General features: G+C 37.7%; 3 protein-coding genes and 1 non-coding gene across 12 annotated transcripts; 2 read left to right on the top strand and 2 right to left on the bottom strand.

Moving 5' to 3' along the window:
• Positions 1-9,942: 9,942 nt before the first annotated feature.
• On the bottom strand, positions 9,943-10,049 carry LOC142176879 (small nucleolar RNA R71). The gene has a single exon (XR_012705684.1). It is a non-coding gene; the product is annotated as a small nucleolar RNA R71 (small nucleolar RNA).
• Positions 10,050-43,461: 33,412 nt separating this feature from the next.
• LOC107823353 (putative mediator of RNA polymerase II transcription subunit 19b) lies at positions 43,462-50,665 on the top strand. 7 transcript variants are annotated; one of them, XM_075243983.1, is made up of 8 exons: positions 43,465-43,719; positions 45,295-45,361; positions 46,247-46,536; positions 46,784-46,996; positions 47,490-47,546; positions 47,735-48,903; positions 50,043-50,157; positions 50,237-50,665. In XM_075243983.1, the coding sequence occupies exons 2-6, from the start codon at positions 45,331-45,333 to the stop codon at positions 47,783-47,785; spliced, it is 642 nt and encodes a 213-aa protein (XP_075100084.1). In that variant the 5' UTR covers positions 43,465-43,719; positions 45,295-45,330; the 3' UTR covers positions 47,786-48,903; positions 50,043-50,157; positions 50,237-50,665. The 7 variants fall into 7 exon arrangements, with proteins under 7 accessions (XP_016505468.1, XP_075100082.1, XP_075100080.1 ...); XM_075243982.1 differs by having other exon boundaries at positions 50,038-50,157; XM_016649982.2 differs by having other exon boundaries at positions 43,462-43,719; positions 50,038-50,665.
• Positions 50,666-58,409: 7,744 nt separating this feature from the next.
• Positions 58,410-62,818, top strand: LOC107823352 (formin-like protein 2). The gene is given in 4 exon segments (NM_001326119.1): positions 58,410-59,889; positions 59,988-60,187; positions 61,071-61,315; positions 61,836-62,818. Coding segments are annotated over 4 exon segments (2,508 nt in total). The 5' UTR covers positions 58,410-58,636; the 3' UTR covers positions 62,646-62,818.
• A 621-nt stretch (positions 62,819-63,439) lies between these two features.
• Positions 63,440-67,731, bottom strand: LOC107823351 (probably inactive leucine-rich repeat receptor-like protein kinase At5g48380). 3 transcript variants are annotated; one of them, XM_016649976.2, is made up of 3 exons: positions 67,482-67,731; positions 64,958-65,957; positions 63,440-64,681 (listed from the first exon to the last, which is right to left on the bottom strand). In XM_016649976.2, the coding sequence occupies exons 2-3, from the start codon at positions 65,819-65,821 to the stop codon at positions 63,677-63,679; spliced, it is 1,869 nt and encodes a 622-aa protein (XP_016505462.1). In that variant the 5' UTR covers positions 65,822-65,957; positions 67,482-67,731; the 3' UTR covers positions 63,440-63,676. The 3 variants fall into 3 exon arrangements, with proteins under 3 accessions (XP_016505462.1, XP_016505463.1, XP_016505464.1); XM_016649977.2 differs by having other exon boundaries at positions 67,422-67,544; XM_016649978.2 differs by lacking the exon at positions 67,482-67,731 and adding an exon at positions 67,297-67,396.
• Between the last annotated feature and the right edge of the window lie 4,358 nt (positions 67,732-72,089).

Below are 72,089 nucleotides of genomic sequence, written 5' to 3'. Positions count from 1 at the left end.
GAAGTCTTATTTAGGGGAACAGGGTTCTAGAAATTAAAACGACCGGTCGGGTCGTTACATATGTACAATTTCTATTAACGATCGATTAACTCGCACAAACATTCAAGTACATGAAATTTTGGTCCTTTACTAATTCCTCTAACAAATTTCCAGTATGATTCAGGTACTTCAATTAACAAAGGAGGCAACATTACAAGCAATTCATGATTTGGGTCCTAAACTACCCGGACATAAGCATAATTAGTAGCTACGCACGGACTCTCGTCACCTCGTGCGTACTTAGCCCCCACAATTAGCAGCAGATATTAATTTAAATCGCCTATGGGGTAAATTCCCTCTTACAAGATTAGACAAGAGACTTACCTCACTCCGAAGTTCCATAGCCGTCTCCAACGCCACTCTAACACCTCAAACCGATGCTTGTCGATCCAAAACTATGCAAACAATGTGTAACCCAATCAAAATGTGTTCTAATAACCATAATTAATCAATTTAAATAATTTCCAACTCCGCTCGAAAAGTCGATAAAATTCACCCTTGGGCCCATGTGCCCGGATTCCAAAATTTTCAAAGATAAACTTTACCCACAAGATTGCAAACTCAAATATATGATTTATTCCCAATTTCATGCCCAATTTCGTGGTAAAAATCCAAAAATACCAATTTCTAGGTTTGTTTCTTCAAAATTCCAAATTTCTACCAATTTCCATGTTTAAATCCATATATAAACCAAGTATTTAACTTGCAATAGGTAGGAATCACTTACCTTGCATTAGATGGTGAAAATACTCTCTTACAGAGCTCCAAATATTGCCCAAGCCATGTGGAAAATGGGTGAAATGAACTCAAATCCCATTTTTAAAACATTCTGCCCAACACAGACGCCCCTTCTTCGCGTTCGCAACCAAGGCCTCGTATTCGCAAAGGCCAAATGCCACTGCCCAAAAATTTCTCTTCGTGTTCGTGACCTCCTCGTCGCGTCGTGAAGCCTCCGATCCATGCCCCTTCGCGTTCGCTGTCCATGAGCCACGTTTGCGAAGGCCAAACTGCTCCAGGCCCAGCTCCCCCATTTCCTTCTACGCGTTCGCGATCGCCCTCTCGCGTTCACGTAGGTTCCCCAGGCCCTTCTACGCGTTCGCGACCTCTATGTCGCGTTCGCGATGAGTAAAAATCAGCAGCCCGAAAATCCTTCTATGCGAACGCGGGACTCCCTTCGCGTTCGCGAAGGACAAAACCAGAATCAGCAACAGCAACAGCCAAAACAGCCAAAATTGGTCCGAAACCACCCCGAAACACACCCGAGGCCCTCGGGACCCAGTCCAAGCACACCAACCAATCCCAATACATAACACAAACCTGCTCGGGGCCTCAAATCACATCGAACAACATCGAAACCGTGAATCGCATCCTAATTCAAGCCTAATGAACTTTAGAACTTTAAACTTCTACATTCGACGTTGAAACCTATCAAATCGCGTCTGATTGACCTCAAATTTTGCACACAGATCATAATTGACACTACGGACCTACTCCCACTTCCGGAATCAGAATCCGACCCCGATATCAAAAAGTCCACTCCCGATCAAACTTCCTAAAAATCATCCAGATTCCCAACTTTTGCTAATTGAAACCGAAATGACCTACGGACCTCCAAATCAACATCCGGACACGCTCCTAAGACCAAAATCACCAAACGAAACTATTTCCAGGCTCTGAATCCCAAACGGGCATCAATAACATCAAAATCTACTTTAACCCAAACTTAGGAAATTATTAAACCTTCAAAATGCTAACCTTCCATAATAGGCGCCGAAATACTCTCGAGCTACCCGAACATACGCCCAAGTCCGAAATCACCATACGAACCTATTGGAACCTTAAATTCCTGATTCTGACGTCGTTTACTAAAAAATTCAAACCTTAGTCAATTCTTCCAACTTAAAGCTTCTGAATTTAGAATATTTCTTCCAAATCAACTCCAAACCTCTCGAAATTCGGTTCCGACCACACGTATAAGTCATAATACCTGAAGTGAAACTACTCAAGGCCTCAAATCGCCGAACGACGTGCTAAAGCTCAAAACGACCGGTCGGATCGTTACACAATTAATTAAGTCCTTCAAAATATACATCTTTTATCTATAATTATTCTTATCTCGAAATCATAAAAATACGGGTCTCAGCCCCCTTTCATATTCTCATGGCACTTCGTGCCCATATCTCTATCATAACCGCACGGACAACTTTCGTGCCAAATATATCAATACATAAAATCTGCACGATCAATTTATTTTTCAATAAAGTAATGTTACAATTATTTTTGTAAATCAAGTAAGAATTCAACAAAGAAATGAGTTTATTTTAGAAATAGTTTGAGTGAAGAAAATGACATTTCAATTAAAATAAAGCATCAGATAAGCTACTGACTTGGGTGTAAAACTTATTAAATTAAAACATAATAGTAATTTCTTTTATTTAAACCAACTCAATCATCAAGAACAAGTACAAACCAGAAATACAAATCCTCAGAGTCTCGTACGAAAAAGACAAAGCCAACACAATACAACAAGAAATACAAAACACTTAATATCAAGTCAAATAATACATCACGGGGAACACAAGAATTTACATATTACGGAAAAACAAAATAACCAAAGGCAAGTGCAACCATAGAGAAATATCGACAAAAGGGCACTGCTGAGGTACCGCCTCATAGTCCCAAATAATAAATATCAACAACAACAATACCCCCAGGCCATCACAAATCAATCCCCGACATAGCCCACCTTGTCTCGCCACGTGCGCAATAATAAAGTAAATGCCCGCCTTGTCTCGCCGCACGCGCATAATAATATTCTCACATTGTCTCGCCACATGCACAAACCCACATATATAGCCCGCCTTGTCACGCCGCATGTGCATATATCAATAGTAACAATAGCACGGCAGAAACCTCATGCAAACACCCGAACAAACCTCCCAACAATATCACGTGCCAATATCACAACATATCATAAATTGCACCTCAAGTGCTCAAATATTACAACATATCACAAATTGCATATCAAGTGCTCAAATATTACAACTTGCCATGAAAATCAACAATACATTATTTTTTCACAATAAGGAGCTCATGGCTCGACCATAATGTGCACAAAATCTTAACAAAAATATCCGGGAGTAAACAACTCAACAGAAAAATATTTCACAATTTAACACTGAATATGATCACGACAACACAATACAATAATTCATATCACAATTTGCCCATTGGCCACAACCAATCCCTAAGATATAACAAAATCAATAAATTTCTCAATAAATAGCCCAATACTCCACACAACATATATAAAACCACAAAACAACAACAAAGATGGAAAAGTAACCCAGCATAGGACAACGCCTTCTTTAATTCAAATTTTTAATAAATATATATTAATGCCTTATTTTAAACTTATTTAATAATTATTTGCAGATAATGAATCTATAATGAATTTAATTTCAAGAGAATATCCAATCAACAAACACCCAGAATTCACATAAAATCCAAGTTACAATCACACCAAATTATCATATAAAATACAAACTCGACAGACAAGGAATGAGGCATAACAATTCAAGGATTTACTATATTCTAACAATTTTCAATTACATACATAAGGGCGTCTACGAATTTCAACCAATGTAATTTGTACATATAAACCAAGTACGTACTCGTCACCTCGCGTACATGGTTTCAATTACACAATTTTTATAAAAGACTCAATGTCTAAGGGGTAATTCCACCACTCAAGGTTATGCAAGATACTTACCTTTTTTAAGTTAGGCCGATATTCCAAAATCGTCTTCTTGCTTGAATTGACCTCCGGACAGCTCAAATACCAATGTTTTCCTTGAAAACCCCTCGAAAAAATGCCTCACCCGAGCTTTCTTCGTCCAAAAATGGAAGAATGAGACAAAGTCTCATTTTTGGACTTTATTCTGCTGCCCAGGGGTTTGTTCTTCACGTTCGCGACCATCCCCTCACATTCGCGATGAACAAATCCTTCCACAGCCATTTCCAAACTCTTCCCAGATATCCTGTAGTATATATACCATATATTTTTGTACACAACTCCAAATACTAAATAGTTTACATTTGTGAAAACTAGACAGAAAGGGCTAGAACTTTCATTTTTAGATCATCTCCAAATTCCTTATAGATTGCAAGATATAAGGTTCTGAAGTCGGGTGACGAACATCAGGATTTCCTTCTCCGCGAATGCGAAGAACAAAATCCTAGAAGCCAAATCTACTTCGCGAATGCGAGAGACACCTCGCGAACGCGAAGAACAACACCAAACATCAGAAAATCAGCATCCAAAGTAGCCAAAAATGATCTGAAACACACTTGAGGCTCCCCGGGACCCCAACCAAATATACCAACAAGTCCTAAAACACGATATGAACTTAATCGAGGCCTTAAATCACATCAAACAATACTAAAACTATGAATCGCATCTCGAATCAAACTTAAGAGTTTATAAAATTTCCAAATTCTATAACTTGTGCCGAAACATATCAAATCAATCCGGAATGACCCCAAATTTTGCACACGAGTCCTAAATGACATAATGGAAATATTTCAATTTTCGGAATCGGATTTCGACCCCGATATCAATAAAGTCAACTCCCGGTCAAACTTTCTACAAATCTTCCATTTTCTAACTTTCGCCAAAAGGCGTCAAATTGCCCTACGAACTTCCAAATCCCAATCCGGACATACACCTAAGTTTGAAATTACCATACGAAGTTATTGACATCATCAAAATTCTATTCCGGAGTCATTTTCTCAAAAGTCAAACTCCGGTCAACTTTGTTTTCATTTAAGCTTCAAAAATAAGAATAGTTCTTTAAATTTTGTTCCGAATCTTTCGGATATCAAACTCGATCACCCACGCAAGTCATAATACACATTACAAGGCTGCTTGGGACCTTGAGTCACTGAACGATACATAAATTCTCAAAACGACAAGTCGGGTTGTTACATTCTCCCCCTCTTAAACATACGTTCGTCCTCGAACGTGCCAAGAATCTTTCTGAGGATATTAAATTACTGAGTGTATTCTTACACACATACTCGTGGGTGATTCTACATCCCTCAATCATCATAAGTCTGACAACACCGTCTCAGATGAGATTATTTCTCATGTTTACACTTATAAGCCTTAAAACCAAATTTCTTACACTTTAATCATTTTTTCCACAAGGCCTGATTTTTCACATCAACACACGGTATTAGTCTCAATCGGATGTAGCAACTCGTGCCTACGCACATATTATACGTATGCCCATAACCACATTTCTAGTCATAATAGTTGTTCATAATTAATTTCAGTATCCTCAATTAACCTCATATTAATCAAAACCTCATTTTAAATTTTCACAATACTGACATCAATTTACCCGAATTAACAATTCATATTTAACGCCACCTAGGCACTCATCTCGTAGGCTAAAACTCAATAATTACAGCACGAATATGGCTATATATGCACAGAACACATAAAAGAATTCTTATCAAATAAGCCTAACAGGCATGACTCTCTATTAGTACTATAGTACAAATTTAATTTCACAAGAGAGAATTTAAACACATAAATTTTCATCCTAAGGACCTCGTCCTTATATAACTTCTACTGTGGCTTGTAGCCCGATTTAAATATTTTACATTATATAAAAATGCGAGGATCTCGCCCTCAACTTTGAATCACAAGTAATTTGCACATTGTGCCAACTGAAATTTTCTATTTCTTTTCTTTCTTCTCTTTAAATAAATTTCGTGAAACAATTTTACAACACATAATGAACCCCCATACCGGTAGTGCATATAATTCATAAAATTGAAATCCATTATCCCAAAATTACATCAAAACCCACTGTAGTGAGTAACAGAAAGTCACTTTTGGACTCATAGCCCTCAATAGTGTGCAAAACAAAATGATAGACACGGGATAACACCATCAAATCTCCCAACAGGGATAAACACGTGAGTGGTGTACAAATCACAAACTCACCCTCTATGGAACACGATAGGAGATCTCACCTTGATAATCATAATTGAATCAAAATAAGAATAGTGCTCCTTTTATTACAAATTAAATCATACTTGTAACGACACCATATAGTGTATTGGCCTCAACCAAGTCATAGCAATTATATCAACGGGCCAGGCCTTCCCCTCTTGGGCACCCTCTACCTGCCTGTCCTCCACCCCTAACTGGTTGTTCACGTGGAGTATTAACTGGAATAAAGCCTGTATCCTGAGTGTTCTGATGAAATCCACTCCTCCCGAGTCTCGGACAATTTCTCATGATGTGCCTAGTATCACCACACTCACAACAACCCCTCTGCAGGTGCGGCTGCTCATACTGAGTCTGGGCTGGATAACTAGAATAACCACTGTAAGAACCTCGTGCCGATGGTGCACTAAAAGTATTAATTGGAGCACTACGAGTACTATGAATTGCAGACTGGACTGACCGACTGCCCGAGCTTCCTCCATGATGAGTCATAGCTGCAGAGTAGAATCCACTGAAACCTCTAGAGTTCCGAGACATTTTGGCATCCTTAGACTCATTTTCCTCACTTCGAACACATTCTAACATTTTGGCAATCTCTACTACTTGCTGAAATGGAATGTCAGTCTGCAACTCTTGAGCCATACATATTTTAAAATCATAATCGATCCCTTCAATGAATCTGCAGACTCGCTCTTTAACTGTAGGAACCAAGATAAGTGCATGGCGGGCTAACTCGCTGAACTTGATAGCATATTCTGACATTGTCATGGTGCCATGACGCAACCGTTCAAACTCTGTGCGCCACGCATCCCGGAGAGTCTGGGGAATAAACTCTTTCAAAAACATCTCCGAAAATTGAGCCCAAGTTGGTGGTATTACATCGGATAGTCTACCATCTTCATAAACTTTCCACCATTGATACGTTGCTCCTGACAGCTGAAATGTAGTAAAGGAAACTCCGCTCACTTCCACAATGCCCATGATGCGGAGAATACGGTGACCTTTTTTTTAAAAAAAAATCCCTGGGCATCCTCAGTAGTTGTACCAGTACTATACCCGGAACTTGACCAATGTGAACCTGCTGCTCTGGAGTACGGGCGGTAGGAGTCTGAACTCCTACCCTAAATCTATGAAATATTTGGTGAAACGGAGATCAATCTTGCCTGAGTCAATGTACCAAACATGTTCAAGGACTGTGCTAAAGTCTCCTGAAGTCTGGGGGTAACAACAGGTGTCTCTGGTACTTGTCCCCCAACTGGAGCTACTGGCGGTTCCTCAACTGCTGCTCTGACATGTGCTCTAGCTGCGGCACGTGCCCTTCCTCAGCCTCTACTTCGGCCCCAGCCTCTTACGGCCCTAGCAGAATGCGCGGGTGTCTGCTCAACTAACTCAGTAGTGCGTCTCCTCACCATTCATGAGAGAATATAGATACAAAGGCTCAAACTCCAAAATCAACAAATTTTGCACGACAAGAATGAAAGAAGTGGAAATTTCCTAACAGTTCTGTAGCCTCTCGAAGATAAGTACAGACGTCTCTGTACCGATCCGCAAGACACTACTAAACTCGTTCATGACTCGTAGAACCTATGAATCTAGAGCTCTGATACCAACTGAGCTACGAGAGTTTGTCATGACCCAAAATCCCACCACATGCGTTGTTATGGCACTTAGTCTCTAAGACTAGGTAAGCCGAATACAAGTGTCGAAACCAACATCGGAAATAATGATAACAACCTCCCAAGGCTAGTAATACAGAGTCATGAACTCTAACTGAATACATGTAATGATCTCAAAGATCGAATATACAATACTATTCGAATAAGAGTTGACAGTACAATATAATGGAAAGACTCCAAGGGACTGCGACGACCAAGCAGTCCTACCTTGAATCCTTGCGATCACACTCTAATCTCTGTCCGAATCTAATATCTCCAATACCTGGCTCTGCACAAAAATATGCAGAAGTGTAGTATGAGTACACTGATGTGCCATAGAATTTCGGCACATTTGATACCAATTACATAGACTTTAGCTCATCTTTCAATGCTTTTTTAGTTAATTCTTATGAAGTTTTGGTGTTTTGCAGTGCATGAGGCTTGAGGACCCAAAAACATGGAAAAGAAGTCAAAAAGCCAAAAAGGGCAAAAATGATGCAAGTATGTGGTCGCATAAAGCATATACGGACCGCATACCCATCGCAGACTGAAGCATATGGTTGGTTAACTGAAGAGAAAAAATGCGACCCATTATGCGGTCACATAACGATTATGCGGACCGCATAGTGATCGCATAACTAAAATCAAGAAAGCTGAGAAGCACTTATGCGGAGGAATATGCTGTCGCATAATGTATATACGAACCGCATAATTGAAATGCGGTCAAGAGCTGGGGCGGATACATGAGATTATGCGATGATCTCGAATAATATGCGGACCGCATACGTGATCTGCGGCCAGTATGCGGTCGCATAAACTATCTGCAGGGCTATTTTTGTCCAATTTTAGCTTCGACTTTTAGCCCACTATAAATAGATTTATTAGGGTTTTTATGTGGCAGCTAAATCAGAAAAAGAGATTACTTTTAGAGCATTGAATGCACCAATGTTTTGGAGACTTTTGAAGAAATAATCTTGTATCTTTGTAAGCTTTATGACTCTATTTATCGCTTTGTTCTTAGATTTCAGTATGAGTAGCTAGTTTTAATTACTAAGGTTGTGGACCCTAGATGGGTGTAATGTTAATGGGTATTTAGCATTGAATATATATATAATGGTTGGTTGATATTTATTCAGTTCTTATGCTTCATGTGATGTTAGTGGTTGCAAATATTAACTAATTCCATTTCACTCTATCTTCACTTGGAAAAGTGGGCTAGGGTTTGGTAGAATTGAATACCAAAAACTCAAGGCTTTTACCCTTGTTTAATGGAATCGCCTAGGAATAAGTTGGTTCTATTTGGCATAAATTGGTTATTTTCAATCACAACTCTTTTACATTTGGGAAAATCTTAAAGAGTAGATATTACTCAACTATTGGAAAATAGTGGGTAGTCACTTAGAAACCATTTGTATGTCAAAGGACATTCCATTAGAAATATATCATATTAATACCGATAGCATTACATTACATCGATGGGGACACAACCTTGGTTTCCTTAATCAAATTAATTACAACCTCACAATATTCTATTTGTCTTCATTTCACTCAATTGCAACAGTCTTTTTAGCTAACGGAATAGAATTACAAATTAAGTCAAGTTTCACACTACTCAAGTAACCTTTTCACACCTATTCCCTGTGGGATTCGACCCCAACCTAGTTGGGTTATTATATTTGACACTGACCGCTTTACACTAATTATTAAGGTGTAATTTGAGCGTATCAAATTTTGGCGCCGTTGCCGGGGAATACGGTTTTGAAATTACTATTTGGTGTGTTCTTTATTTCACGTTTTTATTCCATCACACTTTGCTTGCTTTGCTTGGTGTGCTATATAAACATGGCAGAGTATGACGAAGAAGAAAATCCTTTTGCAGATATAGATGAGTACATCAAGCACACAAATTCCATTGTCCCTTCGCGAGTTGACGTTGCTACCTTCAAGGTGGAACATGGTTTGATCCTAATGCTTAAAGCATCGGGATTTTTTAGGAATTCTACCGATGATGATCCAACACAACATCTTAGAAACTTCTTGGGTGTGTGTGTGATGCACAAACAGAACAACATGTCAGATAATGCCCTAAGACTGAGGGTATTCAAGTACTCACTAGTTGGAGAGGCAAGGAAATGGATCCAAAATCTACCACCTCACTCCATTCACTCTTGGCCTGAACTTGTTCATGCTTTCCTAGCCAAATGGTTCCCACAAAGCAAGAAATCCGAGCTCAGGGATAAAATTTTCTTCTTCAAGCAACTACCGGGAGAACACCTACATGAGGCATGGGATCGGTTCAAGCTATACCTAGTAAGATCGCCTAATCATAGTTTTTCGGACAAAATCTTGTTAGAAAAGTTTTACATGGGTTTAGATCCGTTGAACCAATCCATAGCAAAGAATGCTACGGATGGATCTTTTATCGATAAAACATTCAAAAGGATCACACAAATTCTCGACAAGATGGAAGAACACAATCAAGCTTGGCACTCGAAAGATACCACGGGTGGAATTGCATACGGTACTCCCTCTTTCACCAACATGATTAAGGAGAATCAAGAGAGAGATCAAGTAATTGCCGGTCTTACCACAAACATTAATGTGTTAACCAAGATGTTCACTGAAAACCAAACAAAAAAGGTAAATATTGTGGAAGATGTGCAACCCTGGTCAACCGAAGATTGTGAGGAGGCAAACGATGTCCATAATTCTCAAGGTGGTTATCGCCAACAAAATCAATGGAGGCCTAACCCACAAGGGCAAGGCCATCAACAGTGGCACAATGATCAAGGTGGATCAAGTCAAGGTAATTGGAGCAATAACAACAACAACTATGCAAACCGGAGTTCAAACCCCTATGTTCCACCAAAGGGGCAATACTCTAACTCCTCGCATTATAAGGAAGGTTCTTCAAGTGAGTCCAAGTTGGAGAGCATGCTTGAAAGAATATTGCAAAATCAAGAAAGAGGCGACACTACAATGAAAAACATGTCCGAACATGTGGGGTCACACACCGCATCCATACAAAAGCTAGAAATGCAAATGAGAGATTTGTCAAGAGAGTATAATCCAAAGCCGAAGGGCACACTCCCAAGTGACACAATTGCAAACCCTAAAGGAAATTGGAGTGGTCTAACTTCTCATTGCATGGCAATCACCACGCGAAGCGGGAAGGCACTTCAAGGAGAAAACGAACAAATTGTTGGAGTAGATGATCTTGAGCAAGAGGTTAAAGCACAAGTTGAAGTGCCGATTGTTATTGAAGTTGAAAAGCTCTCAAAAGGAGTAAAAGTTCAAGAAGAAAATCACGAAAAGGAAAAGGTGAAAGAGGCACCAAAAGCTCTATCACAAATTCCTAGACCTTCCCCTCCGTTCCCTCAAAGACTTGCTAGGAGGGTTGATGATAGGAAATTCGAGAAATTTTGTGACATTCTCAAGCAATTGTCGGTGAACATACCATTTGTGGAAGCCTTTCAAGAGATGTCGGGTTTTGCTAAATACTTAAAGGACTTGATAACCAAGAAAAGAACCACTAAGAATGAAGTAGTGAATGTTACTCATCGGGTTAGCTCCATTATTGTAACAACCACTGTTGAAAAGAAAGAAGACCCGGGAGCATTCACCATCCCATGCACTATTGGCTTGCGAGATTTTGCAAGGGCTCTTTGTCACAATGGGGCTAGCATTAAATTGATGCCTCTTGCCATTTACAAGCAAGCGAGGTTAAGCATGCCGAGACCTACAAGCATGAGATTGCAAATGGCTGATCGTTCAATCAAAAGATCAGTGGGAATTATTGATGATGTCCTAGTGAAAGTGGAAAAGTTCCTCCTTCCGGCCGATTTTGTGATCCTTGACTGTGCTGTTGACAAAGAAATCCCTATCATCTTGGGGAGGCCATTCCTTGCTACCGGAAGAGCACTTATGGATTCGGAACGAAATGAAATCAAGTTCCAAATTAATGATGAAGAGGTCACCTTCCAAGAAAGTAAGGGTATGAAGTTGCCACATGCATATGAAGGCATCTCAGTCATTGATGTTGTTGATGAGGTAGAGGACGCAAGTGAAATGAAGATGGAAGAAGAATGCCTAGGTGAGGCTTTGGCGGCGATATTGGTAAATTTCGATGGTGAAAACATGGAGGGGTACATGGAATCGATGAATGCATTAGAAGGACATGGGTCTTACACTTACGCACCAAATAAGCTTTCTCTTGACTTAGAGAATAGAGCCACTCCCCCAGTAAAGCCTTCAATTATTGAGCCGCCACAACTTGAACTCAAGCAACTTCCACCACACTTAAGGTATAAATTTCTTGGTTCTAATGATACTTTATCGGTAATTGTTAGTTCCTTGTTGAATGATGTGCAGGTATATCATTTATTGAATGTACTAAGGGAACATCAACAAGCCATTGGGTGGACAATAGCGGACATCCGAGGGATTCCTGTCGGAATCTATGAGAACAAAATACAATTGGAGCAAGGAAGCAAACCTAGTGTGGAGAACCAAAGAAGATTAAACCCATCCATGCAGGAGGTGGTGAAGAAGGAAATCATCAAGTGGTTAGACGCCGGGGTAGTCTATCCCATTGCCGATAGTTCTTGGGTGAGCCCGGTGCAATGTGTGCCAAAGAAAGGAGCTATGATCGTTATCCAAAATGAGAAAAATGAGCTCATCCCAACAAGGACTGTGACCGGATGGAGAGTTTGCATGGACTACCGGAAGCTCAACAGTGCCACTTGCAAAGACCATTTCCCTATGCCTTTTATTGATCAAATGCTTGATCGGCTAGCGGGAAGGTCATTTTATTGCTTTTTGGATGGATAATCCGGCTATAACCAAATCAACATTGCATTGGAAGATCAGGAGAAGACAACATTCACATGCCCATATGGGACTTTTGCTTTTAGCCGGATGCCATTTGGGCTATGCAACGCTCCGGCTACCTTCCAACGGTGCATGATGTCAATTTTCTCGGACATGGTGGAAGATTTCCTAGAAGTGTTTATGGATGACTTCTCTGTAGTGGGTGATTCCTTTGAGCATTGTCTTGACAACCTTAGACAACTGCTCAGAAGATGTGAAGAAACAAACCTTGTACTAAATTGGGAAAAGCGCCACTTCATGGTGGATGAGGGCATTGTTTTGGGCCAAAAAATTTCCAAACAAGGCATAGAGGTTAACTGCGCAAAGATTGAAATAATTTCTAAGCTTCCTCCACCCATTTCGGTAAAGGGTGTCCGAAGTGTTTTGGGGCACGTCGGCTTCTATAGGCGTTTTATCAAGGACTTCTCAAAAACTGCAAACCCCATGTGCAAGCTCCTTGAAAAATATGCTACATTCGTATTTGATGAAAAGTGGCTCAAAGCATTTGAGGAGTTAAAAGAAAATCTCATCACGGCACCTATTATTGTCACACCAGATTGGTCTCTTCCATTTGAACTCATGCATGACACCAGTGGTGTAGCCATTGGGGCGGTGCTTGGTCAACGGCATAACAAAATACTTCATCCTGTCTACTATGCAAGCAAGACTCTCAATGGTGCTCAGATGAATTATACTGTGATCGAGCAAGAATTTCTTGCCATTATCTATGCATTTGAAAAATTTCGGGCCTATTTGTTAGGATCCAAGGTGATAGTCTACACTGATCATCCTGCTCTTTGCTATCTTATGGTGAAGAAGTATGCCAAGCCAAGATTGATTCGATGGGTCCTTTTGTTGCAAGAGTTTGACTTTGAAGTCAAGGATCGAAGAGGGACAGAAAACCAAGTTGCGGATCACTTATCTAGGCTTCAAGAAGCAGGGAGGCCAAAAGAGGACTTTGACATCAATGATGCTTTTCCAGATGAGCACATATTGGCATTGTCTGACACATTTGCTCCTTGGTATGCCGATATTGCTAACTATCTGGTTAGCGACCTTGTCCCTGATGGATTAGAAACATATCAAAAGAAAAAGTTCTTGTGGGAGTGTAGGCAATACTATTGGGAGGAGCCCTTCTTGTTTCGTATTTGTGCCGATAACATCATTTGGCGATGTGTTCCGGAAGATAAAGTAATGCCAATTCTCAAAGCATGCCATGACTCCCCGGTTAGGGGTCATCATGAAGGAAATCGGACAGCCGCGAAAGTGCTTGAATGTGGATATTATTGGCCATCTATCTACCATGACGCGAATCAAATGGTCAAGGCTTGTGAGCAATGTCAAAGGCAAGGATAAATCTCTAAAAGGCATGAGATGCCTATGAAGTTTGTAATGGAGGTCGAGATCTTTGATGTGTGGGGGATTGATTTCATGGGTCCCTTTGTGAGTTATTATGGCATGAAATATACCTTGGTGGGAGTGGACTATGTCTCCAAGTGGGTTGAGACAATCGCCTTTCCCAACAATGAGGCAAGGAGTGTGACCGCATTCTTAAGGAAGAACATTTTCACGATGTTTGGTACTCCCCGAGCCATCTTTAGTGATGGTGGTTCTCATTTCTGCAACAAGGCTTTCACCGGGCTGCTCGAAATATATGGCGTAAAGCACAAGGTGGCCACACCTTATCATCCTCAGTCGAGTGGTCAAGTTGAAGTTTCCAACAGGGAGATTAAAAACATCCTAGCAAAAACTATCAATGCAAACAGGACCGACTGGTCAAGGAAGCTAGAGGATGCATTGTGGGCATATCGCACTGCATTTAACACTCCCATTGGCACCTCATCGTATCGGTTAGTCTTTGGTAAGGTGTGTCATTTGCCCGTGGAGCTTGAACACAAAGCCATGTGGGCTCAGAAAAGATTAAATCTTGGCTGGGCTGAAGCTGCTAATCTGAGAATGACACAACTCAACAAAATGGAAGCATTCCGTCTCCATGCCTATGAGAGTACAGCCATGTATAACGAACGAATGAAGTTTGTTCATGACAAAAAAATCTTGAAACGGGAATTCAAATCTAGTGACTTGGTCTTGCTCTTCAACTCGAGACTCAAGTTATTTCCGGGCAAACTCAAATCCAAATGGTCTGGCCCATTCAAAATTGTGAACGTGTCCCCTTACAGTGCTATTGAATTAGATTCAGAAGACGGACATCGCACTTTCAAAGTAAATGGCCAACGGGTTAAGAATTACCTGGGCACAACAGGAGACAAGCACTTGGTAGAGCAAATTGCTCTCAAGTATAGTCCAACCCCCACTATTGAGTAGCCCAAAAGGGGACCAACATCGTCGTGCCGCGACGTTAAATCAAGCGCTTCTTGGGAGGCAACCCATGTGTGGTAAAATTTTTTTTTTTAGTTGTCAGTGATTGAACAGGTTGACGTGTGTATTAGAGTGCAGGTAGCCCAATTTACCATGAATAGAGTGCAAAGACAAAAGCAAAAAATGGTGGATCAGGGGCTTTCGGCAACTATGCGGTCGCATAATGACTTTGCGAATCGCATAGTTGTCGCAAACACGGTCAGAGAATTTGGGGAACTTGGGTCTGAAAACTGCGGTAAGAGTTCAAGTTATGCGGTCTGCATAGCAGTTATGCGACCACAGAATGCATCGCAGGATGGAGGTAAAATAACTCAGCTCTAAAATCATCGCATAACACATATGCGACCGCATAATGTGTTATGCGACCACTTGCCCACCGCAAAACGTCCAGGTATAAATCCCTAACCTTCGCATACTGTCAACCCCACTCACACACGAACACTTAACAACTCTCACAAAATCAAAAACACAAAAACAAAAGAAACGAAAGAAAAGCCAAAAACATTTTAATCACGCACACAGATCACATATCAAGGATCGGAATTAAGGAATTTACCTTGCTCCTAACTCAGATTTCACCTTCGTCTTGCTCCGATATCTGGTATGTGACTCTTTCACTTTTGTTTTCATTTTTATTTTAATTTATTTATCTTCTTTTTCTTGTGGATTCATTGCATAATGTCCATCATTTGAACTCCATATCTCATTTTTGTTCTCAAACATGTGCGGTGGGTATCTGTGTGGGCGATTAGTGGTTAAATGTTTGCCTGCGAGTGTAGGAATTGTGTAGGTAGGAGGCTTGACCATTGTTGACTGAAGAAGATGATCTTTGCAGCCCGCATAATTGGGTTGCGATCCGCAAAATCGTCGCAAACAAGACCCTAGAAGGCCTAGTGATTTGAACTTATGCAACTGCTTATGCGGTCGCAAAGGTGTTTTGCGGACCGCATAGCTACCGCAAATACAATCAGTTAAACTACCTTTCGTGTGTGCAATTCTGCGATCCCTTTGCAATCGCAAAACTGGTTTTGCGGTGGTTTTTGTGATCGCATAATCCCTTAAGTCTGGGGTGTGAAATTCTACGATAAGTTTGCGGTCCGCATAGTGGGTATGTGACTGCATAATCCATCGCATAAATTGTTTATCTCTGTTATTTTTCCTCCACATTCTTTTTATGTTATGCCCACCACTCACACACTATTTTATTGCAGGAATGGCACCAAGGAAATCTATTGCAACACGATCACCACCTACTCATGGAAAGAAAAAAGCTGCTCCAAACCAACAAGCACAAGAGAATAAGCGTCAACGGCCGGAAACCACCCGCAACACTGCTGAGCTCTCCTCCAAGTCTGAAGAAGAGGGGGCACAGACGGATATCCTTCCATCAGTTGACCTACAAACTGAAGCAAGGCAGAAGAGCAGGGAAGATTCGAGGTTTGGGGTCCCAGGATCATGGAACCTATACAAAGAGGGGATAAAAAAGAGAAACATTCTCGAGGAGAAGCAGTTAAGCCTGAATGGTCTGAAAGAGAACTACCCCCACATAATTGAAAACATTCAGAAGAGAAAATAGGGATTCTTCACGGATGCCCTAGATGATTACAATGAAACACTTGTGAGGGAATTCTATGCTTCCTATGCTGCCTCAAGAAATGCTGAGCAAAGGTGGAATAGGATATTTTTGGACTCTGTTCTTGTTCAAGGGGTTTAGGTTCTCTGTGACGCGGGCACAATCAATTATCTATTCTTTGAGGACTGATCATCAAGCACAGCTGAATATGATGCAAAAGTAACGAACAAAGATAACGAGCGTGCTTGGATAGCATCTGTCATAGCAAAGGGAACCCCCTCTTGGATTGACCCGCGCCACAAGATTTACAAACGGGATTTCACCCAGGAAGCCCGATATTGGCTCAGCTTTGTTTACTCATGTCTGATGCAGACTAGGAATGAGACAGACATCAACATTGAAAAGGCCCTCATAATTGCATACATCATGTCGGACATCAAGATTGATGTGGGACACATTATCTTCAAGGAGCTGGGAATCAGGGCAAACCAAAAGAAAACCTCTCTTCCTTTACCATGTTTGATCACGGCTCTTTGCAAAGCTGTACGCGTTCCACCTGTCCTGAAACATGATCGTATGGAGAAGGCTCTTTAGTGCATTGACATCACTCGACTAAGTGATGTAGTAGGCAAGGAAACGGACATCCAACTCGAGACCTCATTCCCTCATGCATCCAACTCACCAGCACCTGCACCTGCTCTCTAATCAATGCCTGACACTCCTGTTGCCCCTGCTGCTCCTAATGATTCCTCAGCCACTCCTCAGCCTCAGCCAAGTAGTGCACGGCCACCTTTTTCCTTGCCAGCTATCGCAAAGTTAGGTCTAATAGCTCAGCATGCCAGTGCCAAGGTAGACCGACTGACAAAGGAACTACCAAAACTCATCAAGCAAGCATTGGGTCCCATTTAAGCATCAATGAGTGTGCTTCAACAACAGCATAAATCATATGAAGATCGCCTTACGCACTTTGAAGTGCGACTTGAAAAGGTCGAGCAAGGCGAAGTTGGAGATATGCCACAGCTTAGGAAAGATGTTGCTAAGCTGAAAACAGAGCTGCATAAGCTGCAGAACTTAGAGTTCGATTTGACTTCTCTCCTTCCGGAGGGTAGTGAGCAGGGCACAAGCACCTCCATTCCGGGCCAAAAATTAGACTTCTCCAACCTCATGACAGACCCGGAGGCACAGGGTGCAGAAACTTCAAAGACTCCAGCTGCCATTGTCCACATTAACACTCCTTCAGAGGAGGATTCCATAGAGTCGGAAGGAGAATCAGATGACGGAGCAACTGAAGATGAGGAAACCGATGAGGAAGCATTGGCAAAGGAAACTGAGGGTCAGCGGGACTATAAGGGTAAGTAGGTGGCAGCTTCTATAGAGGATGCTTCTACAAAGGCTCAGGCTGCAGAGGAAGCAGACGTGCAGAAAGCAATTGCACATTCACTTCCTGACATGGTCGCCAGGGCACATCCAGCTACCCCACAAGCATCTCTGGGAGAGTCCAGCAGCTCCCAAACTCCTGCTTTAGCCACACAGCAGGTGGAGCTTCCTGCTCCAGCCTCAGCGACCACTACCACACATTCTAAGGTTCCGCTTGCTAGTGCTACAGAGTCTGGAGTTGATACCACAGTTGCCCAGCATGCTCCAGATCCTCCGAGCGCCTAAGGCTCCCCAGGAAGCCCCTAAACTTTGCTTTTCAATTTTTATGCATTGGGGACAATGCATGATCTTAAAGTTGGGGATGGGGTAGATATTTTGTGTAAATAGTTGTATGAAATCCCTTTTCTTTAATAGCATAAACTGGTGGCTAGTAATAAACTCCCCTTGGTTTTTCTTTGCCAGGTTCTTTTCCAGGGGTGTAATAGTAGAACCATGGAAGTAGCATGGAACGTTTTGACTTATTTGGTGTGATTGTATAGTTTCAAGCATGTAAGGAAATGTTTGGTGAATAAACGGTACCCTTCCTTCTTTGACTTTTGTATGGTTAGTCATTCTGGTGAACTTGAGGCTCGCTCTTTGACTTTATGTTTACTCAGAATCTTACATATCATGTGATAAAAGTTGTGAGTTGCCTTGCATTCACTTGAGGGCTGAAACTAGGTTGAGTCGAACAGTTCATGTGTCGTGAGTGAGTGAGGATTTGTGTAAATAATGCGCATGCTTAACTTGTGATGTCTAGAACTTGCCCGGTTGGTTTCTTTGTGCAAATCTCAGGCTATTGGTTGGGTGCTGAGATGATCTTAGGCTATCTTTGTGACTGCTAGCTAATTTTGACCAAAAATTGACCTCCCCGATACATAAATTACCCTAGTTACCCTCGTTGAGACTTTAACCTTTTCTTTGGCTGCCACATTATAAACCTTTACCCTATTATGAAATAATGCCTTCTTTTTAAACCTAACCCTCCTTGAACGAGTAAGAACGAGGCTAAAAGCCTAAGTTGGGGTGCCGGTACAAAGTGGAGATTGGAAAGGTTGACATTGTATATAGAAGAAACAAATATGGTTCCTCAAAGTTGTATATATATGAAGAAACTCAAGCTCCGAAAAGAAATGTTTTTATAAAAGAGAGAGAGAGAGAGAGAGAGAGAGAGAGAGAGAGAGAGAGAGAGAGAGAGAGAGAAAAGAAAGGAGAAAAGTGGAGTCTTGTAGAAATTGAATAAACACTTTGAGGTGATTCGTTGTCGGTAACTCGAGGTCGATCAATGCTATGCAGTAAAGAAGCAAAGTATACGTAGAGTTCAAGGAGGGTATAGCCACGACGCTCCTAGATATTCATCCACCCCGTCCCGAAACCTACATTACAACCTATGAAATGTCCCAGGTGATCTTCAGCCAATCATTCCTGAGATAGGAACAAGTTAAAATAAGGGCAAGCATATGGACTGATACTTGTAACATGTAGCTTTCGTTCCGAGTGAAAGAGTGTTTGATTGCATCCCCTGTAAATATGTGAGTTGGGGATTTTCTTTGTTATGAGCATGCATGAACTGCAAGATTTAACAGAAGTTAGGTCCTTGAAGTAGAATACAAGTGCACTTAGCTGTGAGTAACATTTTGTCAGTTTGGTTAAGGCTCAAAGTTTACAAGTTGATTGGTCACATTGTTAAGTGATATTTGTCTTCCATGAAGGGTCAATAAATGAAGTTACACGCTTGTTAACTGACAGTCAATACCATCTACTGTCACTACTGTTAGTGAATTATCGGTAAGAGTTTAGAATAGGATAATTTTTGTTCTAGTTGCTTGAGGACAAGCAAGAGTTTAAGTTGGGGGTGTTGATGTGCCGTAGAATTTCGGCACATTTGATACTAATTACATAGACTTTAGCTCATCTTTCAATGCATTTTTAGTTAATTCTTATAAAGTTTTGGTGTTTTGCAGTGCATGAGACTTGAGGACCCAAAAACATGAAAAAGAAGTCAAAAAGCCACAAAAGGGTAGAAATGATGCAAGTATGCGGTCGCATAAAGCATATGCGGACCGCATACCCATCGCAGACTGAAGCAGATGGTTGGTTAACTGAAGAGAAAAAATGCGACCCATTATGCGGTCGCATAACGATTATGCAGACCGCATAGTGATCGCATAACTGAAATCAAGAAAGCTGAGAAGCACTTATGCGGAGGAATATGCTGTCGCATAATGTATATACGAACAGCATAATTGAAATGCGGTCAAGAGCTGGGGCGGATACATGAGATTATGCGATGATCTCGAATAATATGCGGACCGCATACGTGATCTGCGACCAGTATGCGGTCGCATAAACTATCTGCAGGGCTATTTTTGTCTAATTTTGGCTTCGACTTTTAGCCCACTATAAATAGATTTATTAGGGTTTTTATGTGGCAGCTAAATCAGAAAAAGAGATTACTTTTAGAGCATTGAATGCACCAATATTTTGGAGACTTTTGAAGAAATAATCTTGTATCTTTGTAAGCTTTATGACTCTATTTATCGCTTTGATCTTAGATTTCAGTATGAGTAGCTAGTTTTAATTACTAAGGTTGTGGACCCTAGATGGGTGTAATGTTAATGGGTGTTTAGCATTGAATATATATATATATATAATGGTTGGTTGATATTTATTCAATTCTTATGCTTCATGTGATGTTAGTGTTTTCAAACATTAACTAATTCCATTTCACTCTATCTTCACTTGGAAAAGTGGGCTAGGGTTTGGTAGAATTGAATACCAAAAACTCAAGGCTTTTACCCTTGTTTAATGGAATCGACTAGGAATAAGTGGGTTCTATTTGGCATAAATTGGTTATTTTCAATCACAACTCTTTTACATTTGGGAAAATCTTAAAGAGTAGATATTACTCAACTATTGGAAAATAGTGGGTAGTCACTTAGAAACCATTTGTATGTCAAAGGACATTCCATTAGAAATATATCATATTAATACCGATAGCATTACATTATATCGATGGGGACACAACCTTGGTTTCCTTAATCAAATTAATTACAACCTCACAATATTCTACTTGTCTTCATTTCACTCAATTGCAACAGTCTTTTTAGCTAACGGAATAGAATTATAAATTAAGTCAAGTTTCACACTACTCACGTAACCTTTTCACACCTATTCCCTGTGGGATTCGACCCCAACCTAGTTGGGTTATTATATTTGACACTGACCGCTTTACACTAATTATTAAGGTGTAATTTGAGCGTATCATACACCACAGTCGGTACCTAGTAAGTATCAAGACTAACCTCAGTGGAGTAGTGACGAGGTACAGTCAAGACACTCACTAGTCAAATAACCTGTGCAATATAGCATACAAAAATAATAGAAAATAAATAGCAGTGATAGCAACAATAATCAATTTGTGACATAAACAGAAAGGCAACAAGAACACCATAAATATTGCTCAAACGAATAATAAATACAAGTACAACTAATTAATCAAGTCTTTCAAAATATACATCTTTTATCTATAATTATTCTTATCTCGAAATCATAAAAATACGGGTCTCAGCCCCCTTTCATATTCTCACGGCACCTCATGCCCATATCTCTATCACAACCGCACGGACAACTCTCGTGCCAAATATATCAATACATAAAATCTACACAATCAATTTATTTTCAATAAAGTAAGGTTATAATTATTTTTGTAAATCAAGTAAGAATTCAACAAAGAAATGAGTTTATTTTAGTTTGAGTGAAGAAAATGATATTTCAATTCAAATAAAGCATTAGATAAGCTACTGACTTGGATGTAAAACTTATTAAATTAAAATATAATAGTAATTTTTTTTATTTAAAACAACTCAATCATCAAGAACAAGTACAAACCAGAAATACAAATCCTCAGAGTTTCGTATGAAAAAGCCAAAGCCAACACAATACAACAAGAAATATAAAACACTTAATATTAAGTCAAATAATACATCACGGAGAACACAAGAATTTACATATTACGGAAAAATAAAATAACCAAAGGCAAGTGAAACCATAGAGAAATATCGACAAAAGGGCACTCCCGAGGTACTGCCTCGCAGTCCCAAATAATAAATATCAACAACAACAATACCCCTAGGCCATCACAAATCAATCCCCGACATAGCCCACCTTGTCTCGCTATGTGCGCAATAATAAAGTAAATGCCCGCCTTATCTCGCCGCACGCGCATAATAATATTCTCACATTGTCTCGCCACATGCGCAAACCCACATATATAGCCTGCCTTGTCATGCCGCATGTGCATATATCAATAGTAACAATAGCACGACAGAAACCTCGTGCAAACATCGAACAAACCTCCCAACAATATCACGTGTCAATATCACAACATCTCATAAATTGCACCTCAGGTGCTCAAATATTATAACATATCACAAATTGCACATCAAGTGCTCAAATATTACAACTTGCCACAAAAATTAACAATACATTATTTTCCACAATAAGAAGCCCATGGCTCGACCATAATGTGCACAAAATCTTAACAAAAATATCCGGGAGTGAACAACTCAACAGAAAAATATTTCACAATTTAACACTGAATATGATCACGACAACATAATACAATAATTCATATCACAATTTGCTTATAGGCCACAACCAATCCCTAAGATATAACAAAATTAATAAATTTCTCAACAAATAGCCCAAGACTACACACAACGTATATAAAACCTCAAAAAAATAATAAAAATGGAAAAGTAACCCAGCATAGGACAACGCCTTCTTTAATCCAAAATTTTAATAAATATACATTAATGCCTCATTTTAAACTTATTTAATAATTATTTGCAGATAAGGAATCCATAATGATTTTAATTCCAAGAGAATATACAATCAACAAACACACAGAATTCACATAAAATCCAAGTTACAATCACACCAAATTATCATATAAAATTCAAACTCGGCAGATAAGGAATGAGGCATAACAATTCAAGGATTTACTATGTTCCAACAATTTCCAATTACATACATAAAAACATCTACGAATTTCAACCAATGTAATTTGTACATATAAATCAAGTACGTACTCGTCACCTCGCGTACATGGTTTCAATTACACAATTTTCACATAAGACTCAATGTCTAAGGGGTAATTCTCTCACTCAAGGTTAGGCAAGATACTTACCTTTTCGAAGTTAGGCCGATATTCCAAAATCGCCTTCTTGCTTGAATTGACCTCCGGACAACTCAAATCCCAATGTTTTCCTTGAAAAAACCTCAAAGAATTGACTCACCCGAACTTTCTTCGTCCAAAAATGGAAGAATGAGACGAAGTCTCATTTTTGGACTTTATTCTGCTGCCTAGGGGTTTGTTCTTTGCGTTTGCGACCATCCCCTCGCGTTCGCGATGAACAAATCCTTCTACAGCCATTTCCAAACTTTTCCTAGATAGCCTGTAGTGTAACCACCATATCTTTTTGTACACAACTCCAAATTCCAAATGGTTTAAATTTCTGACAACTAGACACAAGGGGCTAAAATTTTTATTTTTGGATCATTTTCAAATTCCTTATAGATTGCAAGATATAAGTTTTTGAAGTCGGGTGACGAACATGAGAATTTCCTTCTCCGCGAACGCGAAGAACAAAATCCTAGAAGCCAGATCCTACTTCGCGAATGCGATAGACACCTCGTGAATGCGAAGAACAACACCAGACATCAGAAAATCAGCATCCAAAGTAGCCCAAAATGATCCGAAACACACCCGAGGCCCCCGAGACCCCAACCAAATATACCAACAAGTCCTAAAATATGATATGAACTTAGTCGAGGCCTTAAATCACATCAAGCAACACTGAAACTATGAATCGCATCTCGAATAAAACTTATGAGTTTATGAAATTTTCAAATTCTATAACTTATGCCGAAACATATCAAATCAATCCAGAATGACCCCAAATTTTGCGCACGAGTCCTAAATGACATAATGGAACTATTCCAATTTTCGGAATCAAATTTCGACCCTGATATCAATAAAGTCAACTCCCGATCAAACTTTCTACAAATCTTCCATTTTCCAACTTTCGCCAAAATACGTCAAATTGCCCTACATACTTCCAAATCCCAATCCGGACATACGCTTTAGTCCGAAATCACCATACAAAACTATTGACATCATCAAAATTCCATTCTGGAGTCGTTTGCTCAAAAGTCAAACTCCGGTCAAGTTTTTTTTTTTAAGCTTTAAAAATATGAATAGTTTTTTAAATTTTGTTCCGAATCTTCCGAAAATCAAATTCGATCACCCACGCAAGTCATAATACACATTATAAGGTTTCTCGGGACCTTGAGTCACTGAACGAGACGTAAATTCTCAAAATGACAAGTCGGGTTGTTACAGTAGGTGTATTGTGTATGAAATCCTATGGACGGTCTATGAAATACATAGGTATATTATGTATAAAATCCTATGAACGGTCTATGAAATGCATAGGTGTATTGTATATGGAATCCTATGGATGGTCTATGAAACGCATAGGTATATTGTGTATGAAATCCTATGAACGATCTATGAAATACATAGGTGTATTGTGTATGGAATCTTATGGACGGTCTATGAAACACATAGGTATATTGTGTATGGAATCCTATGGACAGTCTATGAAATGTATAGGTGTATTGTGTATGAAATATAGAGGTGTAAACACTATGGATGGTCTATGAGACGCATAGGTGTATAATATGATATGTGAACACTATGGACGGTCTATGAGACGCGTAGGTGTATAATATAATATCTGAACAATATGGACGATCTATTAGACACATGGGTGTATAATATGATATGTGAATACTATGGATGGTCTATGAGATGCATATGTGTATAATATGATATGTGAACACTAAGGACGGTCCATGAAATGTATAGGTGTAAAATAAGAGAGAAATATGGACGGTCTAGTGAGACGCATTGTTAACGCAGACTTCATTGGCTTTGTTTGTACATGTTGTTTCAATTACATTATATTATGTATTTCGCGTATAGTTCATATGGCTCAGTTGATCCTAAAAAAAGTTTAGAATGATGCAAGTATAATAAGACTTGAAATCTGATTCTATGGGATGTTTCGTAGTTTCTTGATATACTTTATTTGCCTCTTATTTGAATTACCGTATTTTGATATGTTGTTTTGACTGCCTTACATACGAGTACTATTCCATATGTACTCGCGTCTCTTTTATCGGAGACGCTGCATCTTTTAATGGATGCGGGTATACTTCTACAGGATGATATGGATCTTTGATAGGGATCTTCTTCGCTACTCAGCTTATGGTGAGCCCGCTACAGTTCTAGTGGGTGTTTGGGTCTAGTTCATTTTATGTATTTAGGTGCCTATTGTCATGGAAGCTCCATGTACACTGTGGGTCATGTACTTAAAGTTTTGAGTTTTGTCATGTATTTATGTTCACAGTATTTACAGTTATTTATAAAGCTATGTATCCATCATGAGGAGAATTTTAGGCCAGTTAGCCAAATGTATTTAATTTGAAAGTCAAAATCTAATTATGTTATGGTAAATCATGCATGAGTAATGATGAGAGGTTAATATAAATTAGGCATGCTTGACTGGGTTTACTCGGTTGAGCATCGGTCGCGCTCCTTGAGGTCGGGGCGTGACATGACGGGTACCTTGAAATGGGTCTATCTTTATTCAAATTTATTTTCGTTTTGGTTTTAAGTTTTATGTGAGCTTATTTCGTCGTTTGTTGATCTCTGATTCAGCTGAAATTACTCCTGCAAATATTACTGCCAACATCAATTCAATTCCTATGTTGAATGGCACTAACTTCAAGTCATGGAAAAAGAATCTCAACATTATTCTCGGAGTCATGGATCTGAACTTTGCCTTAAGGGTTGATTCTCCACCACCTCTTATAGATAAGAGTACCTCTAATGAAAAGAGGGAGATGGAAAGGTGGGAGAGATCAGATCGCATGTATATGATGATCATGAAGAAAGCCATTCCAGAGGGCACTATGTCTGATAAGGTTAAGACGGCTAAAATATTTATGACTAAAATTGAAAAAGTATTTGTCAAGAGTGAAAAGGCTAAAATTGGTATACTCTTGACAAGTCTGATTTCATGAGGTATCAACGCAAAGGTAACATCAGGGAGTACATTATGCAAATGTCTCATCTTACTTCTAAGTTGAAAGCACTTATGTTGGACCTCTATGAGGACTTGCTAGTGCATTTGATTTTGATATCCCTTCCACCAAAGTTTAGCCAGTTTAAGGTGAGCTATAATTGTCAGAAAGAGACTTGGTCTCTAAATGAGCTCATCTCATATTGTGTTCAGGAAGAGGATAGACTGAAGCAGTAAAAGATAGAAAGTGCCCACTTATCCACTGTGCTTAAGGACAAAAGGAATTACAAGAAGAGAAAGAATAAGGAAGTTGTAGATACAACAATACAAAGGGAACAACATCAGGAAACAACTACAGATAGTTGTTTCTTTTGTAAAACTGAAGGTCATAAGAAGAAGGATTGTACCAACTATCACACATGGCGTGCAAAGAAAGGTACACCTCTTAATTTTGTTTGTTATAAGGTTAATTTTATTTCGGTACCAAGACACAGATGGTGGATAGATTGCGGATAATAATTTACATCACTGTGTCTGTGCAGGGTTGCCTAAACTATCCAAAGCCTGATGATGGTGAAAGATACATCTACGATGGTGACGGCAAGTCGATAGAATTCGAAGCAATTGGAACTTTTAGATTATTGTTAAGAACTGGTTTTATTTGAATTTGAACGAGACTTATTTTATACCATTTCTTTGATGGGATTTGATTTATGTTTCTGTATTAGACAAGTTTGGTTATTTTTATTTATTTGGAAATTAAAAAAATAAAAATTAGTCTCTTTCATAATTCAAAATTGGTTGGTCCCGGTTCTTTATCAGGTTACAATAATCTATACTTACTTGATATGACTACTTCCTTCAATGAACCTTGCATGTTAATATAACTAGTAATAAGGGTAAATTAACTATCCAGTATACAACTTCTTTATGGAACAAGAGATTAGATCATATCTCTAAAGGAGAATTAAGAGACTTATGTCCAATAATATTTTCTATCCCCTTAATTTTTCAGGATTTTTATCCTATTACTAAGGCTACTTTTTCCAACAATATGAGATTATTTGAGGATGTTGAGTTTGGGGGGGGGTTAAAGACTTTGTCTTTGAAGAGGAACATAATTATATTCCTCTAATTGCTATTGTCAACGTTGAGGAACAAGTTTCTATACCTGACATTATTCAAGAAGCAAATTCGGATCAAAGACAATATTATTCAACCCGTCCTTCAAGATGTAGTTCCTAAATAACAAACTCTACAACCTCAAGAATAGATTTCAATAAAGAAAATCATCTATAGACTTAAGAAAGTGTCTCATTAATAGTATTACTAATTTCATCAAGTTATTGTCCCATTTGATTTCGAGATAAATCTTGTTAAGTATTGTGTATGCCACAAGTTTAGTGGGAGTAAATTTATCTTTTATTGTGTGATGTATGATCAACTTTGTATGCGTCTGAATATCTCATTTAATTTAGGAATGTTGGGCAGATATTTAAAGAATTTATAAACTTATCTTTTGAAAGCAGCTTAAAGGTTCAAAAGGTAATTACATAAAACAAATATTTTATGCTCACATTAAGAAAGTCGAAAAAGTTAAAGATAATCAGGTATTTAGATATCGACTTCACTAGATGCTGATAGTATATGATATACTTGGTTTATGAGCTACATAAGGAAGAGTGTTAAACGAATACTCATAGCTCTTTTCACCATGGCAGTTAATTTATAACATATTATGTAACATCTGATTATGGAATATGACTGCAGAATTTGTCACTGGCTGCGAATCTATGGATAAAGTTGAAAGGATACTTAAGTTATTTTGTGACAATAAGCTAGCAGTCTTGTATTCCAATAATAACAGGAGTTCGGTAAAGTCAAAGCACAATGACATAAAGTTCCTGGTTGTTAAAGAAAGAATTCAGAGTGGTTAGGTATCTATAGAGATATCGGTACAAACTCCATTGTTGTAGATCCATCTACTAAGGGACTACTACTCAAGGTCTTTCATGAGCATAATACTCATATGGGTGTCATGTCGTTTAAGAATATTCAGTTTCAGTGGGAGTTTGAAAACCATTAAAATGTTCTTTACAGACACAATTTGATTTTCAGTTTAAGGTTTCAAGTTATGGCTTCAGTTTAAGGATATTTGAAGTTATTTTCGCAAAAATAAAGTATTCAGGTTATTTTCACTCTGACTTGTTTTTCAATTGGACCAGTTAAAAATAGGCATACTTGGATCACATTGCATGTAATTTTCATGCTACACATTCATACTTGATCTATGTCATTTAATTATGTCGGTATTCGTGATCAAGGAAGGTTTAGCTATGATAAATGTAACGAAAGCCGCCTTGGTTCAATATTGGCATGATTGATGGACGAGATTGTTCGGAGGTACTTTGGTTTATGATAATAAATATTTTGAGCTCATAAGGTGACATACGATTATAGAGTTATATGTGTAGTCCAAGTGGGAGATTGTTAGAACTTTTTATGAACTTGCACATATATAGTATTATGAATAATTGTATGTTGGTTGCTATCATTAAAAGGTTGACCCAAATTAAAATTGATCTGCTAAGATTTTAAAGTTAAATGGGTCTATTAGATATCTTGTAAAGTATGGAGTCTTATGTGTAGATACTCAGATGTAGTTTCTAATTTGATAATGGGCTAAATTAGAAATACATAAATTTGTGCACCTATTAACAGGGTTATGGTCCCCAAATCAGATGTAGGGTTTTCTTTCTAGCATCTCATCGTTAGGAAGGCGATTACGGCTTACATCTTGGTTTGTAAGACTACTAACCGCAAGACAATGAGTTTCATCCATTCTCATGCATTCAGGTACGCTTCCGCATCTTATATTTATTTTTGATGATTTGACATGATAGTTCTTGGGTAAAAGATGATAGTTTTCATCTATAAAGTAATTTGGTTCTAACACTTACAGAAACAATAAGATTGTTCATGTAATTTGGAATGTCTCTAACTCTACTTTATATAGTGTTAATCTATTTCAGGTAATATGATCTCTTCCTTGATATAATATTCATTGATAATTTTTCTATTGTTGCAATTTTTTTCTCACCAAATTATGTATAGAAAATAAGTAAAAGCTTCAAAACAATTAAAATAAGATGAAATGATAAGATCGCCTTTAAGAATGGACACAACCGCATACGTTATATTTCTTAGATCGCTTAAGTGTATTTAAAATAACTTAGTCAGTTATTAATATATTATACGAAAAGACGATATTAAAATCGAGAAACCTTTTGGGAAAATATTTTAGAGATTATGATCATAACATGCTTAAACAATCTTTTTTTTATTATAGAAAACTTAAGTTTGCCAACCAATTTAAAGGTTGTGAAGGAGAAATGATGATGAGGTTGTTCATGTAGTTCTTTACATCTCTAACTCTATAGTATATAATCTCCATCCATGTCATGTAGTGTATTCTCTTATCGTGACATAATGATCTATTTTTTATTGTTGTAATCTACTTTTAAACTAACTTATGTATATGGAACTATATAAATGTTTTAATGTAATTAAAATATGATAAGATAATAAGACCGCTTTCAAAAATATAAGCACATGTAATATTTGAAATGCCTATTATATTTCATAAGTCGCCTATTCAGTTATTAATATGTTATATGAAAGGCGATCTTAAAATTGAGATATCTTTTTAGAAATTATTGTAGAGATTATGATTCCAACATGCTTGAATAACTTTTTAAAAATTTAAGTTTATCAAACAATTTGAAGATTGTGAAATAAAAACAATGAGGTTGTTTATGTAGTCCGTCATTTCCAAAATGCAATATACTAACTGCTAATTTGTTGGAAAACGCTCTGTATAAGTAGCAATTGATAAATGTGACGTATAAATCGTTTTTTTCATATACGGCTTATAATCGCATTTCAAATAAGCGACCTATAGGCTATTATTCGCAACTCTTATAGTACAATATTAATTGCATTTGAAATGACGGAAAGCTCCTTAAAAGACCAGTCCAAGACGGGCAATTAACGTCAATATAACACAAATAGGAAACACAGTCACGACATCGCCAGTAAAATAATAATAAAAATATTAGGATATTTCGATAACTAGTCTTAGGGTACGCGCTTTGCGCGTGTATTAGGATCGAGTTCAAATGATGATTTATCAAAGTGAGATCCCGAAGGTGGAGCAAACTATCCTCGAACCTCGGAAGGTCGATCCGTGTCAAGTTCGATATCATTACCAAGCTCGAATCAAAATCTACCATGCTGACAATCCAGAGACCAACCGACATTGACCTCAAATCAATTCGGGGGCTCGAGCCAGGATCGGGCTCGAACCAAGATCATGAGTTCGAGCCGAAATTAAGCTCAAACCAAAATCGAGGGTTCTAAGCAAGATCGAGCTCACAGAAAAAAGCCGTTGCAATCCCACTACAGAGAATCTTGGCAGAAATTATGAAAAAGCTGACTTACCATGGGTCTCCCACTGAATATTTATTTTATTATACTTAGAGCCAAATCCATCCACTATAAAAGGGCTTGGTTACTAATTCTGTAGGACAAGTTTTTCAGGCTTACATTATAATAAAAGTGCTATATTCTTCTACAATAAAGAATTGTTCATTCAGATTTCTTACATTGATTCTATTTGTTGAATCCTAAGATTCTTTGTTCCTGACAACTTTACCTATTTCGGATTCTCTCTAATCTGTATTTATATTTCTATTGATCCTTACAATTTGTATCAAGTTACGCCACATATCCTCGGAACTGCGTATAAATTCAACTCTATCCATTTTTCGGGTAAACAGTTTGGCGCCCACCGTGGGGTCGAGGATAACAGTGGTTATTTGATACAAATCTGAAAAAACACGCCATTGTACCTTGCACTCATTTCCGAAAACATCTTGAATTTCGAATCAGCTGCGAATAACCACCAATCAAATGGCTTCACCAATCGATTACGAAGTCGGCCTTCAAGATGAAACCAACAACTTGGCACCTGGAGCCGGAAGGCCAATTAACGATGGCACAGAGGCTCAAATCGAAGCACCCGAAATTCGAGCCGAAATAACACTGGATGTCAATTCACAAATAGCTTTGGAGACAAGTCAGCGCTCCGAACCAGAAAGAAGCATTTAGGGCGGTACTCTATCTATAGCCCGAGATATCCAAAATGCGGGAGAAATCGGGGATAGCTTACGTATGATCTTTGAGATGCTACAAGCCCAAAAAATAGCGATAGCTCAGCTACAGAGCCAAACTCGCGCACAAAGCAGGCCGGATTCCAATCCACTTCGGAAAGTCACCCCCAGAACAGAGCCCGCCATAGTGAAATCTAACGAGCAAGAATCGGGGACTACTCCCGGAATTACTAAATTACTCGAGGAACTCACAAAATGAGTCGAAGCCAACGACAAGAGGGTGGAAACGTACAATGCCAGGGTCGATCAAATCCCGGGGGCTCCACCAATGATAAGGGGGCTTGATTCGAAAAACTTCATACAAAAGCCTTCTCCGTCGAGTGCGGCACCGAAGCCAATCCCCAAAAAATTCCGTATGCCCGAAATTTCCAAATACAATGGTACGATCGATCCTAACGAACATGTCACCTCTTACACATGTGCCATAAAAGGCAACGATTTGGAAGACGATGAGATCGAATCTGTGTTGTTGAAAAAGTTCGGGGAGACCCTCTCGAAGGGAGCAATGATCTGGTACCACAATTTACCACCGAATTCCATCGATTCTTTTGCCATGTTAGCAGATTCGTTTGTAAAGGCACATGCTGGTACCATAAAGGTTGCAACAAGGAAATCAGACCTCTTCAAAGTAAAGCAAAGGGAGGATGAAATACTGAGGGAATTCGTATCCAGATTTCAAATGGAACGCATGGAATTACCCCCGGTGATAGACGATTGGGCCATACAAGCTTTCACCCAAGGGTTGAATGAGCTAAGTTTGACAGCATCACATCGGCTGAAACAAAATTTGATCGAGTATGCGGCGATAACGTGGGCATATGTACATAACCGATACCAATCAAAAATTAGGGTCGAGGATGATTAGTTGGCAGCTCCGTACAGACCCGTTCATCAGAACAGGACAGTTACTAAAAACCAAAAGGAGATCGACAGAGAACAAAGGTCGAACAGAGACCGATATCGACTGTATGTTGCAGATCGGGTGAACAACGGTTCAGCACGCAATGCAGTTCGGAATAGTCGAAGGATCGATCGAGGACAAAGTTCTCGGGGGCTTATGAGTAAGAGCGGCTTCGATAAATATGTCGATCCTATAGAAGCACCTCGATTATCAGAATATAACTTCAGCGTTAGTGCATTTGCTCTCGTGTCAGCCATCGGACACATCAAAGACACTAAATGGCCTCGACCCATGCAGACCGATCCTACCCAAAGAAATCACAATCAAACGTGCGAATATCATGGTACCCATGGCCACAGAACGGAAGATTGTAAGCAACTAAGGGAGGAAATAGATCGCTTGTTTAACAAAGGGCACCTTCGGGAATTTCTAAGTGATAGGGCGAAGAACCATTTTAAAAGCAGGGATTTCAGCAAGCAAAACGAGCAAGAAGAATCGCAGCACGTCATCCACATGATCATCGGAGGCATCGATACCCCTCAGGGAACAGTACTTAAACACACTAAAACATCGACGGTGAGGGAAAAACGATCTCGGACTCAAGATTACACACCCATGGGGACTTTGTCCTTTGACGATGAAGATGCAGAGGGGGTCATCCAACCTCGTAACAATGCACTGATAATATCTGTACTCATGAATAAAACTAAAATTAAGCGTGTGTTAATCGATCCAGGTAGCTTGGCCAACATCATCCGATTGAAGGTAGTAGAGCAGCTCGACCTACATGGTCAGATCGTACCCGCAACTCTGGTCCTAAACGGGTTCAATATGGCATGTGAAACCACCAAGGGTGAGATAATCCTACCAATAAACGTGGCCGGAACCATCCAGGAAATAAAGTTTCATGTGATCGAAGGCGATATGAGATATAACGCCCTTTTCGGAAGGCCATGGATCCACAACATGAGAGATGTACCTTCGACCCTACACCAGGCCCTCAAATTCCCGACATCGGGAGGTGTCAAAACGGTGTACGGAGAACAGTCAGCCACAAAGGAAATGTTTGCCGTTGACGAAGCTAAACCAATGTCCTCACTTTCGCCGATAAAAGGATTAGGCCCGAAAGGAGAACGGGACACCAAATAGCAATCACAGACATCGGCTTCGACCCATCCAGACAACCAGAAGATCGAAGAGGATGATGATCAAAGGGTCCCTCGATCTTTCATGATTCCCGATGACTCCGACGCCACCAAATCAACAATCGAGGAACTAGAGCAAGTCATATTAATCGAACATTGGCCCAAGCGAAAGGTATACTTGGGAATGGGGTTGAGCCCCGAACTCAGGAAGAAACTCGTTCAATTTCTTATCGATAACATCGATTGTTTTGCCTAGTCCCATTTAGATATAACAGGGATCCCGCCGGACATAACGACGCATCGGCTAAGTTTGGACCCCAGGTTCAGACCGGTGAAGCAAAAGAGAAGACCCCAGTCCGAGTGAAAGCACGCGTTCATAAAAGGCGAGGTAACCAAGCTTCTCAAATTAGGGTCCATTCGGGAGGTGAAATATCCCGAATGGCTAGCCAAGTTGTAGTCCCTAAAAAAGGGAACAAACTTAGAATGTGTGTGGACTATAAGGATTTGAACAAGGCGAGCCCCAAAGATTCCTTTCCACTGCCCAACATCAATCGCATGATCGATGCCACGGCCGGCCACGAGATCCTCACTTTTCTCGATGCCTATTCCGGGTATAATCAAATCCAGATGAACCCAGAGGACCAGGAAAAGACTTCATTTGTCACAAAATATGGAACGTATTGTTATAATGTGATGCCCTTCGGGCTAAAAAACACAGGGGCTACTTACCAACGCCTAGTAAATAAAATGTTCAAAGAACAAATAGGAAAATTAATGGAAGTTTATATTGATGACATGTTAGTTAATTCCCTGCGCGCAAAGGACCATTTGACTCATTTGCAGGAAACGTTCGAGATTTTAAGGAAATACAACATGAAGCTCAACCCCGAGAAATGTGCTTTCGGGGTCGGTTCGGGCAAGTTCCTCGGCTTCATAGTGTCACATCGGGGAATAGAGATTAACCCCGATAAAATCAAGTCCATCGAAGACATCGTCGTTGTGAACAGCGTGAAGGCCGTACAAAGGCTAATGGGTCGGATTGTAGCCTTAAGCCGGTTCATCTCAAGATCATCTGACCGAAGTCACAAATTCTTCTCTCTACTAAAAAAGAAGAACGATTTTACTTGGACCCCGGAGTACCAACAAGCATTATAGGAACTGAAGCGATATCTATCAAGCCCACCACTACTCCACACTCCAAAAACAGATGAAAAACTTTGTTTGTACTTGGAAGTATCGGAAGTCGCCGTAAGCGGTGTCCTAGTCCGAGAGGAGCAAGGTACGCAATTTCCCGTTTATTATACGAGTCGAACCTTAGGAGAAGCGAAAACTAGATATCCGCTCCTAGAAAAATTGGCACTTGCACTGATAAGCGCCTCAAGAAAGTTAAGGTCGTACTTTCAATGTCATCCCATATGTGTGTTAACCACTTACCCGCTTCGTAATATTTTGCACAAACCCGAGTTATCAGGCCGACTGGCCAAATGAGTCGTCAAACTCAGTGGGTACGATATCGAATATCAACCCCGCACAGCCATCAAGTCTCAAATTTTAGCAGACTTCGTGGCCGATTTCACCCCAACCCTCGTACTCGAAGTCGAAAATAAACTGTTGAAATCAGGTACATCATCAGGGGTATGGATCCTTTTTACGGACGGGGCTTCGAATGTAAAAGGGTCCGGGCTGGGCATAGTTTTGAAACCGCCCACGGGTAGCACTATTAGGCAATCTATTAAAACTATCAGGTTGACTAACAACGAGGCCGAGTATGAAGCCATGATTGTAGGTCTCGAGCTAGCTAGACACTTGGGAGCAGAAGTCATTGAAGCCAATTGCGACTCCTTACTGGTGGTGAGTCAAGTAAACAAAACCTTCGAAGTTCGAGAAGGTAGAATGCAAAGGTATTTAGATAAAATGCTTGTCACTTTGCACCATTTCAAACGATGGACTTTACGGCATGTACCGAGGGAACAGAATAATGAGGCCGATGCACTTGCGAATTTGGGGTCGTCGGTCGAGGTAGATGATTCGGGCTCGGGGAATGTTGTTCAACTTTTGAGATCGATAATCGAAGAAGGTCACGCCAAAATAAATTCTATAAGCTTAACCTGGGATTGGAGAAACAAGTATATTGAATACTTGAAGAGCGGAAAACTCCCATCGGACACTAAAGATTCCAGAACCCTACGGACTAAAGCTGCTCGATTCACGTTGGCTTCAGACAGAACGTTGTACCGAAGAACGTTCGATGGACTGTTGGCAGTATGCTTGGGTCCGGGAGATACCGATTATATCCTACGGGAAGTGCACGAGGGTACTTGCGGGAATCACACTGGAGCCGATACATTAGTTCGAAAAATAATCAGAGCAGGGTATTATTGGATCGATATGGGCAAAGATGCGAAGGAATTTGTTCGTAAGTGTGACAAATGTCAAAGGTTTGCGCCGATGATCCACCAACCCAGAGAGCAACTCCACTCAGTCCTATCCCCATGGCCATTCATGAAGTGGGGAATGGATATCGTCGGCCCTCTTCCATCGACCCCAGGTAAAGCCAAATTCATTTTATTTATGACTGACTATTTTTCTAAATGGGTTGAAGCGCAGGCATTCGAAAAAATAAGAGAGAAAGAAGTTATAGACTTTATTTGGGATCATATCATATGCTGATTCAGGATACCCACCGAAATAGTGTGTGACAACGGAAAATAATTCGTTGGCAGCAAAGTAACGAGATTCCTCGAAGACCACAAGATAAGAAGGATACTATCGACGCCATACCACCCCAGTGGGAATGGACAGGCCGAATCAACGAACAAAACTGTCATTCAAAACTTAAAGAAGAGGTTGAACGACGCTAAAGGGAAATGGAGAGAAATCCTGCCCGAAGTCCTTTGGGCATATCGGACGACGTCAAAATCCAGTACGGGGGCGACCCCATTCTCCTTAGTATATGGGTCTAAAGCATTGATACCAGTCGAAGTTGGTGAACCCAGTGCCAGATTTCGATTCGCGATGGAAGAATCAAATAACGAGGCCATAAATACCAGCCTCGAACTATCGGACGAAAGACGAGAAGCTGCTCTAGTCCAATTGGCCGCCCAAAAGCAGCGAATCGAAAGATATTATAACCGAAGAACCAAGCTCCGCCATTTCAAGCCTGGGGACTTAGTGTTAAGAAAAATTACCATCAATACCCGTAATTCGAACGAAGGAAAACTAAGACCGAATTGGGAAGGACCATATCAGGTGCTCGAGAACATCGGAAAGGGATCGTACAGGCTCGGCATTATAAACGACAAACAGCTATCAAAAAGCTGGAATGTATCACATCTAAAATGGTACTATTGCTAAAGTACAACCTTTCCATATTCGTTTATATCTCAAAACTGACCCCTGCAGAAATCCGAACAAGGGCTAAGATGGATCTCTCACTTGAAAGCACGTGTTGCACTCTTTTTCCCTTAGACCGATTTTATCCCAAATGGGTTTTTCGGTAAGGTTTTTAATGAGGCAACCGTTGATCGTACAGCATTTACAACAATATCTGAGCTTTGCAAGGAAGTTATTTCACAACAACAGGGTTCCAATAGGAAAAATTGTAAGAGCCAAATGGTCGAAGCGAACCATGCTCATATAGATTAGCCCGAACCCAGGCGTGTAATAACGTGCAAAGAAAGTTCTCTTCTTTATCGGCTTATTATATCCAAGAAAAATTCCTCTATTTTGAGATTTATTATGCAATCAGAAAATAAACTCGACCATTACGCCTATAGGCTACACTACTTCGAGTTTGAATCATTCACTCGACTAAGCCTACGGGCTATTTTTATTTCGAGTTCGATCACACTCACTCGACCATTAAGCCTATGGGCTACTTTTATTTTGAGTTCGAGCTAACACTCACTCGACCATTATGCCTACGGGCTATATTACTTCGAGTCTGAATCATTCACTAGACTAAGCCTACAGGCTAATTTTATTTGGAGTTCGAGCACACTCACTCGACCATTAAGCCTACGGGCTACTTTTATTTTGAGTTCGAGCTAACACTCACTCGACCATTACGCCTATGAGCTACAGTACTTCGAGTTTGAATCATTCACTCGACTAAGCCTACAGGTTATTTTTATTTTGAGTTCGAGCACACTCACTCGACCATTAAGCCTATAGGCTACTTTTATTTCGAGTTCGATCTAACACTCACTCGACCATTAAGCCTACGGGCTACACTACTTCGAGTTCAAATCGCTCACTCCATTAAGCCTACAGGCTATTTTTATTTCGAGTTCGAGCAAACACTCACTCGACCATTACGCCTACAGGCTATGTTTCTTCAAGATCAAACCATTGACAACTAACAAGCCTAAATTTGATCCAATTTGATCCAGTTGTTTAAATCATTGTGAAAACATTCATAAGGCGTGAGTAAAGTCCTCACAAGATAGGAAACAAAAATGGAAGCAATTCGGCAAAAAGGGAGATATGTCTATATACAAATTTATCTGAATTACAACGTAAACACTAAGAACTAAACTTCTCGGTCAGGAGCAATCTCTTTTTTATCATCCCCCCTGTTTTCGGATCCACTCTCGCTCCCATCGTCATCGTCATCGCCATCAGAAACTAGAGCTTCAGCATCGGCTTCGAGATCTTTGGCCCTTTTTAATCTCTTCAGCGAGATCGAAGCCACGAGCATGGACCTCCTCGAGAGTTTCCCTTCTGGATCGGCACTTAGCAAGTTCAGCGACCCAATGCACCCGAATATCGGCGAACTCGGCTGCCTTTCTTGCTTGGACTTGGGCAGCTTCAGCATCGGCCTTTGCCTTTTCGACATCGGATTCGGCCTTGGAAAGTACAGAGGCCAACCGAGCCTCAAGCTCCTCAATTCTTCTTGCTTGAACCCGGTCTTTATCCTTCATTTTCTGAAGTTGGGTTTCGGACGATAATAACTGGGCTCGAGCAGTCTCTTTTTTCGCAGCAAAGCGGTCCATACCTTCTTTCCACCGCAAAAACTCCGTTCTTATCACATCGACCTCCTCACGAAGCTTCCCGATCATCTCGATTTTTTGTTACAGCTGTGAGACCGAAATGTTAGCTATCATTCCGGTATCAAGCCCATAGGCTTTCAAAAGTATCATTACCTGCTCAGACAAATCGGTCTGATCTCGATAAGCCTTGACCAGCTCAGCTCGGAGGTCTTTTATTTCATTTTCTCTCTGCCCTAGGGAAAGTCTAAGAGAGTTCCTCTTGTCAGTAGCCCGTTGAAGGTCGGCCGTATATCGATGCAGCTCATTCTGGGACCAAGAACAATGTTCTCGATGAACTGCCGCTGCCTACAAAGAAACAAGAAGCGAAGTTAACAAAAAACGAACATAAAGATAGTACCGACAAAATAATTTTAAAAGCTCACCTAATTCAAAGCTTGCCGCAATCCGTGAAAAAGATCCGATTCATCACTAGCACCGACAAAGTCCTCAATGCCAGTAAACAGGTCACAAAAGGGATCTTCTTCATCGTGAGGCCTGTCTAGATCAAGGGCTCCCAGAGCTTGAGCTTCCCGAATCACCCCTGTGGAAAAAGCGGGAAAGGTAGGCAAATCCTCGATTGATGCTGCCCCAAATGAATCGCCTGGAGCGTCCTCCTCGGTTCGAAGGGGTTCGAGGGCCTCTACGGTCATATCCTCAGCCGGTTGACTCCAATGAGATGCGTCTTCGATATCCGATAGTTCGGGGACTCTACCTGAATCCTTCTCCGGTATACCTTCATTTCGAGGAAGAGCCTCATGGAGCATCATCGATCCAGCCGGCAATGCATCGGTGGTTCTCTTCGTTTGGACCGCCAGCGCGGACTCATCGTTCTCTTCTTCTACTTCTTCATCTTCATCCCTTAGATGCAGAATGGATTCCACGGTCAAAGGGATGACATTCTTGTTCGGCTCACGAGTCGTCCTCTTCTTCGGTTTTGGATCTTCGGGAACCGAGGCTCTTTTCCTTTTATTTTCCTTCACCGGCTTTGGGACAGAGGCCGAAATTTCCTCCTCATTGGACAAGGGCCTCAAAACCGCGTCTTTACCCAAACCTGCATGTGGAAAATCTTAATAAAATATTTTGAAAACCACCTCGTTCGGATCATCAAAGAGTCCGAGAAATGAGCTTACCATGATTTTTGGCCTCCCACCGACCCTTTGACAAATCACGCCATGAGCGCTCGGCATACGTGGAGGTCGAAACAAGGGCTCGTACCTAGTTCTTGAGATCGAGGATTGCTCCGGGCATCCAGGGAACCGCTACATCAAGAAGAAGAGGGAGTGTCGATGAGAGAATAAATGAAAGAAGAAAATAGAAGTAACACCAAGATCACACTTACGTTTCATATTCCACTCCTCGGGAAAGGGTATCTTTTCAGTCGGGATCAGGTCCGAAGTCCTGACTCGAACGAACCTGCCCATCCAACCCCGGTCCCTGTCCTCATCAATACTCGAGAACGGAGCCTTGGTATCCCTATGCTGGAGTTTTATTAACCCCCTCAAAAAAATCGAGGACGGTACAATCGGATAAGATGATCGAGGGTGAATGGCATCCCCTCGATCTTGCTCACAAAATATCGAATTAGGATAACGATCCGCCACAAAGAAGGATGGATCTGGCCTAGGGTTACTTGATATTGTCGACAGAAGTCAATAATAATAGAATCAAAGGGACCCAAAGTGAAAGGGTAAGTATACACATTCAAAAACAAGCTTTCACATAAGAAGTGATATCTTCGTCGGGCGTAGGAATTATTATTTCTTTCTCACCCCAATTGCAATCTTTCTTTAGCTGTTCGAGGTGCTTTTCGGTTATCGAACACATGTACCTCAATACAGGCTCACACCGGCCAGGGACCGATGAACCTTTATCGACCTTAAAATCTGAAGTAAGGACACACGCCCTAGGAACACACTCCTCAGGCCGTGGTTCTGCCGGTGTCTCATCGGCAGCACACTGTGAAGATGAAGCTTTCTCTTTCTGAGGAATGGTTTGCGATATTTTCGCCATTTTAGAATTCAAAGGTGGGGGGTAGGAAAAAGGGACAAAGATTTGGTAGAATTGAAGAGGGATTTTTGCGGAAAGAAATCACAGATTTACTGGTAAGATGGAGCGTACGAAGAAGAACTTGGTAAATTTGGAAGATAGAAGATGTAAAACTGGTAAAAGATAAAAGAAAGGGTTATTTATAGGTCCAAGCGATGGCGGCTCAATATCAACAGTGGCCGACCACTGCCTGACATGCGTTAAATGCCTTGAAAGACTAAACCGACGGGATAACTATCAGATGCATCATGGTCAAACCAGATGGAAACGACAGGATATAATCCGATCGAGCTGTTAAAAAATCATATCATTTCTCGCCACATTCTTTCTGAGAAACGAGGGGACTATCTGTATACAGTCGAAATAGGTTTCGGCCTTAGTATGTCCGATCGAGTTCAAATGATGATTTATCAAAGTGAGATCCCGAAGGTGGAGCAAATTATCCTCGAACTTAGGAAGGCTGATCCGTGTCAAGTTCAATATCATTACCAAGCTCGAATCAAAATCTACCATGCTGACAATCCAGAGACCAACCGACATTAACCTCGAATCAGTTCCGGGGCTCGAGCCAGGATCGGGCTCGAACCAAGATCATGAGTTCGAGCCGAAATCAAGCTCAAACCAAAATCGAGGGTTCTAAGCAAAATCTAGCTCACAGACAAAAGCCGTTGCAATCCCACTAGAGAGAATCTTGGCAGAAATTATGGAAAAGCTGACTTATCATGGGTCTCCCACTGAATGTTTATTTTATTATGCTTAGAGCCAAATTCCTCCACTATAAAAGGGTTTGGTTACTATTTCTGTAGGACAAGTTTTTCAGGCTTACATTGTAATAAAAGTGCTATATTCTTCTACAGTAAAGAATTATTCATTCAGATTTCTTACATTGATTCTATTTGTTGAATCCTAAGATTCTTTGTTCCTGACAACTTTACCTATTTCGGATTCTCTCTAATCTGTATTTATATTTCTATTGATCCTTACATTTTGTGTCAAGTTACGCCACATATCCTCTGAACTGCGTATAAATTCAACTCTATCCATTTTTCGGGTAAACATGGTTTTATGTATTATGTGTTATTACTTCTTTTTTTGTTTGTAAATATGGTATATTACTTAATTAAAATAAGAACAAATTCAGTATAAAAATATTTAGTTGATTTAAAAGTCCTAAATATTAGAAAAATTATTAAATAACTATGTCATAAATATTAGAAAAATAATCAAATGACTATTTTGTCTAGTATGAACTCTATTTTAAAAGGGTAAAAAAGGCGAACGACATTTCGCTAAGGGCCTTCGTACTTTTAATATATAACTAGTTTCTGGATACGTGCATTGCACGTCTATCCCATATCAATCATTATGTAGCTTGTAACCAAATAAATAATATAATAACTATTAACTGCATACAAGTTTCAAAATATTTTGAGTTAAAAACATAACTTATAGTATACAAAATATTATTTGTAGTTATATTTTTATTATTTTATTAAGTACGTAAATGTTATTGGTTATATCTAATTTAATAATTTATTATAAAGGATGCTCCTCATGATTATTTCTGTTGAAATCTAGTTGATCTTAACAACAACAATAACACAATATAATTCCACTAGTGGGGTCTGGGGAGGGTAGTGTGTACGCAGACCTTATCCCTACCCTGGGGTAGAGAGGCTGTTTCCGATAGACTCTCGGTTCCCTCCCTCCAAGAACTCCCCACCTTACTCTTGAGGTGACTCGAACTCACAACCTTTTGGTTGGAAGTGGAGGGTGCTCACCACTAGAGCAACCCACTCTAGTTGATCTTAAATTAAAAAAAAAAAAAAAAAAAGACCAGCCAACTATTGCTAGAAAAATTGTTCATCTTCCTTCTTCCCAAATATCTTCCGTCCCAATTTATGTGCTCTTTTAATATAAAGTACACTGCAATATTTGAATGAGAAAGTAAAATGATGAAACATGTTCACACAATATTTTCAGTAATACATAAAGATTATTTACACTAAAAAGCAAATGGTCTTCTAGACTTCTTAAGCTCTACCAAGATGAATAAAAGATAGGCCATGAACATCTTCTTCAAGAGCGTGTTTCAGTTGCCCTAGTTTTGATAGATACTCATCTAACGTCGAGAAAGAACTACTAAAGACCTATAAATTTAGAAGAATCGCTGAGAATACTTGTTATCCTATAAAAAGTTATAAATTTTAAAGTTATTTTTCAAAGGTAAAATTAATTGTGATTGCCAAAGATGGATAGAAGAGATGACATGGTGAAGATAGCTAAGTAGAAAATTTTAAATTGTCCAAGCTATCATTTTGATAAATTCTCCAAATACACATACAATACTAAAGAGAAGGCAAATATGAAATAAAATAATAGCATTTGACTTTAACTCGTCTAAATCAAACTCCCTAATTGCAACATGTTAGTACTTAGCACCATGAATTTTGCTTTCCATAAAAGATCACAAAGTGCTTATGTGACTTTGGAGCACATCAATCTAAGTGCAAAAAAATCCAAACCAGCAAAAGGAAGAATTTCAAAATGTTAATGCCAAATTAATGGGAACGACTCCAACGAAAGAAGGCTATAAAGCCACAAGTTTATCTAAGCAATCATTGGCTTTTCCTATTCCTTTTTCACCCAGGTAACCTCTGCCCCTTCGTTCCCACTGTATTTCTTGTGTTTAAACTGAAATGAAACTATTAATTGCCACATTAATATTTCGTAATCTCCAACTGTAAATTCTTAACGGATACATTCTCAAACTTTGTACGTTGTACGTATTTTATTGTTGAATGAATTATTAATTACCATTAACATGATAAAGGATATTTATGATGAAATATTTTTACCTTTTTATACAATAGTTTAACTATAATAAGAAATTATTTATTTATTTACGGAGGGTATAAAAGTTCACTATTTTTTTATGAATATTTTAATAATTTAACTTTGACTTAGAGTTTTCCACTTATAATATAGTATTAAAATATAGTATATTGATAACACGCAGTAATACATTTCTTTCTCTCCTGTCCTGAGCCAATAGCTTTTCAATTCTGCGAAAATAGCAAAATTAGGGTTTTAATTCTAGTTCAAATTAGACGAAGCCCACGGTAAATTGCCAAGCCCTAATCCCTAATTTTTTCTCTAAATTGATTATTGCTTCAGGAGCATTTTCAATTGGAGAGCAGACGAGATTCGTGCTCCGCAGAATCATAATTTACCTATTGGATTTCTCTCCGCTTGATCGAGTAAGCTCGTCCTCATAGTTAAGAATTTGAATTCTCTGTATAATGATATTACTCTTTAAATTCTGGGATCAAGATGTTCGATTGATATCAAATGTGTGAAATTACGAAATTTTGAGTACAAATTGTAATGCATCAATTGATTGTTTTTGTGTTTATTTTTTTGTGTTAACTGAAGTTGGTTGTTTTAACTGGTAATTATAACAACAACAACAATAACAACATGCCCAGTATAATCCCATAAGATAGCGTGTACGCAGACTTTACCCCTAACTCGCGGAGGTAGAGAGGTTGTTTCCGAAGACCCTCAGCTCAAGGACAAAATGAAAAGGAGCAGTAGCAATAAGCAATAACGATATATAAACAATAGCGATATAGTGAAATAACTTAAACGAAAGAAATAACATGTAGGAATATAGCTCTACGAAAAAAAAAAGAAAAAGAAAAAAGACTACAAGACTAATACTACTGCCACTAGGATGACAAAGGAATACACCCAGCTACCTCTAACCTTCTACCATAATCCTTGACCCCCATACCCTCCTATCTAGGATCATCTCCTCAGTAAGCTGAAGTTTCGTTATGTCTTGCCTAATAAACTCATCTCAATACTTTTTCGGCCTACCTCTACCTCTCTTCATGCCCACCACAACCAATCTCTCACAACTCCTCACGGGGGCATCAACGCCTCTACTCTTCACATGCCCATACCATCTTAACCTCACTTCATGCATCTTGTCCTCCACAGGGGCCACTCCCAGCTTGGTAAATGGAGTTCAAAATTTCATATACAAGTTTATTGAGCTTATAATGTTTTGTTATTACTTTCTCTGGGTGTTTATTGCTGCTGGTGTTGTTAATTTATGTTTTCTTTTACTGTAAGTTGAGTTTTGGTTCTTTTCTTTTTCATTTTTATTGTTCAGTCTTGTCATTGGCAATGGTGAGAGGTCGAAAAGTTTTTTTATGTTGCATTTTTGAAGTAACTGTTTGGAAAAAAACTAGTCTTTAGGCTGATTATACACTATTTATACGGAGATATTGTTCTTAGGGCTGTAGATAACATTGGACGTCATTATGCACTGTTTTTTGGGAGAATATCTTAATGTTGTATCATAGGACTAGTCTGAGTCCGTTTTATATTTCCTTATTATTTACTTCAATTTTCTTTCTGAACTCTGAAGTATCTGTGCAATGGTCCCATTAGAACACCCTATCCACTGGAGTGTAGAGGTAAAGAGATGGGATATGAATCGATCCCTCTGTCAGCCCATATACTAAGTTTTCTCTTCATTTGAGAAGATAAATGCTGTCTTTCTTTCTGGATTTAGTGTCGCTTTTGGCACCTTTTTTCTTTTATTCTTGGTATTCTGGTTTGATAAATAAGGTAGTTTTTCCAGAAAAAGATAGTGACAAGGTTTATGATCTCTATAACTACTTTCATTTTTACGCTGGTGGTATCATGGTGGCATTTCCAGTTCTCTTCTCCAGTGCCATCTTGTTTGCATACTACTTTGAGTACATTGACCTTTGCTGTGCTAGACAGTTCTGGACTTTGTCTTACCTACCGATACTTTCCAGGAAATAATGCTCTACTCATGTACTGGGTGCTAATTGATGGATTCAGATAGCAAGAACTTCGGAAGAGGTGAGAATGTTGCAGTGTTGTACTGCAGGCCGTTGACCTTTTGTGTCTCTTATTGCATCCCTAGGTTTTGAATTGTGATTTAAGGTGAACCATGAATGTATTTTTTTGATTAATATTCTCCCTCAAGCTCCTGTTGGCCGATTAATTTGCTGTAGGGTTTGTAGTCTTATTGCTCTTACTTACTTCAAGGAAGTAAAATTGTTGTTTTACTGGCAATGCTGACTTCTTCTGCTTACAGTGATACAATTGCTTTCATCTATTCAGTCATAAAGGTTGTGCTGCTTCTGTATCTTTGCTCTCTACATGTGAAGTAGTTATTTGTTGGAGAATGATTTTTGCAAGTGTGTTCCAGGCCAGAAAGCAATATGGCCATACGCGTTTTCCCGCAGATTTGGATTGTGTTAGTTGTTAGAATAATGCTCTGGGACTCTGACTTTACGGCGAAGTAGTCATTTCAAATTTGAGGTTCTTAAGAATTTATAGACTGTGGAAGAGTTTATACCTAAGCTTGTGAGGCAAAGCCTAAAAAAAGAGAAATACTCAGCATTAGTTGAATTTTTACATATTCAAGGTGTCAAATGAACATAATCTAGATAGCAGAGGAATTTATAGTATCGCCTACAGAGTGTAGTGGCAGGCTTTACTGTTGTATTACCAGAGACTGCAGATTGCATTTCAACCATTGTGGTATTTTCTTGTTGCATATTCCTTCAAAGATATAGTTGGTTTCTAAAATTCCTTAGACTAATCTCTTGATATTTTGTTGAAGATTAAAAGAAACTGTCAAATTTCAGGCACTTGATCTTCTTTTTAGAATGTATTTGTGTTTAAGAATTATATCTATAGCTTATAACTGTTGTTGGTTTGGTCCAAATATATTTTTAGGGCCAAGAGAACTTACAGGTGCTCGTGACCTTATTAGTCATTTCAAGTTGTTGCCTCATTATGAGTTCTTCTGCAAGAGGTCACTTCCATTATCAATTTCAGATACACATTATCTTCACAATGTGGTTGGAGATAGAGAAATTAGGAAAGGGGAGGGGATGCAGTTGGATCAGCTCACACAGGACACTTCATTTTCTAGAGAGATAAAATCATGCATCCGGCCCTTTGACTTAGATGTCCTTAGAGAAGCCTTCCAACTACGTGAAACGGCTCCAGTCGATTTGTCTCCTGTAAGATATCTGCTTTTGAACTTTAGTGATTTAACTCCATCTATTAAGCTTCTTCTACGCAACCCTCTTATTCCTTTACCCTATTCCAAAAAACAAAAAAAGAAAAGAAAAAGCAACCCTCTTATTCCTTCACGATTTCTGAAGTTGGAGGTTTGAACTGGGTTTCCCTCAAATTTTTCGCTGAAATGTTAGTGTTTTGCCTATTACACTAGTGGCTGATCAATAGGTCTTTCATGGTGTTTGATAGTCTGAGAAAGGCATCCCTACTATAGCTGGAAAATCTAAAAGTGAGATGAAAGACAAGGAGAAGAAGCATAAAAAGCACAAGGATAAAGACAAGGAGAAGGACAAAGAGCACAAGAAGCACAAACATCGTCATAAAGATCGGAGTAAAGAGAAAAAGAAAGATAAAAGTGGCCACCATGACCCTGGTGCTGAGCATTCGAAGAAACACGAGAAGGTCTGCTGCTATCTAACCTCTAATGATTTGGCTCAAAAATGATGATTCTCATGGAACGCTGTTACTGTGAACATTTTCTTGGTTTTATATCCAGAAGTTTAGAAGACCAGTTCAAAGTAGAGCCAACATTTTCTTAACTGAATAGAATCTCTTAAAGCTGACGGAACTAGGATTCTGATCCATTGGCACAAGTTTGATCCATTCCTTTACTGTAAAATAGCCTCAAGTTCGAATTATCTGCAATCTAGTTAATGATATGTGGACTTCGTAATTTTTCTGTGTGAGAATTTGATTCTACTTTTTTTTTGAAGTTCTTGCCCTACTGGTGCTTAGCTATTGAGTTGCATTGTAAAAACCACCGTTGCTGGCTTCAACTCTTATTTGCAACATTTTGGAATTTGGCAATCAAAAAGTCACTCTTCAGTCTTCACAGGATTAAAAGGGATTAAAAAAAACTCACTGATTTTGATCTTTTTTATTATAATGATTTCAGAAAAGGAAGCATGACGAGGAGGATCTTAACGGTGTCCACAAACACAAGAAAAGCAAGGTAAACTCAAAAATATTGAATTATATTATATTTTTTCTTTACTATATTTGCAACCTCGTTTATTAAAAAAAAGTATATCTGAAAACCTTAAAATGTGATCTAAACTCATTGCATGTGCGATCTGATCCCTACACATACATTCACCTTTTACTAAAAGCTCCATCATCTTACATCCTGAAATGTTGCAGCACAAGAGCTCAAAGATTGATGAGATTGGTGCAATAAAGGTAGCCGTCTGAAATGTGCATGTGGTTCTATAATTTATGTTGTCCTCAGATTTCACAGTTGAAAATTTGGATGGTTCCTTTACTTACAATTGTGAAATATCAGAAGTTCATGTCCTGACATATCCCATTAATTGAAGAACTTTATGGTATGAGCTAGTGTTGCCATTTGTATCTTCATTTGAGTGAGGCTGTTCCGTGGAAGTCATGGCTGGTCGGATGAGTCGAACATTTCTGCCATTCATGAGTTCAGCCGGACAGTGTTGGTTTATTTACTTCAAGCTTTATTTTCCTTTTCTGAAAAGTCCACCTTGGGAAAAGAAGGCAGTGATAAAGGAGCAAGTGAGCAACATCTGCATGGCTAACAGATATTCCTGCCTCTTTTGGATATCAAATCAAGTTTTCTTCTCATCGAAGCGAAAGTGGAACCTATCTTATACTCCCTCTGCTTCTTGTTATTTGTTGTTTAATTTTGTGACACACCTATTGAGAAAACCATTATATAGCATTTATCATAAGTGGTATTTCACTAAAGCACCCTAATCTCTTCCTTAAATGAGTAATTAGTGACTATATGTCTTCTTGTAGTAGTAATGGTGGAATTGAAAATGGACTGGAAGCAGTAGCAATGACTGTATGTCTTCTTGGCTTTCTAAAATTACAAATATTTTGGGACAATTCCCCCCCCCCCTTTATGGATCAACATTCAGTAACAAGGTAAAGGAAAGTCTATCTTGGTGCTTTTTAACATTAATGGAGAAGCTTGCGGTTAGAGATTCATCTTCATCCAGCAAAAAGATGGAAGAAATATGTGTTGATGGTGCCTTTTTATTTATTTATGAAGAATATGTGTTGAGGGTGCTTGGGTGCTCCCTCAAACTCCTTTCAATCAGTTGGATATGTGATCATGGAAGTGTTTTAGAATCGCTGTCCTTGACAATGTCTATCTGTGTCGTAAGATGAGCATAAGATGTAAACTTTTGCTATGATGTTCTGAATGTGCTCTGGAGAATAGAGGTGAAACTGGCCAAGGCTAGATGAAAAGGATGGGAGTTTAAGCCTTGCTGGAGCACAGGTGAATCAGTAAACAAGAAAAGCATCAGAAGCAATCAAATGATATGCCAAACACAGAGGTATAAATGTACTCTTGTTGTTTATTATTATTATTTTGGCACATTGAATTCAAGTAGTACATCATCATGTCCTTCATTTGCAATGTTTCTTGATCCAGTTGTCATATGTATGTGTGTGCATAATATTAAACATTATCAGTTATGTGTCATTGAATCCTCTGACAAAGCTGTTTTTAAGCAAGTAAATGAAGTGGACCAGCTGAAGACTAATCTGGAATCAGTCCCAACTACTAATGGCTACTACCGATGGATTTTCAAAATATCTTTCTCCCATAGTATTTCTGTATATGCAGCACTCTGGGCTTTATAAGAAAGAGAACTTGTAAGGTTTTGTATTTATGTGTATAAAGGCTAAATAGGACATGTTTGATGAGTATTCAATATCTGAATTTAGAACGATTTGCATTAGATGAAAGATGAGACTTTTATAAAAAAAAAACAAGCTTCCTCTTCAATCACTGCACCATTCTGAGTTTTCACCTTAAACCAGTTTCTGTAATGATCATCTGTTCCCGTGCAATTAATGATTTTAGAGTTTATTTTATTTATGACATATGCTGCTTGATGTTGAACACATGTTTTGCTTCGCCTGGAAGCACACTATTGGAATTTTTTTTGATTGTAATACACACTATTGGAAATTGAAAAGCTACTAGAAGCGCACTATAGGAAATTGTAAAGCTATTTTCGGTTTCTATATTAGGAAATATGCAAGTCCTTCGATCTTCTTATACTTATTCGATATATATTCTGTTATGGAATTGAACGATTCCTGTGGGCTGATGTTCCTTCACGAAGTAATTTTCCAATCCTAAATTTGGAGTTATGAAATGAAACATTGGTACTATATGGAACTATAATTTTCAGTGCAAGCAAGGCAATTGAAGAAGTAATAGGAAATGGGTAGTATCTGTAATCTTCTTCTGTTATTGGGAGTTTTACTACTTTCCGTCTTTGTCATGTATGATGTGCCATGTTTATTTGATGTATTGTTACTGCTGTTGATATCTTCTTGGTTATATCAAGGGAAAAAAAGACGAAAAACTATCTACTTGGTTATTTTAACCAAGAGCAGAGCTGATCATTATTTTACTGTCTGCATTATGCATAATAAATCATTTTTTTTCCATGCAGAATAGCCTCTGGACTAATTAAAGATTGACAAGAAGGTGTGGATTTACTGCAAGGTAGAAGGTCATGGAAAGAAACCTCCTTGTATCAGATATTAGGGCTTGCATATAATCGCCAATGACGGTGAGAACCTCGATTCTCGTCAGTCTTAACAACTTGATGCATGGTATTGTATTATTGTATGTAGTGCTCTGTTCTCTAGGCTTAGACTTGACTATTTGGAGCTTTGGCTAATAAGAAGAGAAGGTTGAAATTTGTGCTGGTCTGGGCTTCTGTCATTTGTCGTCTCCATTGAGCTTGAAGTTGACTCCTCGTCAGCATTAAGCATCCACAGACAAAGGGGGTATGTTAATGAGGATGTGGCTATATGTATTACATGACAAATTCTGATTGTTAGGAATGGAATTTCTTCTTGTATGTTACTAGGATTTTATGAGATGAAGTAACTCTCTCCTAGATGAAAGTATGAAACCAATGTCAATGTTTCATGCATTTATTTTAGCAGCATTGGGACTTCAAAGAGCTACATTAATGTTCCTAGTGATCAAGGTGTAAAGTTGTGACACTTCTGTTCAAACCCTGGACTAAAATATAGCCCTCCTGCAATGTATGACTTAGTTATAAAGTTGAACATTTGTTTAGTCAATTTTCATTATTATGAATTTCTGAATAATGAAAAGTCACTTCTTGAATCACCGAATATTCCTATTTTCCATTATACCAACCAATCCATTCGAAAGGTTAGAAATCAACAAAAGAAAAAGTAAGTGGACCTGACCTACAAGTTTATATAAATAGGCAAGGTAGATGTTTTAGGCTAAGCTTTAGGCACTTGCTATCAGCTTGACAATTGTCTGATTAGGTTTCAATATTTAATTGAGGTCATGTTTTGTAATGAAAGTGCTCCAGATCGGCTAAATCAACACACACGAAGAGTTTTGGATGCTTATTTTGCTACTCCATCTGTATGACTGAAAAAACATGGCTCTCCAGTTTGTGCCCTTTGACAAGAAAAAGGGAGAGTATTTGCTAGGTTCTGATTGGTAGGTATAAAGTCGTGTTTCTTATTGGCAATGTAAATGAACCTTTCAGATGAGCTTCATTAATCTTCAAGTTTTGAATTTCTTCTTGAGTGCTATGTGGAAAGACATCATATGTCAAGTTTTATGAAGATGGCAACTTTCAGAAGGTTTGAATAGTTCCAAACCCATGACTTTCTTTCAGCAGTGAGCTTATGAATTTAAGCTAGATAATGCTTTCCTTGTGCGGACAGAGAAGGTTCCGAATTTAACTGTTTCCAGAAGATTATGGCATCAGATGTAATTTGATGTGTCTTTCTGCATGATCATTCTAGGAGGGACTAGGGAGTAGCATCAACTTGGCTAAAATCTGATATTTAGTTGAACGAATGATGCCATTGGTCCAGAATTTCATAATTGTGGTGGTTCTTTGTTTCTGTCAAAAACCAAAATTTGAGGAATGAATAATAATGAAAGGAGTGGTATTGTTGATGTAGGTGCGATGTATGTAATTTGGTATGTGCAGGTTAAGTAGGAAGCAGAAGCATCTGATTTTAGGCTGGAAGAGTATGTAGTGACAAGTGACATCTGGAATCCAAAATTATTTATGTCCGTTGGCACATTGCATGCATATATGGAGGAATCAAAATCATTGGCAATGTCGCAACAAAAATAAGACGTTTCTTGGTTTTTTGGCTTATAGATCCACTATACCAAAAATAGTGGGGGAAGTGCACAGATAACCACTTATTAGAGATGTCTTTATTTTTTAGTCACTGTTTTAAATGTATTTACTCTTTAGCCAGCGCTTAATAAATTTTTACCCGCCGGACAAAACTACCCCTGTGCTAGACATAGGTGGTGTAAATATTAAGGACATGGTGTCCTTAACTTCATGAATGTTGTATAAATATTTAGGACAAAGTGTCATGTATTTGCACCTTCTGCTGCTAAACTTTAGGACATCATGTCCTTAACTTCATATGTGCAGTGTAAATGTTAAGGACATGGTGTCCTTAACTTCATGTGTGCAATGTAAATGTTAAAGACATAATGTCCTTAACTTGTATTTGCACCTCCTGTTGTTAAATTTTAGGACATCATGTCCTTAACTTCACATGTGCAGTGTAAATGTTAAGGACGTTTTGTCCTTAACTTCATGAGTGATGTGTAAATATTAAGGACAAAATGTCCTATATTTGCACATTCTGCTGATAAACTTAAGGACATGGTGTCCTTAACTTCATATGTGCAGTGTAAATGTTAAGGACATGGTGTCCTTAACTTCATGTGTGTAATGTAAATGTTAAGGACATAATATCATTAACTTGTATTTGCAACTTCTGTTGTTAAACTTTAGGACATCATGTCCTTAACTTCATATGTATAGTATAAATGTTAAGGACATGGTGTCCTTAACTTCATGTGTGCAATGTAAATGTTAAAGACATAGTGTCCTTAACTTCATGAGTGATGTGTAAATGTTAAGGACATAGTGTCCTTAACTTTATGAGTGATATGTAAATATTAAGGACATGGTATCCTTAACTTCATATGTGCTGTGTAAATGTTAAGGACATAATATCATTAACTTGTATTTGCAACTTCTGTTGTTAAACTTTAGGACATATGTCCTTAACTTCATATGTGCAATGTAAATATTAAGGACATGATGTCCTTAACTTCATATGTGCAGTATAAATGTTAAGGACATAATATCATTAACTTGTATTTGCAACTTCTGTTGTTAAATTTTAGGACATCATGTCCTTAACTTCATATATGCATTGTAAATGTTAAGGACATGGTGTCCTTAACTTCATGTGTGCAATGTAAATGTTAAGGACATAGTGTCCTTAATATTTTACACATCACTCGTGAAGTTAAGGACACCATGTCCTTAATATTTACACACCACTCATGAAGATAAGGTAAAAAAGACTTTTCGTATCAATTTTAATAGAGTAGTGATTATTTTTGTTCAACATTAAAAACACTGGCTAAAAAGTAAATACCACTTAAAAAAGTGGCTATACCACGCCATTTCTGACAAAAATAGTCCAATAGATACATCTACGACATCTAATATAGAGATGTCCAATATGGGGTTACAACTTACTACTTTTCATTTGAACATGAAAGCAAGATCTACCCCCCCCCAGCCCAACCCCTGCACCTCCCCCAACAAGGAGGAAAAATGGAGAGGAAAATGATGATAGAATTTCAAGCTCTTCATCTTTTCCATTTCACTATGTGTTGTGGATGGTTAAGATCCGTAAGGATTTCAGGTTCGAGTCCTGGGGATAGAGAAGCTCCTATTAATAGGAAGCGGTTCCTCCTTAATGAGCTCTATGCGGCGCAAGTTCGAATTAATCAATCAAGTAAATTTTCAATAGCAAGTGATTGGAGGAGAGCTTTGGATCAACAGTAAAGTTATTTTCATGTGACTTATAGGTTACTGGTTCGAGCCATGGAAGCAATCACTAATACTTGCAGTAGAGTAGACTATCTATATTATATCCTTGGATTGCGGCTCTTCCCGAATCCTGCATGAATCTAGAATACTTTATGTATCAGACTACCCTATTAAAAGTGCTTTTTTTAGTTCTCTTGCGAAAGCCTCTTTCATTGAGGTGAGCTAAGGGATAGTGGTGGTACCTTTGGACCCTTTTTGCTTTGTCTTTTGTTGTCACCTTTCCATTTTCATAATTCTAGAGACTTGACATTAACAAATATGTACATTAATTGGATAATGGACACCCATTTTGCGAATTGTATAGAACTTCACTAAATATTTACTCATTTTGTTTCCCTGATTTGGGTTTGCCTTCGAACTTTATTGAGTTTTTTTGATGGATGTAAATTATAGAAAAATGATTAAACAACAAATATTCGCACTAAGCAAGGGAGGTTTTTCTTCATCAAATAAGTAATTAAGCATATCATTTGCATAATTAAATCATTATTAACGCCAGATACTCAATGCGATAAACAAGTGGGATAATGATATAGTATTTGTTTTTCCAAAAGGGTAGAGAACAGACAAATTCAAGGAAAAAGAAATGGAACTGGTGGAGAAAAAGGAAAGAGAATCTCCATTAAAGCTCTTTTTTGTGTGTGTTGTTTGGGGGGGGGGGGGGGGGGCGAAGTACTATTTGACATTTTATAAAGGATTTGCTTTATATCACAGATGATGTAATAACTTTTTAAACAGTCAATACAATTTAACATATTATAAAAAGTTATTTGCCTCATTTTTTAAATGTTCAAATTATTGTGAATATATACTTTAATTATGTTTCTCTAAATGTTTAAACTTTTATTGGACACTGAAACTTGTGATTTTAAACACATTATAGTATTTGCATGTTTATAAAACTTTTGAAACTTGTAGTTAATATGTTTGTGTGACTATAAAAAATTGTAATCAAAAATAAAATTGAAGTTAATAGTTTTTTTCAAATATGAAATACTACTTATTAATTTTGTTTTAGAATAGATTAAAAGAAAATATTAGTATATAAACTGAGATAAATGGATTAATACTTTATTTATTCCCAAACATTAGTTGTTTTAGATTTCTAGCAAACTAAATTTATTCTAATAAGTTTAATGATTTAGGAAAACAAAAAATATTTTTTTTACAAAGTCACCCTTACATCTCCGAGTGGCGAGTGGTGTTACTTATGTGATACGTTTAAAAAAGAGAAAAATGATAGTTTATATAAATATTCTTATAATTTTTTTTTTTGGTAAATAAAAATTTATTACCAAAATTCAGGTGTAACTACGGAAAAAAAGAAGAAGCTAATAGCATGTTTGGTCAAGTTTCTTTTGAGGCAAAATCGCTTTTTTTGGTCAAATGTATTTTTTTTCTCTAAAATTAAGGTGTTTGGCCAAGTTTTTGAAAGGAAAAAAAGTGTTTTTGAGGAGAAGTAGAAGCAGTTTTGGAGAAGCAGAAAAAAATAGTTTCTCTCCAAAATCACTTTTTTGAAAAAAGAATTTGAGAAAAAACATACTTAGAAATAATTTTTTAAAGCTTGGCCAAACACTAATTACTGCTCAGAAGTACTTTTTAAATTAATAAGTCAAACACAAAATATTTCTCACTAAAATTAAACTTTTTTCAAAATAAACTGATTTTTGAAACTTAGAAAAAGAAGACCACTACTGGACAACAAGTCCCAATAGCAATCACAGAACTTCAGAGGCAACATAACCTATAAGCTGTTCATATCTGCAAACTAATAGAGGGTAGAAATTTTATAGTTAATTATGATTATTAAAGTATATTTATTAAAGAGTACAATAAAACTAGATATTACTCTCTCCTGTTTACAATAAGTGATCATTTTATATTTTTAGGAATTAATTTTATTTTTTCAAAATTTATTTTTATTTACATAATTAGTAATAAGTAAGAATGAGGGATAATAAATGCTTTTTAGCCTAACATGGACCTACAAACCCTCGGACACATTCAATTTAATTATTGGGTACTTTGTTTTGTCCGATCCAAAAAGTCTTAGATGTAAAGTTATCTAATAGAACAAGTTTTGGTTTTGCAACTTTAACTTTGTAATTGGGCAACTCAATTAGCACACTTTAAAGAACGTGTAATACTAGTATCTATAATTTGGTCGAAGAATCTTATTACTGTGTGTTATAATAGTATCAACTAGTAAGTACTATAAAATAACACTTTCTTACTTTATGGTTAAGTTTGAATTCTACAGTAGAGCTCATATGATCAAACCCAAAAACCATTTAAAGAATGGATCCCTTTAAAGAACATATGATGCTCACATTACTACTAACAATAACAACGTAATCAGTATATTTTTACAGTGTAAGATCTCGGAGGCCAACATAATGTGTACACAAATATTACCCTTATCTTGTGGGCAAAGACGTATCTAGAATTTAAATTTAATAGGTTTAACTATTAAGATTTAGGATTAAATTCATTGTAATGTTAAAATTATGGCTATATTTGCCCCGTTGATGGGGTTAAAAAATTATTTCTGATAGAACCTCGGCTCCAGAAAAAAAAATTCTCCTAGATTTGTAAAAAAAAAAATAGTAGTGAAGAAATCATGTTGAAGATGTTCATATTCCTATAGATAAAAAATGGTTTACTAATATTGATAACATAAAAAAAAAAAATTATACTATCTATACAGTTTAATTAGTGATAACATACCATATACCATTTTTACTACGTTATTTATTAATATTTATAATAAAAATTATCTATAATTAACGTATAAATAACGTAACTGTGTAAATATTTACATACAAATAATAATATTTACATACCAACGGCAAAACTTAAATCCTAGAAAAAAATGGGTTAATTATTCTCTTTGTTTCCCTCGGTATTGGTGAGTCATCTACAAACACAATGTGTAGTATTAGTTTATATACCTACTGTACGTGGGAGGTGATTTTCTGTTGATTTAAATATGGAGTAATAGTAAGGAGAGCATTAATATCTATGGAGTTTAAAATAATTGTTAAATCATTGTCGGCCACATTCTTATGTATAATATTACCAAATCAGTCAAATGATGCTTTATTTAAAAAATTATTTATGATACTATTGCTGTCTAATACTAACTAGGAGTATATTACTTTTATTCATTCATAATGCAATGGAAGTATAGAATCATGCAGCGCAACATCCAGTGTTATACAAACCCCTATTGCCTTTCTCGTTCTATATATTAGCAAGACTAAGAACTCGTTTGGTACGGCTAATTAAAAATACTGAAAATGGCCAAATATATCTCTCTATTTGGAAAAAGGTTTGAATATATCTTTCGTTATACTATAAGTCCAAATATACCTCTGCCGCTATAATTTGGGTTCAAATATATTCCTCATTTAAACAGAGGGACACGTGTCATCGTCCTGTTGGACAATTCTAAATATCTTCTAATTAATTAAAAAGACTCATACTCATAACCATACCCATTATCCATACCCGAAAAATAAATTTTTTAAAGTAATATTTTTGTAAAAACTGGAAAAAAAAGATTCAACAAAATATTTTTATTTTTTTTAAAACTAATATCCCTGTAGTCCACTGCTTTATGAAAGTCTTTTTTTTTCAGTTTGTAAAATATTTTTTTTTCAATTTTTACAAAAAATTGCTTTATAAAATACTGAAAAATATTTTTTGTAAAAACTGAAATATTTTCAGTTTTTTTTCAGTTTTTACAAAAAATAAATTTTAGTTTTTTTTTAAAGCATTTTTTTAAAAAAAAAACTAAAAAAAAAATCCTATGCGATGTGAATCCGGATATTGTCGGGTTTTAATATGGGTATCGAATACCGAAGGGGAAATAAAAAAAGTAATAATGGAAGAAAGACAAACATAAATATCTACTTACTTCCTGTGTAAAAGGTGTAACTGCTGCAGGAAGTAGGACAAGGTAGCAAAAGCAATGGGACAGACAACATTGATCAAAGTCCGAATCATTGAGATACGAGAAAGGGGCCACTTATAAATTACTCCCTTCTTATTGTATTTTAATTTGATTGTACACGAAATTAAAAAAAATAAATAAATAAATAAATTTTATCTTCTTAAACTAAAGATATGTAGTACTGTACATCAAAATTTCTTCGAATCTTGAGATCTTAAAAATGCTATATAAAAAATTGGAATTAAAGAGTTATTAAGGGCCCGGCCATAAAAATTATTTTACTTTTTAGAAATAAAAATTATTTTTTTTTGGAATTAGTATTTGACTTAAATTTTGAAATTTTTCGAAAATTTTAAAAAATCCCAAAAGGAAGAAATTATACTTCAAATTATTTATAAAAATTCAAAAATAGCTCCAAATTGTATTTATATCAAAACATAACTTTAATTTTTAAATATCATATTCACTTAAATTTTTTTTACTTTTTTCAAGAAATTCAAAATAAAAAAAAAATATTTTTTTGAAACATAATAAAAAAGAAAATAAGACGCATAAACATATTTTAAAAAAAGTAATACATATAAATTGAAATGGACTAATAGCATTATAACTCACACAGAGTTGCAATCACAACAACATGCAGCAGAAAGTAATGTATTACTATCATCATTCATTCAACAGCGGAATATTATTAGCTGGATACACCAACATTACCACTGTCCTCAAATTGGTCCATTCTTCTAGGAATACTACGTACTTTTTAATACTACAATAATAATTACTCCATAATCTCCTTAATTTTCTACCTTTTCACACACAAACACACTTTTTTCTCTCTTCTTCTCACTCTCTCTTTTTTCAACAGCCATGCAAATTTTAATGCTAATCTCCTGTCCTTTTTTCCCTACTGTAAACTCAGTCCACTCCTCCCTATGCATCTTGTCTTCTTCAACTAGTAGCAGCAGTTTTCATTGACCAAATACAAAAAAAAAGCAAAGCAGAGCAGAGCATTTGTACACAACAATGCTTTTACCTTACCATAAAGTTTTCATATTTTTCTCTTTTTGAACAACTTGTTCTTCTTCTTGATTCTTGATTCTTGATTAAGTGCCATTTTTTTTATTTAAGAAAAAAAGCATTTTGTATACTACAATGGTGTTTCCCTTCTTCTTCTTCCTCCTTTTCCTTTTCTGCTCAACTCACTGTATATCATTCGCCGCCGTCTCCGCCCACAACCGCCGTGTTCTCCACGAATCCTTTTTTCCAATAGACTCACCACCACCTTCTCAACCCCCCATACCTGCTCCACCAGCCCCCCCTACCCCCTACCCATTTCAACCTTCAACTCCTGATAACAACAACCCCTTCTTCCCCACCTACCGCTCTCCACCACCCCCACCTCCCCCACCCTCCCCTTCTTCACTCGTTTCATTTCCTGCTAATATCTCTGATATTAACCTCCCAAATACCTCCAAATCTAAGCATGTTTCCTCTAAGCTCATTATCACTGCCATTACTTGTGTTCTTGCTGCTATCATTGTTCTTTCCATCGCCATCTGTTTGCACGCAAAGAAAAGGAGGCGCCATTTTAATGACCCAAAAACACAAAGATCCGATAATAGCAATAGACTGAATCATGGTAGTAGTAAAAATGATGGTAATACTAATAATAGTATTCCTAAGCTTCAACAACCATCTCAAACTAGTTCAGAGTTTCTCTATTTGGGTACTATTGTCAATTCACATGGCGGCATTAATAGTGGTAGTAACCCTGATACAGCTCCATCTTCGAGAAAAATGGCCTCCCCGGAGCTCCGTCCACTTCCGCCGTTAAATGGACGGAATTTAAGTCAAAATTACAGGAATACCCGTAACGATGATGATTTTTACTCTACTGAGGAATCTGTGGGTTATATAGAGAGCTCTTTTGGAGCTGGATCATTGTCAAGGAGAGATTTTGCTGCTGTTGAAGTGAATAAATTTGTCGGGTCGAGCTTGTCGGGTTCGGATTCATCCTCGAGTTCCGGGTCGGGTTCCCCGAACCGGTCTGTATCTCTGAGCATTTCGCCTCCGGTGAGTGTGAGTCCAAAAAGGGAAAGTTGTTCAAGACCTAAGTCACCGGAACTGATCGCCGTTGTGACCCCTCCGCCACCTCAGCGTCCACCTCCTCCTCCACCTCCATTTGTACATGGGCCTCAAGTTAAGGTAACTGCAAATGAGAGTCCAGTATTAATTTCTCCTATGGAGAAAAATGATCAAAATGTTGAGAACCATTCTATTGAGAAAAATGAGGAGAAAAGTGAGGAGATACTTAAGCCAAAGTTGAAGACTTTGCATTGGGATAAAGTGAGAGCAAGTTCGGATTGCGAAATGGTGTGGGATCAACTGAAATCAAGCTCATTTAAGTATGATAATATGAACTCTTACTACTGATTATATTGTCATTATAGATATTCATTAACTTTTTTAGTGTAAGTTGAATTGAGCTGGTTTATATCTTCAGGTTGAACGAAGAGATGATAGAAACATTGTTTGTTGTGAAGAATCCAACTTTGAATACAAGCGCAACAGCTAAACACCTTGTTGTTTCCTCAATGAGTCAAGAGAATAGGGTACTTGATCCAAAGAAGTCACAGAACATTGCAATTTTGCTGAGGGCTCTAAATGGAACCACAGAGGAAATATGTGAAGCCCTCTTAGAAGGTATACTTTGGTTCTAACATTCTTTGAGGAGTTTAATTTTTGATAGTGTAAAATAGCTTTTACACTATCAATATACCTTAATAATGTAGAAGGGGAGCCTTGGCATAACTGGTAAAGTTGCTGCCATGTGACCAAGAGGTCACGGGTTCAAGCCGTGGAAACAACCTCTTGCAGAAATGCAGTCTAAGTCTGCGTACAATAGACCTTTGTGGTTCGGTTTCTCCGGACCCGCGCATAGCGGGAGCTTAGTGCATCGGGCTGCCCTTTACATGTAACCGTTCGTAAAAAGTGGGGTTTGTTACCTGATAAGTAAGGCAAGTTACGTTACGCTACAGGATAAAATACAATAATGTTAAAATCTTTACACTGCCATTGTATATGAGTTGAATCCTCTTTGAATTGAAAATTAAGAGCTGAAAAATGAGAGGAACGATCTGCCAAAAACCTTCTGCTAAGTACTGACTGCAGCATAATCACTCAATTTATATTCGCTTTGATTTTGAACAAATGGTTGTATTTCTGAATAATATACCCAATTAAAATACATTGCTCTTATTGTAGTAAACTAATATAATGTGTTAAAGGTTATGCTCCTTTGCTCTTAAGGCTTTCATGGTATTCATTGTTAGGATGCATCATCTCACTTATAGTGGAAAAGCCTTGTAGTATATGGATTCCGAAACCAAGTTAACAAATTTACCTTCAACAAATTTACTTTGATGGTTTGATCAATTGGCAGAAGTTCTAACATGTCAACAACTTTGCCTTCGATAATTGTTCTTTGATGGTCTCATCAATAGGCAGAAGTTAAAGTGTATTTACACATAATTAAGTGTGTATGTAGGAGAATAGAGTGCAATAACAAATTACATCTTCTGTTCAGGAAATGCTGAAAATATTGGGACGGAACTCCTTGAGATTTTATTGAAGATGGCTCCATCCAAAGAGGAGGAACGTAAACTAAAAGAATACAAAGATGATTCTCCATTCAAGCTTGGCCCCGCGGAGAAGTTTCTGAAAGCAGTGCTTGATATACCTTTTGCATTCAAAAGGATAGATGCTATGCTGTACATATCAAATTTTGATTATGAGGTTGACTACCTCGGAAATTCATTTGAAACTTTAGAGGTAATTATTTTAAGCCATCATCAGTTTCTACTTGTCATTGATTATCTATTCACGAGAAGAAATTTGATTTTGATCAGAAGAAAACTTATGTAAAGTATTGATACTCAACATTAACAACTTAAAGAAGCAAACAATTATGTATGTTGAAAAATCAAACTCTGGAAATATTAAGCATTATATTATTTTGGAGGAATGATTGTTTAATGTGTTGATCTTGTGACTTGTACCTGTGAGCATTTCTGAATTCAACTAAAAGATAAATATTGTTTGGGAATAATCCTATTAGCTTGATATATCTGCTGTTGCCGTGTCCCTATTTTAAGAGATTAACTGCTAAATATTGGACTTCGGAGTAATCATGTATAATGATCTGAAACAGCCAAAATTTTATTCTCCCTTGTTAACAACTGCCTGCTAATAGAGTCATATTTTTTTTAAATGAAAAGAGTTAATAGTTAATTAATTCTACTGTGAGAATACAACTTTTGAACTATGTCCTTATAAAGCTTTCCTATTACAGGCAGCATGTGAAGAGTTGAGAAGTAGCAGAATGTTCTTAAAGCTTCTAGAAGCAGTGCTAAAGACGGGAAACCGCATGAATGTTGGGACAAATAGGGGTGATGCTCATGCCTTCAAACTTGACACACTGCTAAAGCTTGTAGATGTGAAGGGAGCAGATGGAAAAACAACCCTCTTGCATTTTGTGGTTCAGGAGATTATAAAAAGTGAAGGTGCTCGTCTTTCTGGTGGAAATCAGAATCATCAACAGTCTACTACCAATGACGACGCTAAGTGCAAGAAGCTTGGCCTCCAAGTTGTTTCCAACATTAGTTCAGAACTTATAAATGTCAAAAAATCTGCTGCCATGGATTCAGAAGTACTCCACAACGACGTCTTAAAGCTTTCTAAAGGGATTCAAAACATTGCTGAGGTTGTACGTTCCATTGAAGCTGTCGGATTGGAGGAAAGCAGTATTAAAAGATTCTCCGAGTCCATGAACAGGTTTATGAAAGTAGCAGAAGAGAAGATTTTAAGGCTACAAGCTCAAGAAACATTGGCCATGTCGCTGGTGAAAGAAATAACCGAGTATGTCCATGGAGATTCAGCTAGAGAAGAGGCTCACCCTTTCAGAATATTCATGGTTGTTAAAGACTTCCTAATGATTCTTGATCGCGTTTGCAAGGAAGTTGGAACAATAAATGAGCGGACGATAGTTAGTTCTGCTCAAAAGTTTCCAGTTCCTGTTAATCCAAATCTACAACCTGTCATTAGTGGATTCAGAGCTAAACGGCTGCATAGTTCCTCTGATGAGGAAAGCTCATCTCCTTAGTAGCATTATTTGGTCATAACAGGCAAACGCTAGTTTTTTGGTTTTGGCCAAAACCAATGTAATCTATTATATAGGAAGCATAGGAGTTTGCCTTAGATTGTGCAGAACTATTTAGGCATATGTAACTCTTTTATCTATCTGAATTTTGTATTATATTAGATCATTCTATAAGATATTGGGAATTTCTAATTCTTTTGACTCTTCTACGAGATAAAGCAAAAACATTTCTTGAACTGATGAGCTGAACTGACAAAAGAATCTAATAGAAAAACTGTTTATAAGTTTTAAAACTAGACAAAAAGGGTGTCATTGAACTGACAAATGTTAAATTGTGTGAGATTATGCTTGTAAGTAGCAAAAACGCCTTCCAAAATAGAAATAATCAAAGGAGAGAGTAATAGCATTCTCACAGCCTAAATAATAGGAAGGTCCAGCTCAAACCTTCATCAACCAATATCTAAAGCAGTGACAGTTAAATGCACATCGCGTATATTTAAGTCCCTTCAACCTTAATACAAGGATTAAAAAAAAAAAGGACAGTCCTATGCACAAAGTATCGTGCGTTCACGCAGGGTCCAGGGAAAAGCCACACCCCAAGAGAGTGTGATGTAGGCAGCCTACCCTGATACAAGAATCAATAGCTGATTCCACGGCTCGAACCCCGGACCTATGTGTCACACGAAGACAACTTGACTGTTGCTCAAAGGCTTCCCGTCAACCTGAATACAAGGATCTGGAAAAAAAAAAAGAAAAAAAAAAACAGGAGAGGGAGATAGGGACAGAGACATCTAATCTGTATAAATCTCTTCAGCAAGAAAAATACAGAAAAGGAAACATAAATTACATAGTTGGGTAGCTATGAAGAAGGGACTTATAGTAGAATGATTGGATAGGGAACGTGGTATTTGTACAGGAAAGAAAAGATTATGCAGAACAGACAACAACCTACAATTACATAGGACTATGATTCTATATTAATTACTGTATCTTACTTACTCAACCATTATCAATGAACAACAAACCTCTTTTACTTATTGAGCAACGATGAGTTCGTCCAGTTGATGTCCAACATCATCACTCTCTGAAGGCATCATCAAAATGTCATCTTCAGTTGTGAAATGATATCGCTCTCCGATGGCTCTCAGAAACTGGTACACTTCAAACATTGTCGGCCTCTCCTTAGGAGCAGACAACACACACCGACAAGCAACTTTAAGGACCTGGAAAATCTCAGTGTCATAACCTTTACCAGACAACGAATGGTCAATCGCATCTTGAAGCTTAGATTCACCAGAGAGATTTGAAATCCATTCCACGAGATTTCCCTTAAAGGTCTCGGGAGCTTTGGTGACAGAGGTCGGTCTCTCACCAGTTACTAACTCAAGAAGTACAACACCGAAACTGTACACATCACCTTTTGGTGTAGCCATAAGAGTGCGAGCGTACTCAGGAGCAACATAACCAAAGTCCCCGAATTCTCCATTGACGAAGGTACTCAAATGAGTGTCAATTGGATTCATGAGCCTAGCGAGTCCAAAATCTGATATTTTTGGTTCAAATTCCACGTCCAACAAGATGCATTTAGAACTAATGTTTCTGTGAATAATACGAGGATTGCAGTTGTGGTGAAGCCATGCAAATCCTTTGGCTGCTCCAAGGCCAATCTTAAGTCTCATAGGCCACTCGAGCGTTTTTTCCCCTTCACTCACCGAATGTAGCTTATCGTGCAAGGTGCCATTTGGCATGTCCTTGTAGACCAACAGCCTTTCTTTTTTTGCCATGCAGAAACCTAAAAGAGGAACCAAGTTACGGTGCTTTACCTTTCCCAAAGTATCCATCTCAGATACAAACTCTTTCTCTGAATGTTGAGTATTCTGCAATCTCTTAACCATAAGTGAAGTACCATCATCAAGTACTGCTTTGTAGAAAGTCCCGGTACTTGCTGACCCGATGATATTGCTTTTGCTGAAGTTGTTAGTGGCCTTCATGAGATCACTTAATCTCATTTTTGAAGCAGACTTATCAAACATTGAAAGCTGAAAATAACGCACCTTAAGTCAAGTAAGAAAGCTTGAGCAAGAGAAAAATCACACAACAACAGGTGAAAATTCATACTTCACACTTAACATGGAGGTTGAATGCTTATAAGGAAACATGAATTAATGATTATAAATATGATCACATTGCTACAGTAGAAACAGAGAACAAAAACAACAACCCACTAGAATTGAATTTGACAAATGAACAAAGCGCGAACAGAAATGTCAATAAAGAGACAGTTTATAATGATTCGGCAGAGTAAAAATTCTCACCTGGATTGTCTTGCTACCCTTAATACTCTTCGCCCATTTATTCCCTTCAGGATCTTCTTCCTTTTTCTTCATCCTGGATATCTTTCTCAAGTAGAAGAACGTACAGAGGATCACAAATACAGCACCTAAAGTCACCCCACCAACAGCTGCACCGACGATGATTCCTGTACGGGGTTTCTTGGAAGAACCCTCGCAACGAGTTAACGGATCTCCACAGAGTCCTGCATTATTGGCATAGCTCTCAGCGGGAATAGATGCATTTATGAAATTTGGAACTGGTCCGGTCAATCGATTGTTTGCTACATTAAATGTCTTGAGCCGACCAAGCAGGCCAATTTGTGGAGGAATTTGACCCGTCAACTGGTTGTTGTCAAGTTTAATGTCATTCAAAAAAGAGCAGTTTGCGAGATCCACTGGGATTTGCCCTGATAGGTTGTTGGATGAGAGATCCAGGATTACCACAAAACCTATAATTTTGGAGATATCAGATGGAATACTTCCATTGAGCTCGTTGCTCGAAAGATCTAATGATGTCATAGAGGTACAATTCTGAATACCACGTGGAAACCTTCCCTTAAGACCCATGTCAGGAAGAGTGATACTCAGAACCTTGCTTTCATCCGGATGCCAACACTGAATCCCAGTAAATTTGCAGATGAAACCTTCGGTCTGATTATCGAAGTTCCATGTTGACCCCAAGTAATTTAATGGATCTTCTAATGACTCTTTTACAGATTTCAGACAGTCAATGTCACTTTGAACAGCACAGCAAACATCGAGACTCAAGACCAAGTAGATCAAAATAGAAGCAAGAGTGGTAAGAGCTCTATTATCCAATGCCATGTTGGTGAAAGGCCCGGTCATAATTGCATCAATCGAAGTGCCTAGTTACGCCGTTGAATGAAACATTTAAGATCTCTTTAGACTAGTTCACAACCCCAAACAATGTGAAATGCATTGCAAGTACAAATCCAATTTCTCCTGAGCTACATCCAGAAACCTACAAAATATTGAAGGGGAAATTAAGAACTGCAATGGTGATGAGTCAGTGCTATCAATCAATCAACTATGCCTCAATTCCAAACTAGTCGAGAAAAACTATATGAATCTATGTATCAATCTGCTCTATTCAGTCCCATTTCATATCACTACTAGATAAAATTTGTCTTCTAAGGCATACTAGTGCTTTCCTAGAACTAAGGGGGCAGCAAGTGCACTAAGCTCCCGCAATGCGCGGGGTCTGAGGAAGGGCCGGAGCACAAGGGTCTATTGTACGAAGCCTTACCCTGCATTTTTGCAAGAGGTTGTTTTCACGGCTCGAACCCGTGACCTCCTGGTTACATGGCAACAACTTTCTCATTTACGCCAAGGCTCCCCAAGGCTCCCCTTATGCTTTCCTAGAACTAGGTGTACTCAAATCCCACACTAATCTCTACACGGAAATATAAGTAACCAAAATAAGAAAACTATTCCTCACAGATTTTAAAGAGAAAAACGGCAAACAAAGAGGCAGAAGAGACTTGGCAAGAGAAAAAGCACAATAGCAAGCAGCAGATGCCAGAAAAATTCGCATACTACTACCTCCAACAAAAGAAAAACTTCATAAAAAAGATGAGTTTATAACCTGATATTCTACAGCCGCAAACAGAAATGTTCAAACCTTCAAGATTTAAGTTAAAAAAAAAATAAAAATACTTGACATAGGTAACAACAACAACAATAACAAACCATCACACAAGTGGGGCCTGGGAGGGAGGGTAGGGTGTATGCAGAACGTATCCCTACCCTGCGATAAAGAGTTTGTTTCTGAAAGACCATGCGGATAAAGATGCTGTTTCTCAAAGACGCTCAGCTCAACAAAAAAGCTTACCCAAAAATGATTTTATCTGATCTTCAAGAGCCTACTTGATATAAAACAAAGCCCAACGAACACGGCTCATAGATCCCAGAAAAAGTTGTTAAATCGATGAAGAAAAGAGCAAATTCCAATTCTAGAAAGAAAAGTTCAGAGCTTTTTGACTATGATAACCAAAATTTTAAGAATAATAAACTACTGTCCTTGTTCAAAGTATTCAAAGAAAGGCAATAATACATCAATTAAAGAAACAGTTAGTTATAAATAGCAATAAACAAATTGAGGCTACAAATACTATCTTCAAATGAAATATAAATAACTTTATCCAAAATACAGAATTTACATGATCTTCTACATCCACAAGCACAAAAGTTAACATCTTTAAGAATAAAATTCAAAAAGCAAAAAGCTCTTGATATAAAACAAGACACAAAAAGGGTTCTTTAAATCAAACAAAAAAGGAGCAAAATTCAACTTCAATTACCAGAAAGGAAAGTTCAGAGCTTTATTAACATGACTTTCAAATTTCAAGAATTAAAAGCAGCCAACAACATAATAAAGACACAATTTTTAATTATAAGAATTAAAGAAAGGGTTAGGTATAAATACCATTAAACAAATTGAGCATAAAAGTAAAGACCAAAAAGGTTATAGATGCAATATACTTACTGCCCAGTTGAGGGTATAAAATGCTGGATCTTGAGGGTCAATTAACAGGCAATTTCAGAGAAGAAATATGAAAGGAAAAGAGAGAAAGAAGATTGTATTGGGTCATACAGTTTACTGGGTCAAAGAAATAAAGCTAGTAATTGTTTAACTGTGGGAGCTAAGACCAAAGACTTGCTAAAAATGAAAGAGAAAGAGAGTTAAAACTTAAAATGGGACAGGGGGACGACCTATGGCTTGACTTGCTGTTCATTTGCTGTGGAAAGTTAGTTTTTTCTTTTTTTGGTTTCTCACCAATTTTGGATATTTTCTTTTGGCTCGGCTAATCCCGATATGCACCAATAAATTATACTTTATGACTTTTTTGGTAAGATAATGAATAATTAATTTCGAAAGTAAATTTGATATATCAATTTATTCTGAGATATTAGTTTATTTTTATCCTTATGAGATTAAATTTGATAAAATCACGATATAACTAATTTTGAAATTAGTTATTCCGAGATATTCGTATTATTTTTATCCTTAGGAGATGGTTGAATAATAATCTCGAAATAACTAATTCCGAAATAATTAATTCTAAAATAACTTATTTTCAAATCAAACAATCTCTCTCACAGTAAAGTGTTACCACTAAATATATTTTCTTACTTAGAGATCGAATCTAAATTTTTATTTACAAAAATATATTTATCACTCCAATGCAACATTTTGGTGGCTGTGGAAAGTTAGTGTGAAAGCCATGATTATTTTTTCATCTACTAAAAAGGACCAAATTAATTATTTAGGAAAATGCTAAAATGGAAAAGTTGAATATGAAGAAAAAAATCTAATTTCTGACTTTAGACTATTCTTTTTCCATTTTCACACCTGAACCAAGTACGGATTTAAGTTTGTTTTAACTCAAATGGTCCCTCAAGTTTGAAGGTGAGTCTGTTTTGGCCCTTATTGTATTTTCTTAGGCATATATGATTCATTAAGTTTTAAAAATTAAGCACCTTGGTCTAACTAACAGAACATCAACAAACTATTAAAACTAAGGAACCGTTTGGCTATAGATTTTGACAAAATAAACTTAGGTTTTATTTGTCAAATACATGTTTGGCCATAGATTTTGCCTACATTTTGGCCAAATCCCAAATCTCAAAACCAGCTCAATTTTGGGCCAAAATATCACTATTATATTTTTTAAAAATTACCCCAAACTTTTGTATTTTATAAAAGAGCCCACCATTTATTATTTTATAACGATATTGCTTCGTCTTCTAGGTCATCTGATAGTGTATCATGTAGTTCATTATAAAAATGATAATTTTGTATCAAATTTATTTATGTTCAGGACTATGGTTTGCGATAATATAATGAATGTTATTGATAATGGTACTGTTGGGTATTTGTGATAGTTTTAAAAACTTGTGGGTATAAGTCATGTTTCATGTTTTTCCAAACCAAACTTCACTCAAAACAGATGTCCAAACACATTTTCATCTTCAAACCAAACTTCACCCAAATCAGATTTTTCAGAATAAATTTGGGAATCTATGGCCAAACGCTAGTTAAGTGTTTTTAATAATTACGATTTGAATGTGTTCTGTAATTATGATAATTCAGATAATTTCTTGTGTTAACGTTGTTAATCTTTTCATTAATATATAGTTTGGCGTACTTCGGATGCTACATAAAAAGATCCCATCTCATGATATTCGTTTTACATTTTCAAGTCAAATACTTTCATTTGAATGTACCGATACAACAACTTTCATTGTACTAATTAATTTTCAATTAAGTTCGATTGTTGATCTTATTGAAACAGTAATAATTTGTCATTGTTTCATGTCACTCCTATTTTAGAGTTTTTTTTCCTTAAAAAGAAAAAAGAAGCACTAAACATCACAACAGTTTAATCTACATTAACAATCTAGTTTACTGTTGTATAATAACACGTTACTAGTCACAATGGGCAGAAAAGTCTATGTCACCTACTCAACTTTCATGTAATAGATAAATTATCTTGTAGAGGAAAAGTTAGAAGCACGATCATAAATACTTTATGTTACATGAGTTGTGAAATTAGATTATGTTGGTGTTATTATTGTTTTATCACATGATAAATTATAGAATGTACCTTTTTATGATTAGTACGATAAGTGGAAAGGCTACTAACTTGTGCAATTAATTGACGGATATAAAAAGTACTAAGTATTAAAGATTCTTTTAATTACAAGTATTTCTAACTTGGTTACATGATCTATATTCTTTTTCAATAAAGCAATAAATGTTCATCCCCTCTGAACCTCTAAACTTTAGTCAGCAAATTTTGGAAATCAATTTTAATACAAAAAGAACACCGATCCTTATAATAGGAGTAGTATTTTGTATAAACGTATATTATTCGGAATTAGTGAAAGATGCACCTAAAGCAAAGTGCGACCTGTAAGGCTGTAACATAACATAACATCTCAAAAGGAAATTGTCAATAGTATTGATTCGTTAATTTGCTAACATGGGATTTCTCTTATAGTATAAAATTGATCAATCTTAAACTTTAATGTACATGTTTGGTTGCACTGAACAAAAATAACTTGTCACGACCCAATTCTCCTATAGGCCGTGATGGCGCCCAACGTTACCGCCAGGCAAGCCAACAGTGAATTAAGCCATGTTATACCCTTTTAAATAAGTTTTTAAGTAATTAAATTCCATTAGTTAAAAGGTTAAGAAACAGCAAGTTTAAATAAATAGACGAAGCAATAGGATAATCCAAAACCACATGACTGCTAGTGTGTGTGTCAAGACCTAGTGTCACATGTGTATGAGCACTAATAGATTATACAAAACTCTAGCTACTGTCTCAAATAACAATAGACAGAAAATAAATGCAAAGGAAGGGCTCTAGGGGATGCAGAACGGCTCGGGAAGCAGCTCACCACTAGGCCTCGGGATATCTGGGATGCGCGCCGGTAGGACCGCCAGATGCACCTGCCTCAGATCCTGCACGATTAGTGCAGAAGTGTAGCGTGAGTACATAAACAACATGTACCCAGTAAGTATCTAGTCTAACCTCGAAGAAGTAGGGTCGACTTCGACACTTACTAAGGGCTAACAATATGAATACAAAAATTCTAAATAAGCATGAGTTATATAAACAATTATAGTAACTCATTAACAAGCAGGAGCAAATAATGCTTTCACATTTTAATAAATCCCAAATAAATTTCCGTCATTTAATAAGTGTAATCCCATAAGCCACAAAATAATATCAAGTATGATTAGGCTCCGAGTATTATTAAGCATGATTTATGTCAAGGTCGTACGACCCGATCAAGAATAACGTGTACACTGCCGAGGGACGTGCGGCAAGATCCATAGATGCATCTATCTACTGCCGAGGCGTTCGGCCTGCTCCATAAGAAGAGAGGATACTTTATAAGCATTTGACTAAAACGTTATAACAAGGCTAATACATAATATAATAAAAATTCCATTAACGGTCAAGTAATCCACTAAAATTTCAAGTAAGTGAAATTCGGTCTTTTACAATTCCTCTAATAAATTCTAATATAATTTAGGCACTTAAATTAACAAGTAGGGTGCAAACATTACAAGTAATTCATGATTTGGGTCCTAAACTACCCGGACATAAGCACCAATAGTAGCTACGCACGAACTCTCGTCACCTCGTGTGTACGTAACCCCTACAATTAGAAGCAAATATTAATTTATATCACCTATGGGGAAAGTTCCCTCTTATAAGGTTAGACAAGAGACTTATCTCATCTCAAAGCTCACTCTCCGGCCTCAAATTCACACTAAAGCTTCAAGTCGGTGCCGAACAATCCGAAACTAGTCAAATATTGTATAAATCAATCAATATATATTCAAAAGTTCATATTCTAACTATTAGAGTGATTACCCAACCCCAATTGAAGGATTCCTAAAATTCATCTCCAGGCCCACATGCTCGGATTTCAGAAATTTTCAAAGAAAATTGTTATTCATAACCTCACGAACTCAATAAAAAAAATTCACTCAATTCCATAACCATTTTCGTGGTTAAACCCTATTTTTTTTACCAAAACCTAATTTTTTCATCTAAACCCATAATTTTTACAAATTTATATGTTAAAATCAACCCATAATCTATGTATTTAACTTACATTAGATAAAATTTACTTACCACCAAGTTGTTAGGTGAATACCCCTCTCGGGAAGCTCCAAAAATCGCCCAAAAGTGAGAGAAATGTGTTAGAAATGACTTAAGTACTTCCCTTTGAATGATAAATCCCTTAACTCTTAATAATTAAAGGAATATCTTGGAACCTAAAAGGGATTTACTTGTCTAAAACTTTCTATTCCATATCCGTTGCAACTAGCATTTGGGTGTTTTTGCTTGAGCTGGGAAACATGCTAAATATCATTTGATTGATTAGTTGACCCAGCCCACCCAGCCTATTTTAATTTTAAAATCTCAAGTGGATGAATCAGAATCTTGAGAAAGTCTTTCATTTGTCTATCATTATAGACAATTGATCCAGGATATGTGATGTATATATTATTCCGAAGTGATCTATTAATCTACTAATAAGTCATTTCATGGTAGTTCCGTCTATC

This window comes from Nicotiana tabacum, chromosome 22 (assembly GCF_000715075.1).
Source record: "Nicotiana tabacum cultivar K326 chromosome 22, ASM71507v2, whole genome shotgun sequence".
Lineage (NCBI taxonomy): Eukaryota > Viridiplantae > Streptophyta > Magnoliopsida > Solanales > Solanaceae > Nicotiana > Nicotiana tabacum.
This window is presented reverse-complemented; position numbering and strand designations above follow the sequence as displayed.

What these genes read in the sequence shown, in the direction of transcription:
- LOC107823353 (XM_075243981.1), top strand. Translation starts at nt 45,331, where the DNA reads ATGGATTCAGATAGCAAGAACTTCGGAAGAG. An exon ending in TAGCAAGAACTTCGGAAGAG is followed by an intron (nt 45,362 to 46,246) that starts GTGAGAATGTTG and finishes ATATATTTTTAG; the next exon opens with GGCCAAGAGAACTTACAGGT. An exon ending in ATTCGAAGAAACACGAGAAG is followed by an intron (nt 46,997 to 47,489) that starts GTCTGCTGCTAT and finishes TAATGATTTCAG; the next exon opens with AAAAGGAAGCATGACGAGGA.
- LOC107823351 (XM_016649976.2), bottom strand. Translation starts at nt 65,821, where the DNA reads ATGACCGGGCCTTTCACCAACATGGCATTGGATAATAGAGCTCTTACC. An exon ending in AGGGTAGCAAGACAATCCAG is followed by an intron (nt 64,682 to 64,957) that starts GTGAGAATTTTT and finishes CGTTATTTTCAG; the next exon opens with CTTTCAATGTTTGATAAGTC.